The sequence below is a fragment of the Triticum urartu genome, chromosome 3A (assembly GCF_056163025.1).
Source record: "Triticum urartu cultivar PI428250 chromosome 3A, HENAU_Tu73, whole genome shotgun sequence".
In the NCBI taxonomy this organism is placed as follows: domain Eukaryota; kingdom Viridiplantae; phylum Streptophyta; class Magnoliopsida; order Poales; family Poaceae; genus Triticum; species Triticum urartu.
The window spans coordinates 54193509-54265597 of record NC_141875.1 but is presented as its reverse complement, the minus strand read 5'-3'; the positions used below and the strand labels follow the sequence as shown (position 1 = coordinate 54265597).

Below are 72089 nucleotides of genomic sequence, written 5' to 3'. Positions count from 1 at the left end.
GTGGCAAAGGCACCGGTGGACAAAAGGGTCGTCAATATTTTGGCTACCTCGGGCAAGATCAAAACAGCCCCTCCCAACAGATTCAAATCCCTTGTTCGCCGTGGAATTTTGCCATGTGTTGTTTTCATGTACTAGCAAGATGCCCGTGCATTGCACGGAACATCAAGATGCATTTTTTTACAAACTCCCGCATGCATGCAAGGGATAATTAATGTCCTCCTTTGCTAGTACCACAAGGCAAACACTATTAATATTGCATCGATTAGTGTTAGTGGCCTTGTATATCTGCAAATTGTAATTTTGATAGTGGCCCCTTGTATATAAAAATGGAGGGACAAAGATGAGAGATAAGGTGAGGAGGAGTGGGGCGTGGTGGTGACTGGTGGTCGGACTGGGCAGAGGCATGGGGATGGGCGGCCCATTATGTCTAGGTTTGTATCTCTCTCACACACACCCACGTAGGTGGGGGACGTGCACGAGGAGAAGAGGTGCACGCACGGCACACGTACTCCTGTCTCTTTCACAACCACACCCACGCGGGTACACGGTGGAGCCCATTTTTGTATGAAAAAGGCAGCCCACGTGGTAATTTGGCACGTGTACTGGTTGTCCACTTGGTGGAGGGAGGATCGTCTACCGCGGGTGAACAAACAAATTGCGACTTGACGCGTTATGTTAAATTAAAAAAAGAGGCAAACCATGTGGGGCCTACCTTAGAGGCAAGGCTCTATACACTGGAATACTTTTGATGTGTCCCATCAACTCGCAGAACGAGGAGAAGCTTGCTTAGTACGTCGTCTCCCCCGCCCACGGGCGCAGTGGCTCGCAGGATGAGGTGAAGCTTTCTTACGAGTAGTAGTAGTAGTACTACTACTACTACTGTACGCCTTTACGCCCGCTCCCTCGCCCACGCGCGCGGTGGCTCGCAGCACGAGGAGAAAATGTTACTACTCCCTCCGTTTACTCCTCGTCCCTACTACGTACTTTGGTTAGTACTCCCTCCATTTACTTATACAAGGCCACTATAAAAAATACATTTTGCATCTATACAAGGCCACAAATAGTAATCGAGACAAAAGTTACTACTCCCTCCTTTCCAGTTTATGGCTCAATTTCAAAATCTCTCCAATCAAGGTAGACGGTGAGTGGTCGAATTAATTTCGTAGTTTGCACAAGTAATTAGTACGCTCATTTTTCTCAAGAAGTTATGTTTACCGAGGCATTAATTAGAACGAATGCATGAATGACCACTAAATTTCCATGAACTAGTACATGCATTGGTTAGTTTCCTCTTGACATTGCTTGCGTCGGGTGATCTAACGCACCTCGAAATCCAACATGTAATGGTACTACTACTAGTATAGTAGAATTGAGACTTATCAAACGGAAAAACGAATGTTTTTTAGATGAGCCCTATAAACCCTAGTGGGTACGTACTCCGTAAAAACAGATTTTTCCAAAACTAAGTCACTCCCTTTCATGAATTTTGTAGTATACTCCTCCGTCGACGCTCCCTTTCATGAATTCTGTACTTCCTGTCGCCAACATGTGGGACATATAGCAACCGGGTCAACGTGTCAAGCACCAAATAACAGTCCAGAACAGCAGGGGGACGCACCCCACTCGTACCGGGCCAGTAGTAGTAATGAGCAATGAGACGTCAAATCACAATGCCGCACCTTCCCAGACGGACGAAGCAACCATTATTTCACACTTCGGTTCGCCATCATCTCAAACCACGTAGTATTGCTTCTGCCTCAAGAGGGACACGCGCATCGCCTTGGTACATCATGACACGTGGGACCGCATGACAGGCCATGCTCCCCCGCCGATTGCTCGGTAAAATCACCTCATTTTTACTACACTTCCTCCATATTGGTTTACTACATGGCATGCACGTCATTCTAGGTTGAGAATTTAACTGGCTATATATGTGATGAATAGTACTCTAGCCTTTTAAAAAATGTATACTTTTGTACAGTAGTACTATCGATGGATTGCGCCAGGGAGCAAAAATTAAAATTAAAAAAAGGTGGTACATATAGAGAGCGCTCGTCGCCAAATTATGCATATAGTACTATTAAAAAAGCTAGTACGTGCTTAATTGGGGTGCTAAATTCTATTAAAGAAACACTAGTAGTATGTACATACTGAAGAGTTAAAGTAACGAGAAGAAACATAACATAGTTCTGCTGGGGGCTCAGCACAATACACCCCTCAAATTAAACTAAGCACACCTGAAATTAAACTATGCAACTAATCCCGTAGACACTGCATTAGAAGTTTAGAACCACCATGAGCAATGACACTGCCACCTTACTCGGAGTCCTTGTCCACGTCCTCGACTTCGTCCTTGTCCCTCTCCCTCTTGGCCGATACTTCTTTGCTTGAACCGCAAACTTGGTTGTTGCTCTTCATCCAACCCTTCTAGATATTGAAACAAAGGTAGCCATCCATTGCAGCATAGTGGATGTGGTCTATATCTAGTACATTCCGCTGCCATGCATGACAATGAAACGTGTAATGAGGTTTCTCCAGTTTACGGTACGAAGGATGAACCATGGCTCCTGCTAGGGTCAGCATTGAAGGTTGACGACAGGGCACCAGCCAATTCTTCTGGAGGTCAAAGGGGTTGCCTACAACGAGGCCTATCTGACCCAGGACTTCTTTGTCGTTCTTAAAGTCTACAGTAACGAATTTCACTGTTTTGTCCTTGAGGAAGCTCTTAAAATCCTGGCACTCAACGTTGGCATGGCATATGTGGTAGACCAAGAAAACGTTATGTACGCAAACCTGGATCACGGCTGGCTTCTTACTCTCTTCGTCCTTTAGATCCTCCTCTGGTCCCAGGACTGTGGAGAACTCAACATCTAGCCCAGCGACCCACTCATCATCTGAGTTTTCGAACATACGTCTGAAGCGAGAAAGGCATCCTTTCACTGTCGCGGAAGAACGGGTGTAGATGACGTAGAACTCATCGCCGGTGATGGTTCTAACCTTGTACTCACCGCCGATCGTGGAGATTTGGGACGCCGTAGATTCGGGAGGAGGGTTAGGATTAGTGGAACTGTTGTAATGTGAATGGATGGGACGACTAGGAGCGAACTGCTACCTCTTGAGCACTGCGTTGGATTTCCCCGAAGAGGAGAGGATGATGCAGCAAAGTAGCGTAAGTATTTCCTCGGTTTTTGAGAACCAAGGTATCAATCCAGTAGGAGGCTACGCGAGAGTCCCTCGTACCTACACAAAAACAATAGCTCAACACAACCAACGCACTTAGGGGTTGTCAATCCCTTCATGGTCACTTACGAAAGTGAGATCTGATAGAGATGATAAATAATATTTTTCGTATTTTTGATATAGAGATGCAAAGTGAAAAGTAAAAGGCAAAGTAAAAAAGCAAATCAATAATAAAGTGATGGAGATTGATATGATGAGAAAGAGACCCGGGGGCCATAGGTTTCACTAGTGGCTTCTATCAAGAGCATAAGTATTCTACGGTGGGTGAACAAATTACTCTTGAGCAATTGACAGAATTGAGCATAGTTATGAGAATATCTAGGTATCATCATGTATATAGGCATCACGTCCGAGACAAGTAGACCGACTCCTGCCTGCATCTACTACTATTACTCCACTCATCGACCGCTATCCAGCATGCATCTAGAGTATTAACTTAAAACAGAGTAACACCTTAAGCAATATGACATGATGTAGAGGGATAGTTTCATGCAATATGATAAAAAAAACCCATCTTGTTATCCTTGATGGCAACGATATAATGCGTGCCTTGCTGCCCCTTCTGTCACTGGGAAAGGACGCCGCAAGATCGAACCCAAAGCTAAGCACTTCTCCCATGGCAAGAAAAACCAATCTAGTAGGCCAAACCAAACTGATAATTCGAAGAGACTTGCAAAGATAACCAATCATACATAAAAGTATTCAGAGAAGATTCAAATATTATTCATGGATAGACTTGATCATAAACCCACAATTGATCGGTCTCAACAAACACACCGCAAAAAGAAGATTACAACGAATAGATCTCCACGAGAGAGGGGGAGAACATTGTATTGAGATCCAAAAAGAGAGAAAAAGCCATCTAGCTACTAACTATGGACCCGTAGGTCAGAAGTAAACTACTCACACTTCATCGGAGGGGCTTGGATGATGATGTAGAAGCCCTCCGTGATCGATGCCCCCTCCGGCGAAGCTCCGGAACAGGCCCCAAGATGGGTTCTCGTGGATACAGAAAGTTGCGGCGGTGGAATTGGGTTTTTGGCTCCGTCTCTGATCGTTTGGGGGTACATGGATATATATAGGAGGAAGAAGTACGTCGGTGGAGCAACAGGGGGCCCACGAGGGTGGAGGGCGTGCCTTGGGGGGGGGGGGGGCAGGCGCTCCCCCCTAGCTCGTGGCCTCTTGTTAATTGGCTTGACGTAGGGTCCAAGTCTCCTGAGTTGTATTCGGTGAGAAAATCACGTTCCCAAAGGTTTCATTCCGTTTGGACTCCGTTTGACATTCCTTTTCTTCGAAACCCTAAAACAGGCAAAAAACTGCAATTCTGGGCTGGGCCTCCGGTTAATAGGTTAGTCCCAAAAATAATATAAAAGTGGATAATCAAGCCTAATAATGTCCAAAATAGTAGATAATATAGCATGGAGCAATCAAAAATTATAGATACGTTGGAGACGTATCAAGCATCCCAAGCTTAATTCCTGCTCGTCCTCGAGTAGGTAAATGATAAAAATAGATTTTTTGATGCGAAGTGCTACTTGGCATAATTTCAATGTAAATCTTCTTAATCGTGGTATGAATATTCAGATTCAAAAGATTCAAGACAAAAGTTCATGTTTACATAAAAATAATAATACTTCAAGCATACTAACAAAGCAATTTTTTCTTCTCAAAATAACATGGTCAAAGAAAGCTATCCCTACAAAATCATATAGTCTGGCTATGCTCTATCTTCACCACACAAAGTATTTAAATCATGCACACCCCGAGGACAAGCCAAGCAATTGTTTCATACTTTTGACATTTTCAAAACTTTTTTCGATCTTCACGCAATACATGAGCGTGAGCCATGGATATAGCACTATATGTGGAATAGAATGGTGGTTGTGGAGAAGACAAAAAGAGGGGAAGATAGTCTCACATCAACTAGGCATATCAACGAGCTATGGAGATGCCCATCAATAGGTATCAATGTGAGTGAGTAGGGATTGCCATGCAATGGATGCACTAGAGCTATAAGTATATGAAAGCTCAACAAAAGAAACTGAGTGGCTGTGCATCCAACTCGCTTGCTCACGAAGACCTAGGGCATTTTAAGGAAGCCCATCATTGGAATATACAAGCCAAGTTCTATAATGAAAAATTCCCACTAGTATATGAAAGTGACAGAATGAGAGACTCTCTATCATGAAGATCATAGTGCTACTTTGAAGCACAAGTGTGGTAAAAGGATAGTAACATTGTCCCTTCTCTCTTTTTCTCTCATTTTTTTTGGCCTTCTCTTTTTTTATGGCCTCTTTTTTTCGTCCGGTGTCACATCCCGACCTGTGGGGGAATCATAGTCTCCATCATCCTTTCCTCACTTGGGACAATGCTCTAAAAATGATGATCATCACTTTTTATTTTTCTTACAACTCAATACTTAGAACAAAATATGACTCTATATGAATGCCTCCGGCGGTGTACCGGGATGTGCAATGAATCAAGAGTGACATGTATGAAATAATTATGAACGGTGGCTTTGCCACAAATACGATGTCAACTACACAATCATGCTAGCAATATGACAATGAGGGAGCGTGTCTTAATAAATGTAACGGTGGAAAGTTGCATGGCAATATATCTCAGAATGGCTATGGGAATGCCATGATAGGTAGGTATGGTGGCTGTTTTGAGGAAGGTATTTGGTGGGTGTATGATACCGGCGAAAAGTGCGCGGTATTAGAGAGGCTAGCGATGGTGGAAGGAAGGAAAGTGCGTATAATCCATGGACTCAACATTAGTCATAAAGAACTCATATACTTATTGCAAAAATCTAGAAGTTATCAAAGCAAAGTATTACGCACATGCTCCTAGGGGGATAGATTGGTAGGAAAAGACCATCGCTCGTCCCCGACCGCCACTCATAAGGAAGACAATCAATAAATAAATCATGCTCCGACTTCATCACATAACGGTTCACCATACGTGCATGCTACGGGAATCACAAACTTTAACACAAGCATTTCTCAAATTCACAACTACTCAACTAGCATGACTCTTATATCACCATCCTCATATCTCAAAACAATTATCAAGCATCAATTTTTTTTTAGTATTCAACACACTCAAAAGAAAGTTTTACAAATCTTGAATACCAAGCATATTATTATTACGCAAATTACCATGATATTAAGACTCTCAAAATAATCTAAGTGAAGCATGAGAGATCAATAGTTTCTATAAAACAAATCCACCACCGTGCTCTTAAAAGATATAAGCGAAGCACTAGAGCAAAATTATATAACTCAAAATATATAAGTGAAGCACATAGAGTATTCTATCAAATTCCAAATTATGTATGGCTCTCTCAAAAGGTGTGTACAGCAAGGATGATTGTGGTAGACTAACAAGAAAAGACTCAATTCATAAAAGACGCTCCAAGCAAAACACATATCATGTGGTGAATAAAAATATAGCTCCAAGTAAAGTTACCGATAGAAGTAGACGAAAGAGGGGATGCCTTCTGGGGCATCCCCAAGCTTTGGCTTTTAGGTGTCCTTAGATTATTTTGGGGGTGCCATGGGCATCCCCAAGCTTAGGATCTTGCCACTCCTTGTTCCATAATCCATCAAATCTTTACCCAAAACTTGAAAACTTCACAACACAAAACTCAAAGTAGAAAATCTCGTGAGCTCCGTTAGCGAAAGAAAACAAAAGACTACTTCAAGGTACTGTAATGAACTCATTATTTATTTATATTGGTGTTAAACCTACTGTATTCCAACTTCTCTATGGTTCATAAACTATTTTACTAGCCATAGATTCATCAAAATAAGCAAAAACACACGAAAAACAGAATCTGTCAAAAACAGAACAGTCTCTAGTAATCTGTAGCTAGCGCAAGATCTGAAACCCCAAAAATTCTAAAATAAATTTATGGACGTGAGGAATTTATCTATTAATCATCTGCAGAAAGAATTAACTAAATAGCACTCTCCAAATAAAAATGAAAGCAGTTCTCGTGAGCGCTAAAGTTTCTGTTTTTTACAACAAGTTCAACAAGACTTTCCCCAAGTCTTCCCAAAGGTTCTACTTGGCACAAACACACAAAAAACACAACCAAAACAGAGGCTAAATAATTTATTTATTTATTACTAAACAGGAGCAAAAAGCAAGGAATAAAAATAAAATTGGGTTGCCTCGCAACAAGCGCTATCGATTAACGCCCCTAGCTAGGCATAACAAGCAAGAATAGATCTAGGTATTGCCATAATAGTAAGATAGATTATTAAAATTCATTTCATATTCTCTACATTCGGCAGCAAGTTTTCTTTGAGGCAAGCAAAAGTAATCAAAAGGGCTAAATTTAACGGGACAAAAGTCCCCAAGATCAACCTTGGGGGGGATAGGTTCCTCCTTTGGTCCTTCATAATGCACAACCAATTCATCATTATAAGCATTCTTTTGACAGAACTTTGTGAGCCTATATTCAAGAGAATATCCTAGTTCATTATTTTGAATAGCCAAATCATCAATAAGTTCAGAAATTCTATCAACTAAAACATTGGTAGGAACCCTTTTTCTAAGATTTTCATTGAAAGCAACATAGTCTAGAGATTGAAAACGCATTATTTTTTCTTGATCAAAGAGGATAGCCTCTATGGGAGGACGGCAAGCGTCCACCCTACAATGTGCAAAGATTTCTTTGGCTTATTTTATTATGAATCTAAACTCATGAGCCAAAAAGATAGTAGCGGCACGCTTAACAGAAGAATGCTCAATATTAGAAAATTCCAGAAAATCCTTTGTATGGAAGGATGCATGTGCATGAATTGTCTTTCAAGTTCAACTACAAGCATGGCAATAGCGTCCGCAAGACTACTAGTTCTGTGAAGGATAGAACTACCCATAGAAGGTAAAGCACCGGCACAAGTAAAGAAATCTTGAATAACTCCTTTTCCAATAATATTACCACTACCAACACGGAATTTTTTTGTAGGAAAGATGGTAGGTTCTTTAGCAGGAGCATCAGAATTTTTCATGATATTATTATTTTCCATATCGAAAATAATTTCCCCAATTTCAGACATAGAGGCAGAAGGTAAAGTACTTGACATAACGACAAGCTAGCAAACTAACACACGAGCAAACAAAAAGCAAACGGGCAAAAGAGGCAAATAGAGAAAGAGAGGGAGGATAGAGAGAGAGAGAGGGCGAATAAAACGGCAAGGGTGAAGTGGGGGAGAGGAAAACGAGAGGCAAATGGCAAATAATGTAATGCGGGAGATAGGGATTGTGATGGGTACTTGGTATGTTGACTTTTGCGCAGACTCCTGGCAACGGCGCCAGAAATCCTTCTTGCTACCTCTTGAGCACTGTGTTGGATTTCCCCGAAGAGGAGAGGATGATGCAGCAAAGTAGCGTAAGTATTTCCCTCGGTTTTTGAGAACCAAGGTATCAATCCAGTAGGAGGCTACGCGAGAGTCCCTCGTACCTACACAAAAACAATAGCTCAACGCAACCAACGCGCTTAGGGGTTGTCAATCCCTTCACGGTCACTTACGAAAGTGAGATCTGATAGAGATGATAAATAATATTTTTGGTATTTTTGATATAGAGATGCAAAGTGAAAAGTAAAAGGCAAAGTAAAAAAGCAAAGCAATAATAAAGTGATGGAGATTGATATGATGAGAAAGAGACCCGGGGGCCATAGGTTTCACTAGTGGCTTCTCTCAAGAGCATAAGTATTCTACGATGGGTGAACAAATTACTGTTGAGCAATTGACAGAATTGAGCATAGTTATGATAATATCTAGGTATGATCATGTATATAGGCATCACGTCCGAGACAAGTAGACCGACTCCTGCCTGCATCTACTACTATTACTCCACTCATCGACCGCTATCCAGCATGGATCTAGAGTATTAAGTTAAAAACAGAAAAACGCCTTAAACAAGATGACATGATGTAGAGGGATAGTTTCATGCAATATGATAAAAACCCCATCTTGTTATCCTCGATGGCAATGATACAATACGTGCCTTTTTGCCCCTTCTATCACTGGGAAAGGACACCGCAAGATCGAACCCAAAGCTAAGCACTTCTCCCATGGCAAGAAAAACCAATCTAGTAGGCCAAACCAAACTGATAATTCGAAGAGACTTGCAAAGATAACCAATCATACATAAAATAATTCAAAGAAGATTCAAATATTATTCATAGATAGACTTGATCATAAACCCACAATTCATCGGTCTCAACAAATACACTGCAAAAAGAAGATTACATCGAATAGATCTCCATGAGAGAGGGGGGAGAACATTGTATTGAGATCCAAAAAGATAGAAGAAGCCATCTAGCTACTAACTGTGGACCCGTAGGTCTGAAGTAAACTACTCACACTTCATCGGAGGGGCTTGGATGATGATGTAGAAGCCCTCCATGATCGATGCCCCCTCCGGCGGAGCTCCGGAACAGGCCCCAAGATGGGATCTCGTGGATACAGAAAGTTGCGGCGGTGGAATTAGGTTTTTGGCTCCGTCTCTGATCGTTTGGGGGTACGTGGATATATATAGGAGGAAGAAGTACGTCAGTGGAGCAACAGGGGGCCCACGAGGGTGGAGGGCGCGCCTAGGGGGCAGGCACGCCCCCTACCTTGTGGCCTCCTGTTAATTGGCTTGACGTAGGGTCCAAGTCTCCCGAGTTGTATTCGGTGAGAAAATCACCTTCCCGAAGGTTCCATTCCGTTTGGACTCCGTTTGATATTCCTTTTCTTCGAAACCCTAAAACAGGCAAAAAAGCAGCAATTCTAGGCTGGGCCTCTGGTTAATAGGTTAGTCCCAAAAATAATATAAAAGTGGATAATAAAGCCCAATAATGTCCAAAACAGTAAATAATATAGCATGGAGCAATCAAAAATTATAGATACGTTGGAGACGTATCACGAACCGCCATAGTATTGAAGGACGTGCGGGGACAAGTAGGAGCGAACTGCCAGCGTGTGAACGGCAGGGTAGTGGCTTTCCATTCTCCCATGATACGGGGTTCCGAGAGCCCTTGGATCTGAGATCGAACGGTTGCATGGCGTGATTCTAGACCTATGGGTGAATACCCTATCCTGGAGGGTTATTCTGCAAATTTTCAGCAACTTAGCATGCGACCATTTGATCTCAGATCCAAGGGCTGCCAGCAGCCCATATCATGGTCGCGCCTACCACGACCGTCGCGTCGCTCGCGCGGTCGCGCCCTTGGAGATTTAACATGGTGCGTTAGGCTACCTGATGTTGGCATGTCATACATAGTCATCACTTAGTCACTCATACTACAACAAGGTTGGCTGTAAGGTTGGCTATAAGTGTATTTTTTTACTCCTCTCTATCTAATTCTTCGTACTCCCTCGGTCCCATAATATAAGAACGTTTTTGACACTAGTGTAGTGCCAAAAATGTTCTTATATTATGGGACACAGGGAGTACTAGTATTTATTGCATTTGCCAAGGAGTGACCTCTTCCAATGAAATGGTGTTGCTAAGTTTGCTTCATTTAATTAGCTATAGACTCAAAATTGTCTTTTCACCTAGGTACACGCGCTTCACACCATTTCTTCCTTGGGTCACCAAACTAGTCTCTCTCTTCTTGATTAACTTGCCACATTAGACTTTATGACTATGTGGCAAGCTTAAGCACCTGTAGGAGCAAGTAAAAGTAAGTACAATAGTGCACTTTACATGGCATTTTTGCATATGTCGAGGAAAGAGAGGCAAGGAAAAAGTGGAGAAGTGGGCTCTCATGCAAGAGCCAGCCTCTACTACATGGTGGAGCATTGGGAGAGGCACCTGTATGGAGGTGGTCAGGAATCGGGAGACTCACGCCGGTCGTAGCGCCGTAGTTAAAATGATAATGGCAAGTCAAATCACGGGGCCCCACCTGTCCAGCAGTAACTCGCTGTCAAATCACACAACCCTCCGTTTGCAGCAGCCTACTCCCTCGTATTCTCGCGTCTTTGTCGAACCGACTAGGCGGAACTGCCCCGCCTACCGCGTAGGAAAAGCCCCACCCTCGACTTTTAAATACAACTACATCCGCTTAAGAATCCAACGATATACTTTTTGTGACATAGTAACTCATATTTAGTTAGTCAAATGGATGACCCAGAACTACGTGCAGGCCCTATAAACCGAGACACCTAAAAAACCGAGACGGAGAGGGTAGTTCAGCACGTATCTTTTTAGATCAATATAGTCGGGATTCACCAAGGAGCAAAACCAAGTGTTGGCGTAGCAACTCAAGTAGGATCAGTCCGCACTCAAAATGGCGACACAATTAACAGGACCCCTTTGGCCGACATGTGGCTCATCCACCGTCTTGTTCCATGTGTGATGCACCAAATTACAGTTCGGAGCAGCATTTGGAATTGGAGGCACCCCGGTCGTAGCGCCGCAGTAGTAGAAAATGAGCGATGAGGGGTCAAATCACAAAGCCCCACCTTTCCCGCATTAAGCTGGACGGACGAAGCAACCATCATTTCAGTCTAGGGCGCAAGAGCATAAAGAAAAGAGAAAACCATGATGCGTGCGGTAGCTACCTAGGGCACCCTAGGGTAGGGGTCTCCACTACAGATCCTTTTTTAAAAGCACGTCCACTACAAATCGGCTTCTCCCTCTACCTCTTGAAGAAAACTGATGATGAGTGCGGTGGTAGGGTTTGTAGGAGTACTACGGCATTCGGGGCCACGTCATAGTAAACGGGTTCGAGTCGACGCCTTAAATATGTGTGGGCCGCTTGGTTTTACAGGAACGAGGCAGCATTTTGGGTTCGGGGACCAGTGGAGATATAGTACGTACAAAAAATTATGGACGTAGGTTCGACCAAAAGGCAATGATGCATGGGCCCTGCATTTTGATATACCCGGGGCCGCGTGAAATTTGCTACTCTACTCAAAACTAGTAAGGTACACATGTATTGAACGCATGAGATTTCGAAACCAAATTATGAATAAATACACACTATAGCATGTAAAGCTTTGAGTCATATATGCATGATGTAGATGTTCATTTAGTTCTTATAGTTCATCTCATTCAAAATCAATTAGTTTTATAAAAATGTTAAGATTCATGGGGTTGTGCATTGTAAATCATAAAGTAAAAAACAAATAATGGCAATTCATTTAGAAAAAATAATCAATTATGATACAGAAGATTCTAGAACAAAGGAGAAGTGCTTGTGTTTTGAGGTTTGTGCATTATGCTTAGTTCAACCATGGAGTCTTCTAAAATGTACATATGGCAGATCTGGTGGAATGTTGATGATATCCAACGGCCAGTAGTGCTCGGATTTGCCTATCTCTGCACTATCGGGTTAGCTTCATCCAGCGACCATCTTTCAAAGTTATTGGCACACTATATAGTTCTTGTGCCATAGTTGCATGTTTTGGAAAAAAGCTACTAGTGGGTTGTACTATCTATTTAGGAATAGAAGATGTATACATGGAAGTTGTAGGGAAAGAGATGACATGGAGCATCTCAATTCCTATGAGTAGGGATTGGAAAAGAGATGTCATTTGGTTCACATCATACGAACTTTTCTATTGAATCTAGAGATGACATGTATCTCAATTCCTATGAGGAGGGATTAGAAAAGAGATGTAATTTGGTTCATATCATAGGAACTTTTCTATTGAATATACACTAATGTTTATTTTCCTTTGAAATTAAGGGAGTATAGGAATCCATTCATATGAACCAAGTGGCTCTAAAGCTATAGAAATGATATCATGTTTATTTGCTTTGAAATGTGGAGTATATGAATCTATTCCTATGAACCAATTGGCTCTAAAGGAAAAAATCCTATAAAAACCATATCATATAGAGTTCCTGTGATATTCCTCGACACTAAAGGATGCTTGAAATTGTTGCGGGTGATACGATGGTCTTTCTTTGTAGACTCCTCACCCATCTTTATAGTTACCTCTCGAAGATGAATGAAATGATATATACATGGTATTCTACATGTGCAATTTGGTACATGAAAACTCAGTAAAAGTTTGCGAGGTTCGAATTTTCAATAAAGCTATATGCACTGCATTTCGGAACAGAGGGAGCATACGGCAGTTGCTAACACTCAAGTGGAAGATTTGTGTGTAGGAGGAGTGGCTGTTCTATTAAATGACATGGCAAAACTGACACTGTCAGATGTCGATCTAACGGTTCTTACGGCGTCCGTCAGGAAAAGGCTTGTGGCGAACGTTTGTCGGATAATGATTTACGGACACATGCATTGCATTGATACGTGCCCCCCTCTCTCTCACGCACACGCACCCTCACGAGTCCCGACTCTCCCAAGTCCTCTCGCAGACTCGCATGTCGCACCCACCGTCTATCTGCAGGTAGACGTCACACACATATGTGCTCTTCACACCCTACCCTCAGAACTTCTAAAAAACAAAAGACGGCGCGCACATTTTATTTTAGCTCACACGTCACACACTTATACTATTACTCTTGCGGCAAACATTCTTTGGGCATAGTATATTGTACTCTCACGAAGAGAAGCGGTGCACGCACGCACTAGTTCTCTCACACCCACTCGCGGGTACACGTAGGAGCGCATTTTTTTGAAGCTGGTACAACAAAATCACTCCACTATATATAAAAGCAGGAGCCTTAGCGCTTGCTTTACTAGGGTTCCTCTCGTTCACTCTCTCATGCTCTCCAGATCAAAGCAACACATAGGTGGACACTCTCTCTCTCTCTCAGCTCACGGCTGGTCACAAATCCGGCCGGACAACCTCGACTAGGGCAGGGGTGTAGGTGCATCGTTCACGCTGCCGTCGGCGGTTAGGGAGGAGACCGACGGCTGACCGCGCGTCCCGATCGACGGCCGTGCCGTTCTCTCCGAGAGAGCGCCAGCTCAGGAGGGCCTCCGACCCCTTCTTCCTCCCCACGGTATTGTGGCCAAGATGCGGCCTCCCGACGCCATCTTTGCCACATGTCGACAACCCTCAGGTATATATTCCTTCGAAATCTGCCTTGCTCTACTGCCCCAGCTCCCTTCGTGTGGATCCTTTTCTACTTTCGTCCGCTGTTCCAAAGCCACCTAGACTTCTACTATTATTAGAAGTAAAGCTAGTTCATATAGTCGACTCAAAGCGTTGGTTTAAACAGGGAAGAAAGTGGGAAAGCTGTAGCATGAATCTAGGACTTGGTTCTAAGAGGAAACGGGGGAAAGTAGTAATATCTGTCACTGCTTAAATAACCGTATTTCGTATTTGCGCAAACAGGGATGTCTGTCTCCATATCGTTTTGGGATGTCTGTCTCCGTATTGCTTCTATCCGCGCAATCAAAAGCACACACCTCCGTTTTAGTACAACTATGCAAAATGAGATGGCTATCCCTCGTTGTCGTTGTCTAACCTCCCGTCTTCAAGGTATCCCTACATTGGTAGTAACTAAGGTAGAATGACCAACGCAATCCAAAAGAAGCTGATTCATACGTTTTACTTCCTGATTGCAGTGCAGGGACGAGCGAAAACAACTGCATCCTAGTCCGGAATGCACTTTCTACCAGTTCATCCATGGACCGAGGACTAGCTGGCACGGCTGCACAGCGGCTTTTTGGACAGGTGCGCGGACAAGAGGCATTGTGGTCTGCTTATTTCTGCAAATAGCGGTGCTTAAATTTAGTGGAATGCACAAGCATTTCAGCTGGTCAGTACACTGCATGGTTCAGTTCAGCATTCCAGCTGAGACCACAATTATAATTGGTTATTCTGGAATGAGAGAACCTAACCCTGGATGGTGGCAACAAGAAAAAACTAGAGTGAACTCCAGGAAATTTAAGCCTGCCGGGAGGCCCTTTGCTCAGAGAAGCCTTGCTTGTTTTTTCCTGATTTGTAAACCTTCTCACAACTTTGTCTTTTGCTGTGAACTAGTATATGTTTGTTATGTTCTATGAATCATTGAGATGTATAAAATTGCTTAACTTATGCTTTTCAAGTTTTTTATGAAGACGAGTTTAATGTGAGTGTTCCACATGAGTGCTGGACTAGTGTGTGAACGTTTGGAATTTATTACATTGTGGCCTCAATTAACTGCATGAACCACTATAACAAGATACATAGTTGCTTATGTGTCAGACAGCAGATTGTTGATTGTTAGCTGGTCGATAGCCTAGTGTTGAAGCGAGCTGAGCCAATGTGCCGTGTTTTGCACAACTGCTTACAAGTGGGGTAGCACCAACAGTGTTTACAAGTACTTATGTATACGTCGGCGCACGGTTCTCGAACGAGTGCTCTATTTCATCAAAACACACACTGCTCGTATGACAAACAGTGACAACTTATGTCTTACCATGCCATATTCATGAAAAAACTAGTGAGGACGCATCTGTTTCGGCAAAAATTACAATGGTTCTCACATGATTCACGGGCACACAAAAGTAGCAGCAGTTCCCATAGACGAATTCAAACAAAGTACTAGCCCAGAGGGGTCAATAACAGGCAAGGTTCGGATAATTAGACACAATCCAAACTACTATTAAACACTAGATGGGGCAACTATTTCATGCCTCGATCTAATTTGGGCTGGACACAAGATGGACCTTGCCATGAACATCATCGAGGACGTCCTGCAGCAGTTCAATCCTGTGAACCTTCATGAAGACCACCTTGTGGCCTTGCCACTGATAAACTTGTTTGTGGAGGCATGCCACGTCATCTTCCTGCATAAGCTTGACAAGAACAGTATGCCTCACAAACGAAGGAGTAGCTTTGAACTTCTTGTGCTTCAGTACACCCTGGACAACACGCCTGACAACAGTGAGGCTGGAATACAAATCTTCATTGGTATAACCGCAAATGGCTTCCAGGATCCAACAGCCTAAGAACTTTGTTTTCCCAGTGCGTATATTCAGGTCGTCTGCCTCATAGCGAGTGACATGTACAACCACACAATCCTTGTCTGCATCAGGGCTCTAATTAAAATAGAAACAAATTCTGAATTACTTTTCAGTATAAGAAACACAAGTTATTTAAACCACTATGTATAGCATGGCATCGAAGCTAATAAAATTTTGCATTATTAATCACCACATACTTCATTTTCTAAAAAAATCACCACGTACTTAGATGAAAAACCACAATCGAGATCGGCAAAGAAGGAAATCACCTTGGGAAGCTCAGCGGGGGGGCACATCCTCGAAGGGGGAAAACTTCTCCTGCAGTGCCACGGGGGCTGTAACCTCAAACGGGGCATTGACCATCTCAGTAGTGGCCGTGAGTGTATCTGGGGTCGGCCCGGTGGTTGCCTCCATCTTCTTGGAGCTCTCTGTCTCGTGGGGATCAGCCTCCCGCGTCTGCTCCAATATCGGCAAATCTTTGCTTGTTTCTCCTTGGTCCATCATGAAACTGACGAATACTAGGAGACCGCTGAAAGGAAAACACAATCGCAATGAACAAAAGAGAGAGTGAGGATCGGTTACTGCTTTACAAAAGTTCTTTTTTTCACTGAACAAAAATATACCAACATCACGGATCCTCTTACCTTCCCTTCGTTCGGAGAGAAGAACAGTGGCAGATGCGAGTGTTGCATTTCTTGAAGACGGTGAGGGAGAAGGGGATTCAGCAAAGAGTGAAATGATGGTTGCTTCGTCCGTCAAACTTAGACTCCAGGGAGGTGGGGTTTTGTGATACGACGGCTCGTTACTGCCGCGCTACGACCGGGGTAACTCTTCGCCTGCATACTGCCTTCTAATTTGGTGGATGGCATTTGGGCCCGCATGTCGGTGAACAAAAGTATAACGGCATTCAGTAGAGGGAGACATTTCAATGACCTAGGAGGAGCCAGAAGCGGTAGAGTGTCTCCATTGTACTAGTAGTAATTGTTTTTCTGGGTAGCTGTAGAGTGTCTCCACTATACTAGTAGTAATTGTTTCTCTGGGCCCAAGACAAAACAGCCAATCCACACTAGTAAATAGTAAAATCAATTCAAAAGCCCATATATTTACTGAATTAACGGATGGGTATGTCGAAGAGCAAAAAAAGGAGTTTCAGGTGGGCAAAAGAGCTTCTGAACGTGCTGGGCTTCTATTTACAACATATTGTGGTCATAATCCAGTAAATTTTACGACCCAGGATGTTCATTCTATGGACCGGACCGATCCATTTGACTGTGACTGCCGAAAACAGTGCTGGAGTTAGATGTTGTTGCCCTTTTCAATCTGGTTTTTTTGTAAACCTGATGAACAATTAACCCTCGTGCTTTTGTACAGTTTGTAAGCTGGAGTTAGATGTTCCTGCCCTTTTCAACTCGGCTGTGACTGTCATATTTTCTTTGAAACAAGGCAAATGGCTTGCCATTCATTTAACTTAGAGTGAAATATTGTAACAAATCCCAAGCAAGGGAAATAACATCACTCTCGCTGGCTGCTTGAGCTCACTGTGCATTACAGAAGCCACGTGATTAGCCCCCACCAGCACCCACAAACTTATTTCGAACTAGCACATCAAATGGGCTATAAATTTTCATAGGAAAGGCTGCATGACCGTGACAGATTTGGATTCTGACATGGACCCGTGAGGAAATAGCCTATCCAAGGTGGTGTCGACTTACTAGCCAGTCAACAAACGATTCTTCCTACCAGCCGTTGGATTGACATCCAACATCTGTCGTGTATCTTCTATCTCTTGTCTTCTTCTTCCTCCAGCCGCCCAAACCAAACCACTTCGTCGGCTCCGCCTGCTCCCGCCTCCCATGGTTGGTTGCGCCTCCGCCGCCCTATTGTACGTACCCTCCAACGTTGGCCAGTCCCTCCCTCTATTCCCCCACACGTCCTGTTATTCTCCGGTGACGTTAGCTCCAACACGCACCCGCGCCCGAACCAATCAACCCTCGTACTCCCCTCCACCTACGACTGGACCGGCGCATCTTCAACGGCTCCTGTTCGTTCCGTCCGAGGCCTCGCTGTCGTCCTCCGCCTTGCGGCCTTGGTTCGCTCGCCGTGCACGGTGCGCCGCCCTCTTGCGTTGTCAACGTCGCCAACAACCGAGAGGAACAAGGAGATGACTGTATGTGGAGAGGATGACAGTAGGGACCCACCAGCATCATGGCAGTACGCAAGCAAGTGCCTCTATAGTACAAGCCCAAAAATATGGTTCCTCCTAATGGTTGGACATCTGGGGCTCACGCCATTGTCAACGTAGTCAATAAACGAGAGAATTACACTACGAGCGGCTGACACCAGGGACCCAGCAAGTCACGTGGTTTTTTTAGGAACAAGCAGTTGTTATTTATACTAGTTTTAGCGACGGATCAGGGTAACAACGGGGCTGTGCGGGGGCTGTGGCCCGTCTAGCCAGGGTTTTATTTATGTTTACCACATCATGAGCCCAGTTGTGTTTTTTTCTTGCTGAAAATGGCTAGTCCAGTTCTATTTTTTTAAGAAATACCCAAACAAGGCCTACTTGCTTTATCGGCCCTGCTGGGCTGCAAATCTTTCAAGACGAGGAGAGTTTCATTCGGTTTTCCTAGAAATGGGTTGTACATTTTTAAAACACATCAAACCGGGAATTAGTTTCAATTTTTTTTATTACAAGATCTTAAATTCCATTGATTTTTATGCGTGGACAATTATTTGGATTTTATATTATATAAATTATTTTTCAAAATAGTTTGAATGTGAATCGATATTTCTGGATTAAAAATAGTTGACCGCACCAAAATATGCAAAATTTCGTATACTTTTTAACCGTGGCCACAATATGGGGTGTAATGCTAACAAAAAGAAGATGGGCTCCAAAAAAATTCTTAAGAATTAGCAAATGGGTTGTACATTATTAGAAATAATGGCAAATGGGTTATATGCTGTTTTCCACATATTTGAGGCTGACTTGTGCGCCTACTACAGGTTGACGTGTATGCTTTTGTAAAAAAAGGTTGACGCACACGCAACGCCCTGTCAACTTAGTCAACACACGAGAGTAGTGACTGTTGGATGTCCATCCAACGGCCGTCGTGCTTCTTGAATCTCTACTCTTCATGCTCCAGCCGCTCAAACAAGCGCCGGCGGGACTGCCTGCTCCCTCCTCCTGCGGCCAGCTATGCTGCCGCGCAGGCCTCACGGCCCCACCGTACTCCCATCGTTGGCCTAGGCATCCCTCTACTCACCCACACATGCTGTTATTCTCCGGCAACGGCAGACGAACCAGTAAACCCTCGTACTCCTCCGCGTGGGAAATAGCTGTCGAGTATTCCCTGGCTCCGTGTCGTTCCCTTCCTAGGCCTCGCCGTTGTCCACCGCCCTGGTGCTCTCGGCGCGGCTTGGTCAACATGGCCAATGAACGACATCCATCGGAAGTGGACTGTACATGGAGAGGCTGACAGCTGGGTCCACGGCCGCACGCAAGGAAACGCCTCCTAATTACGCGCAAAATAATGATTCCTCCACCTGACAGCTAGGACCCACAGGAAGGGCCTCTATATTTCACGAAAAAAATATTCCCCCGCTGACAGGTCGGACCCACCAGCTATATCTTCGCACGCAACGAAGTGCCTCCTTATTACGCCCAAAAAATGAATACCCCCCTGTTAGCTGGGACCCACCATATTGTTGGGCTGACTTGTGGGCCTACTAAGTTGACGGGGACGGAGGGCTTTGTCAACTTAGTCAATACTCTAGTGACCGTATGATGTCCATCCAACGGCCATAGTGCTTCTTCAACCTCTGGTCTTCTTGCTCCAGCCGCCCAAAGCAGCGTCGGTCGTGCCTCCTGTGCCTGCCTCCCATGGCCGGCTGTGCTACCGTGGAGGCCTCACCGCCCCCATACTACTCCCACCACTGGCCAGGCCATCCCTCCACTCACCCACACCCCCTGTTATTCTGCGGCGACGGCAGCCTCACACCACAGTCGAACCAGTGAACGTTCGTACTCCTCTCCGCGTGGGCACCCACTGCCGCGTCTTGCCCAGCTCCGCGTCGTCCCCTTCCTAGGCCTTGCTGTCGTCCACCGCCGTGGTGCTCTCGGCGCGGCGTGGTCAATGTGGTCAATGACCGACTTCCATCGGAAGAGTACTATACGTGAAGAGGCTGACAGCTGGGTCCACGGCAGCCGCAAGGAAGTGCCTCCTTATTACGCGGAAAATAATTATTCCTCCACCTGACAGCGGGGACCCACCGGACGGGCCACCAGTATTTTCTGAAAAAATCATTTCCCCCTGACTACTGGGACCCATCGGACAGGCCACCGTATTTCGCGAAAAAACGTTCCCCCCGCTGCCAGCTCGGACCCACCAGAAGTGCCTCCTTATTACGCACAAAAAATTGAATACTCCCCCGGCTAGCTGGGACCCACCTTGGTGGGAGGCTGACTTGTGGGCCTACTAAGTTGACGGGGACGAAGGGCTTTGTCAACTTAGTCAATATGAATGATTCTATCTCCAGTGACCGTACTCTGTCCATCCAACGGCTGTATTGCTTCTTCAACCTCTGGTCTTCTTGCTCCAGCCGCCCAAAGCAGCGCCGGTCGTGCCGCATGCTCCTGCCTCCCGTGGTCGGCTGTGCTGCCGCAGAGGCCTCACCCCCCTACTATTCCCACCGCTGGCCAGGTCTTGTGGCCATGGTAGCCTCACACCGCAGCCGAACCAGTGAACCCTCGTACTCCTCTCCCCGTGAGCTTCCACTACCGCGTCTTCCCCGGCTCTGCGTCGTCCCCTTCCTAGGCCTCGCCGTCGTCCACCGCCATGGTGCTCTCCGCGCGGCGTGGTCAACGTGGTCAAGGAACGACTTCCATCGGAAGAGTACTATACGTGGAGAGGCTGACAGCTGGGTCAAAGGCCACAGCCCAATTTTTTGTGATTTGCCAAGTAAGTCGCTTTGTCAGGCCTGTTGGGCTGCAAATCTTTCAAGACGAGGAGAGCTTTCATTCGGCTGGCCGAGAAAATGGCCGAGCAGTAATGAGAAATGGGTTGTACATTTTTAAAACACATCAAACCGGCAATTAGTTTCAAATATCTTTTTTTCATTTCAAGATTTTAAATTACATTAATTTTTATGCGTGGAGAATTTGTTGGATTATATATTGATATACATTTATTTTTTAAATCAGTTTGAATGTGAGTCGAAATTTCGGGATTAAAAACAGTTCGGACCGCACCGAAATATGCAAAATTTCGTATAATTTTTTATCTGTGGCCACAATATGGGCTGTAATGCTAACAAAAAGAATATGGGCTCAAAAAAACCTTAAGAATTAGCAAATGGGTTGTAAATTATTAGAAATAATGGCAGATGGTTGTATGCTGTGTTCCACAGATTTGAGGCTTTCCTAAAAAAAGGTTGACGCACAAGCACTGACTGTTGGATGTCCATCCAACGGCCGTCATGCTTCTTCAATCTCTGCTCTTCCTGCTCCAGTCGCTCAAACAAGCGCTGGCGGGACTGCCTGCTCCCTCCTCCCCGCGGCCGGCGTGCTGCCGCGCAGGCCTCACCGCCCCACCGTACTCCCATCGCTGGCCTAGCCATCCCTCTACTCACCACACCTACTGTTATTCTCCGGCGACGGCAGACGAACTAGTAAACCCTCATATAGTCGTACTCCCCTCTGCGTGGGAAACAACTGCCGAGTCTTCCCTACCTCCGTGTCGTCCCCTTCCTAGGCCTCGCCATCGTCCACCGCCGTGGTGCTCTCGGCGCGGCGTGGTCAATGTGGTCAACGACTGACTTACATCGGAAGAGTACTGTACATGGAGACGCTGACAGCTGGGTCCACGGCCGCAGCAAGGAAGTGCCTCCTTATTACGCGTAAAATAATTATTCCTCCACCTGAAAGCGGGGACCCACCGGACAGGCCACCGTATTTCGCGAAAAAAAACGTTCCCCCTGACTGCTGGGACCCACCACTACACCTTCACACGCAAGGAAGTGCGTCCGGGAAAAAAACAAAATGATTCACCCCCCTGACTGCTGGGACCCACCAGCTACATCTTCGCACGCAAGGAAGTGTCTGACAGTCGGGACCCACCTAGTCGAAGCGTACGTAGCGTTGTCATTCTAGTCGCGAACGTGTATGTAGATATATACTGGTGGATGTAGAGGCGCGCACGTGTCGTAGTAGAGGCGCGCACGTAGCATGTACACGTAAGTACAGCGGCCAGGGTGCAAGAAAGAAAATACGGCCACGTATGTGTACATACGGGCGGGGTCTCGAACGCCTACTCGCGCATACGTACGGCGAGGGCTCGTTGACATGGTTGGGTCGGAACGGAGAAACAGCGTCGTCGTCGTGTTCATGGGGAGGCAACGGAATGTGTCGTGTTCATGGGGAGGCAACGGAATGCGTCGTGTTCATCGGGAGGCAACGAAACGCGTGGGAGCCAACCGGCTAGGTCGGAACGGAATGCGTGGTCATGTTCATCGGGAGGGCTTGGACGGAACAGGCGATGGAAACGAGGCCTGGCGTACCGCAGAACGGAGGAAACGGCCTTCTGTTCGACCGGCCACGTTCGAAACGGGATCCTGTTCATCGGGAGGGGTCTGGCGTATCGCAAAGCGGACGAAACGGACCTCCTACGGTCGAAACGGGGGTCCTGTTGATCGGGAGGGGTGTGGCGTACCGCAAAACGGACGAAACGAACCTCCTACGGTCGAAACGGGGGTCCTGTTGATCGGGAGGGGTGTGGTGTACCGCAAAACAGACGAAACGGACCTTCTACGGTCGAAACGGGGGTCCTGTTCATCGGGAGGGGTGTGGCGTACCGCAAAACGGGACTCCACGGGATACTGTTCATCTCCATCGTCGACCTCCTCCAGCCTCCACGGGCTACCGTCGACCTCCTCCAGCCTCCACGGGCTCCTGTTCATCCAGCCTCCATCGCGCGCTACTCCACCGGCTACTGTTCAACCACCCCTCCACGGGCACCCCTCCACCGTCTACTGTTCATCCAGCCCTCCACACCACGGGGTCCTGTTCAACCACCCCTCCACGGGCACCCCTCCACCGTCTACTGTTCATCCAGCCCTCCACCACACCACGGGGTCCTGTTCATCCAGAGGCAACGCCACTACTCACTGTTCATCGAACCCCCCCCCCCACAACGCTCACTATTCATCCAATCGATCGGCTTCAGTTAGCAGCAGTAGCGAAGGAATCGCTCAATCAGGTTCAGTTAACAGCAATCGATCGATCGCTCGGGTTCAGTAACGCGTAGCCTGCAGTGCAATCACTCGGGTTCAGTTAGAGCCCAATGCCTCCCTCGGGTTCAGTTAGAGCCAACGCCTCGCACACACGCGCGTACATGTACGAGAGAAACGCGCATCGCTCGGCCCCCGACCTCCCACCGTAACCGGGAACTCCCTGAAATTTTCCTCGCCCTCGCTTCTACTATGGTTTTTTCCATCATGGACGGTCCAAAGAATGTCATGCAGCTGCGTCTCCGGCCCGCCCAGGACGAAAAGCCCATTTTCTGTCATGATTTTTTGTCATAGAAGTAGGAGCCCACCACATCTATGATGATACCGGGTTTTGTCACAATTATCGTCATAGAAGTGTCATATGTATGACAGGAAAAAAATTCGTTCGGCCCAAAATGTCACGGATGTGTCTTTTTTTGTAGTGATGGTGCCCCGGATGTAGAGCCTGACGCGTTGCCCCGTGCATCCCTTCACCATGGGGGCTGCCGTCGCTTAGGGTTTCGACGGGGTGGGGACACGGGAGGGGAGGGAAGGGGGTGAAGGTCGGGGGTGGGGGTGCGGGAGGCGATGGGCGGTGCGGAGGCGAGGCGGCGAGGGGAGAAGGAGGTGGGTGGCGGTTTGCCAGTTGCTGGTGGAGGGCCATGCCGGTGCCGGATCTAGCACCCAATGGCCTCGATGTTGCCGGATGTGGCAGACCGGCGGCGAGGGGAGAGGTGGTGGCGGAGAGGGAGGCGGCGGCGAGGGAAGAGGTGTGGCAGAGAGGGGAGGTGGCTGTGGAAGGGAGTGTGGCGTCGCCATCAATTCGATCTGAATCGGGGGAGTGGGAGTTAGGGTTTGGGAGGAAGGAGCGGAGGGAGGAGGTCACCGTGGTGTGGGATGGATGGATGGATGTGTGCCATGTCATCGATCCATGGCACACACACCTTTCCACCAATGAGAATTTAATTTTATTTTCTGAGTGTAAAAATGGTTTTTTAAGAACATATGAAATCTTTGATGGAAAATTGGATCATATTTTGTGAAAATGGTCCAATATTGTGTACATGTGTGTATATTGGCATGGGGGTTTTATTTCTTTGCACAAAAAATCATTTTTCAATTTTCGGAGTGGCAATAATCGGGTTTTTTGTGAAGGAGCTACCATATATTTGTTGCAAAATTGGACCAAATCAATTTTTTAAAATACTAGGCCATATTTTATTCACAATTGATCAAATGGTTGGGTGTCAAAAGCCTTGATCCACCTCTGGTGAAAAAGACAAATTCCCACCGATTTAGTAGGAAGCGGGTCAAATTTGAACTGCAGCTGCCTCATAGTTTGCTCTTTATTTTTTCCAAAAATCATTTCTAGGTACATAAGTATCTACTTAATTAGAGAAACATCAAAAGTTTTCCAAGATTCAACCACTAGCTAGGAACGGTCAAACCCGCCGTTTTGATCGCATTTCGAAACGGGCATAAATTTTTTTAAAAAAATTGGAAAACCTTTGTATTGTGTCATTATATGTGACCAAGGTTCTAGGAAAAATAATAAACTTGTAATACGTCAATTTATTAAACAAAGTGTTCTCAGAAATGAGTTATCATGCGTGAAGATTCAGGGTTTTCAAGCCAAATGATCAATCTTATGGCCATATTCATGGCATAGTTTGTTCAAATGATCTCATATTGTGCACAAGGGTGCATCTTGGAATTACAAACAATGTTGCCTAAGGGATTTTTCATTTTCATTGCACGGAAAATTCATTTTCCATTTTCCGAGTGCCCGAATTGATTTTTTTGTGAAGCAGCTACCATATATTTGTTGCAAAATTGGACCAAATCAATTTTCTAAAATATTAGGCCATATTTAATGCATAATTGACAAAATGTTTGGGTGTCAAAAGTATTGATCCACCACTTGTGAAAAAGACAAATTTCTGCCGATTCAATAGGAAGCGGGTCAATTTTGAACTGCAGCTGCTTCATAGTTTTCTCTTTCTTTTTTCAAAAAAAATCATTTCTAGGTACATAAGTATATATTTAATCATAGAAACATCAAAAGTTTTCCAAGATTCAACCACTAGCTAGGAATGGTCGAACCCGCCGTTTTGATCGCATTTCGAAACGGGCATAAAAAATTCAAAAAATTGCAAAACCTTCGCATTGTGTCATTATATGTGACCAAGTTTCCAGGAAAAATAATAAACTTGTAATACGGCAATTATTTTAAAAAACTATTCTCAGAAATGAGCTATCATGCATGAAGATTCAGGGTTTTCAAGCCAAATGATCAATCTTATGGCCACATTCATGGCATAGTTTGTTCAAATGGTCTCATATTGTGCACAAGGGTGCATCTTGGAATTACAAACAATGTTGCCTAAGGGAATTTTCGTTTTCATTGCATGGAAAATTCATTTTCCATTTTTTGAATGCCCAAAATGAGTTTTTTGTGTGAAGGAGCTACCATATATTTGTTGCAAAATTGGACCAAATCATTTTTCTAAAATATTAGGCCATATTTAATTCATAATTGAAAAAATGTTTGGGTGTCAAAAGTTTTGATCCACCACTTGCGAAAAAGACAAATTTATGCCGATTCAGTAGGAAGCGGGTCAATTTTGAACTGCATCTACCTTATAGTTTGCTCTTTATTTTTTACAAAAATCATTTCTAGGTAAATAAGTATCTATTCAATCATAAATACATGGTTTTGTGGCGATACATCGAGGTTTGGATGGTGGACGAGGGCCTGAACTCCAGAGCGCGTAAACTCGCATGCCCGCCGCGTGGTCACCGCGTGGCTGTGGCGTTTGAAGGAAATATGCCCTAGAGGCAATAATAAAGTTATCATTTATTTCCTTATATCATGATAAATGTTTATTATTCATGCTAGAATTGTATTAACCGGAAACATAATACATGTGTGAATACATAGACAAACAGAGTGTCACTAGTATGCCTCTACTTGACTAGCTCGTTGATCAAAGATGGTTATGTTTCCTAACCATAGACATGAATTGTCATTTGATTAACAGGATCACATCATTAGGAGAATGATGTGATTGACTTGACCCTTTTCGTTAGCTTAGCCCTTGATCGTTTAGTTTGCTGCTATTGCTTTCTTCATGACTTATACATGTTCCTATGACTATGAGATTATGCAACTCCCATTTACCGGAGGAACACTTTGTGTGCTACCAAACGTCACAACGTAACTGGGTGATTATAAAGGTGCTCTACAGGTGTCTCCGAAGGTACTTGTTGGGTTGGCGTATTTCGAGATTAGGATTTGTCATTCGATCGTCAGAGAGGTATCTCTGGGCCCTCTCGGTAATGCACATCACATAAGCCTTGCAAGCATTGCAACTAATAAGTTAGTTGCAGGATGATGTATTACGGAACGAGTAAAGAGACTTGCCGGTAACGAGATTGAACTAGGTATTGAGATACCGAAGATCAAATCTCGGGCATGTAACATACCGATGACAAAGGGAACAACGTATGTTGTTATGCGGTCTGACCGATAAAAGATCTTTGTAGAATATGTGGGAGCCAATATGAGCATCCAGGTTCTGCTATTGGTTATTGACCAGAGACGTGTCTCGGTCATGTCTACATTGTTCTCGAACCCGTAGGGTCCGCACGCTTAACGTTACGATGACAGTTTCATTATGAGTTTATATCTTTTGATGTACCGAAGGTTGTTCGGAGTCCCGGATATGATCACGGACATGACGAGGAGTCTAGAAATGGTCGATACATAAAGATCGATATATTGGACAGCTATATTCGGACACCGAAAGTGTTTCGGGTGATTTCGGAGAAAATCGGAGTGCCGGAAGGGTTACCGGAACCCCCCGGGGAAGTATTGGGCCTTAGTGGGCCTGAGGGGAGAGAGAGGGAAGCAGCCCAGGAGGTGGCGCACCCCCTCCCATGGGGAGTCCGAATTGGACTAGGGGAGGGGGGCGCGGCCCCTCTTTCCCTCTCCCTCTCCCTCTCTTTCCTTCCCCCTTCCCTCTTCCTAGTTGGGCTAGGAAAGGGGAGTCCTGCTCCTACTAGGAGGAGGACTCCCCCCTCCTTGGCGCGCCTCAAGGTCTGGCCGGCCTCCCCCTTGCTCCTTTATATACAGGGGAAGGGGGGCACCTCTAGACACACAAGTTGATCTTCGTGATCGTTCTCTTAGCCGTGTGCGGTGCCCCCCTCCACCATAATCCTCGATAATATTGTAGCGGTGCTTAGGCGAAAAGCCCTGCGACGGTAGAACATCAAGATCGTCACCACGCCGTCGTGCTGACGGAACTCTTCCCTGACACTTTGCTGGATCGGAGTCCGGGGATCATCATCGAGCTGAACGTGTGCTAGAACTCGGAGGTGCCGTAGTTTTGGTGCTTGATCGGTCGGGCCGTGAATACGTACGACTACATCAACCGTGTTGTGCTAACGCTTCCGCTTCCGGTCTACGAGGGTACGTAGACAACACTCTCCCCTCTCGTTGCTATGCATCACCATGATCTTGCGTGTGCGTAGGATTTTTTTTGAAATTACTATGTTCCCCAACAGCGTTGCCATGTGTTCTGGGCAGCCTAGGCATGTCTTGGGGGTTGGGTACTCCCCAGGCAGGTGCTAGGAATAAAATTACAACATAAGATTCTCACGAGGAGATCGAACTATGCTCAAACATGAATTAGCATCCAAGTGTTTGATTAGCGATACAGGAAATGCACGTGGCCAATGGGAGTGAGTTTTGGTTGAGGATGATCATCTACTAAGAAGACTATCTTCACAATTTTTATCTCAAAATTAGGAGCCTAGGTGGTACTTGCTTTGCAAAGTACCACACTGGACAGAAATATGAATGTTGAAGCTGGGCTCAAAATAATGAATGGATTGAGCTGAAATTTGGTGGGGGTGGTTATTTGGGCATAGGAAAGCACTGTAGAAAATTGATACCATTTGGACATGCCAAAGTGGTACTTCCTTCACAATGCTATTTCCTGGACAGAAACTTGGGAAAATTAGCGAGAGAAATTGGATAAATAAAATGAGCTCAAATTTGGTGTAGCTAAGTTACATAGGTATGGTCATGCCCTGGTAAATTTTCAGACTATTTGGGTAAGCCTAGCTAGTACTTACTTCATAAAGCTTCTCTCGAGATAGAAACTTTGGAAATTTCCTGAGAAAGATTTACCAGGAAAATGGAGCTGAATATTATCATGTGGCAATGACTTGGGTATGGAAGAGTGCCCAAAAAGTTTGAGGGTAATAGGAGGGATCTGGAAAACACTTGCTTTGCAATGAGCCAATCTGGCCATAAAATATAAATTGAACCTGGGCTCACATGGATGATTTGACTGAGATGCAATTTGGAGGAGGGTGATAATTTTGGCATATGGAGGAACTATATAAATTTCATGTCATTTGGATATATAAAAATGGTCCTTCCTTCACAATGCTTCTAGGTGGAAAACAACTTTGGAAATTTGCCGAGGAAGATTTACTGGGCAAATGGAGCTGAATTTTTTCTTGAGGCAATGATTTGGATAGGAAAGAGTGCCCAAAAATTTTGAGGGCAATCAAGAATATATAAATAGCACTTCCTTCACAAAGTATTGTTGTGAACATAATAGGAAAATGAATATTGTTGAATTATTTTTGAACTAGGCAAGGAAGGATTTTTACATATTTGACAAAGATATGACCCAAAGAATTTATGAGATTTTTTGGGGAATTTTGGGAATGACGGAAATATAGGTTGCTTCACAACCTAGGGCAAAAATTGACACATGGACATGACACATAGGCAAAACTGATGAGATGACGCCTAGTCATCACAACCCACCACAATTTACAAGGCTATGACCATCTATATTGGTCATTAACAACTAGAGATAAGGCAGCGGACCAGCGTTGTTTGCTTTATGACCATTTCGTGTAAGGAAATTACGACCTTTCTGACCAAAATGGTCGCAATGGTTTAGGGTTTGGAGCCCCCCGAACAGCTTTTGACCAATTGGTCTCAAATGGTCATAGATCTATGACCAATTCCTCCAGGGTCACTGACAGAAGGTCATTAGTTGACATATTTATTGTAGTGATGTAACACAAGCCACCATAGGGAGCATTCATTTTCCTGCTATACATTATTTTGCTCTCTTCATAGGAAGGTGCATAAACGGTAAAGATGAAGCATGTCACATGTGTGTACCTGATCTTAGCGTTCTCAGAAGCGCTGTTTTAGGAGATAAACAATACAACTTGAGGGCTATTGTTGCATGTAGGTTGCATAATAATCGTATTCATGGAGATTTCTTTGGTGGAATTTATGCAACTCGTATAGCTAACTTTCTTGAGATACCCATACATGGAGATGATATTGAGTTGCCTCCTTCTTATCTAGATTATGATGCTATGGTTCGTCATCAGTTTGTTGAGAGGAACGATCAGTTCCTCCAGTACCAACTAATCTTTGACAGACGGCGCACCTATCACGTCGCTCTCCCTGCTCCTACTTTCTTTGACTTTCAGGCAAAGGGAGATATGTTATAACCAGGGAGGAGGCGACCGAGTACGAGAGGAGGGCGGAGATAGCTCGCCTCCAAGCTGCAGCTCATCAGGCAATTGCCGTTGCGTCTCAGTATGACCCCAACTACAAATTTGGATATCCGCCAGGCCAGGCGTGGCCATAGACCAACTTAGGCCAAAAGCCTAAGATTGGGGAGTACGTATTTCTCACCGACATTACATTCATGTTCACACACTCATGCTAGCTGTCGGTGCTCATACTCTTTCATTGTAATATCCATGCTAGTTTATTTTCCTTTTTATGCTTTCTTCTTATGTGTTTGATAAACCTTAGAAAACCAAAAAAATTAGTTGTAAGCTTTTAGCTAGTTTACTTTCCATGCCTGTAGTAGTAATAATAAAAAAGAAAACCCAAAAATATTTCTCGTTCTTCTTTTGCTTGTTGGGAGCTTTCCCGTGTAAATAGTTTTATTTCTTTTCTTGTTCTTTCGGGGTCGAGAGGAGAAGACCATGATTAAAATGTTGAGTGGCTCTTATATGCATTATTGTTGATCTAACAAAGAGCCCATATTACGTTGTCTTCTCTCTTGAATTGAATGCTTGCAGATTCCAGCTTAGTCCAATGCACATGCACTATTATTATTATCCACACTATTCGGTCATGCAAGTGAAAAGCAATAATGATGATTATATGACGAACTTATTGAGATGAGAAAAGCTGGTATGAACTCGACCTCTCTTGTTTTTGTAAATATGATTAGTTCATCGTTCCTGATTCAGCCTATATGAAAGAAACATGTTTGATATGACAATTAGAGATTGTAGTTGCTTATGTCATGCTTAATTAACTAGGAGCTTATAATGGTTTACCTTGCGTGCCAACATGCTATTAAAATGGTTGTGATGTGGTATGATAGGGTGGTATCCTCTTTTGAACAATTCGAGTGGCTTGACTTGGCACATGTTCACGCATGTAGTTGAAACAAAATCAACATAGCATCTACGATATTTATGTTCATGGTGTATTATATCCTACTCATGCTTGCATTCGGTGTTGATTAATTTTAATGTATGTTCATGACTGTTGTTGCTCTCTAGTTGGTCGCTTCCCAGTCTTTTTCTAGCCTTCACTTGTACTAAGCGGAATACTGCTTGTGCATCCAATTCCATAAACCCCAAAGTTGTTCCATATGAGTCCACCATACCTACCTATATATGGTATCTACCTGCCGTTCCAAGTAAATTTGTATGTGCCAAACTCTAAACAATCAAATAAACATACTGTTTTGTATGCTCGAATAGCTCATGTATCAACTAGGGTTGTCTGTATCTTCCATGCTAGGCGGGTTATTCTCAAGAGGAGTGGACTCCGCTCCTCACTCATGAGAAAATGGCTGGTCACCGGGATGCTCAGTCCCATGCTTTATGCAAATCAAATCAAAAAACTGCAAACAAAACTCCCCTGGGACTCTTGTTAGTTGGAGGCACTCATTGTTTCGAGCAAGCCATGGATTGATGCTTGTTGGTGGAGGGGGAGTATAAACTTTACCATTCTGTTTGGGAACCGCCTATAATGTGTGTAGCATGGAAGATATCGAGATCTCTCGGTTGTTATGTTGACAATGAAAGTATACCGCTCAAAATATTATTCATATCTATTTCAAAACCGAGCTCTGGCACCTCTACAAATCCCTGCTTCCCTCTGCGAAGGGCCTATCCATTTACTTTTATGTTGAGTCATCATCCTCTCATTAAAAAGCACCAGTTGGAGAGCACCGCTGTCATTTGCATCCATTACTATTAGTTTACATTGAGTATGACTTGACTGGATCTCTTTTACCATGAATTACAACGTCTAGTCAGTCCTTGATCTTTAAAGGTGCTCTACATTTATGTTTTGCGGTCTTAGAAAGGGCTAGCGAGATACCATCTTGTCATATCATATCATGATTGTTTTGAGAAAGTGTTGTCATCCGAGATTTATTATTATTGCTCGCTAGTTGATTATGCCATTGATATGAGTACACATGAGACCTAAGTGTTATTGTGAATATGGTTAGTTCATAATCTTTGCTGAAGACTTGAATGCTAGCTTTACATATTTACAAAAACAAGAGCAAACAGAGTTTGTAAAAGTTTTTTCTTTATCACTTTCAGTTTATCAACTGAATTGCTTGAGGACAAGCAAAGGTTTAAGCTTGGGGGAGTTGATACGTCTCCGCCGTATCTAATTTTCCAAACACTTTTGCCCTTGTTTTGGACTCTAACTTGCATGATTTGAATGGAACTAACCCGGACTGACGCTGTTTTCAGCAGAATTGCCATGGTGTTATTTTTGTGCAGAAATAAAAGTTCTCGGAATGACCTGAAAATCAACTGAGAATTATTTTGGAATATATAAAAAATACTGGAAGAAAGATCCACGTCAGGGGGCCCACCACCTATCCACGAGGGTGGGGGCGCGCCCTACCCCCTGGGGCCGCCCCCTGCCTCGTGGGTCCCCTGACGCTCCACCGACCTCAACCTTGACTCCATATATTCACTTTCAGGGAGAAAAAAAATTAGAGAGAAGGATTCATCGTGTTTTACGATATGGAGCCGCCGCCAAGCCCTAAACTCTCTCGGCTGATCTGGACTCCGTTCGGGGCTCCGGAGAGGGGAATCCGTGGTCATCGTCATCATCAACCTTCCTCCAACACCAATTTCATGATTCTCACCGCTGTGCGTGAGTAATTCCATCGTAGGCTTGCTGGACGGTGATGGGTTGATGAGATTTATCATGTAATCGAGTTAGTTTTGTTAGGGTTTGATCCCTAGTATCCACTATGTTCTGAGATTGATGTTGCTATGACTTTGCTATGCTTAATGCTTGTCACTAGGGCCCGAGTGCCATGATTTTAGATCTGAACCTATTATGTTTTCATCAATATATGAGAGTTCTAGGTCCTATCTTGCAAGTCTATAGTCACCTATTATGTGTTATGATCCGTTAACCCCGAAGTGACAATAATCGGGATACTTACCGGTGATGACCGTAGTTTGAGGAGTTCATGTATTCACTATGTGCTAATGCTTTGTTCCGGTTCTCTATTAAAAGGAGGCCTTAATATCCCTTAGTTTCCATTAGGACCCCGCTGCCACGGGAGGGTAGGACAAAAGATGCCATGCAAGTTCTTTTCCATAAGCACGTATGACTATATTCGAAATACATGCCTACATTACATTGACGAATTGGAGCTAGTTCTGTGTCACCCTATGTTATGACTGTTACATGATGAACCGCATCCGGCATAATTATCCATCATTGATCCGATGCCTACGAGCTTTCCATATACTGGTTTACGCTTATTTACTTTCCCGTTGCTATTGTTACAATCACTACAAAATACCAAAAATATTACTTTGCTTTTGTTACTTTTTTGTTACCGTTACCATCACTATCATATTACTTTGCTACTAAACATGTTGCTGCAGATACTAAGTTTCCAGGTGTGGTTGAATTGACAACTCAGTTGCTAGTACATGAGAATATTCTTTGGCTCCCCTTGTGTCGAATCAATAAATTTGGGTTGAATACTCTACCCTCGAAAGTTGTTGCGATCCCCTATACTTGTGGGTTATCAGCTACCTCAAAGCCCGGCCGTTGTGGTCCAAGGCTGAGAATGACCTGCTTGATAAAGGGGTCGAACCAGAGACATTGAACTGGCCAGACCGTTGCCGAACTTGGTTCGTCGGGGTTGGCGGAACCTTGGACCCTGTATCAGGGAAGTGTCGTTGGACGAACGAGCAACTACGAATACCCATCACGAAGCTTCGGCAGTATATCGATGCAGCGCAGCAAGGGACGTTCGTTCCAGACAGAGAGAACGACGAGCTCACAATGGCCCTTGGGAATCCTGAGCACCCTGGACGAACACGAGGCACGTCAGGCTCCGTTCCATGGAAGGTTGGGTTTCTGGACGCATACGGTTACAAATGCCAGGAGAGGAGGAAGAAAGTGGAGCAGACCTAAATGCAGGCGCTGCACGCATGGGAACAAGCGATAGAGGAACGAGAAGCAGATCGCAGCAAGCGACCTACCGAAGCTTCCCCCGAAGCTACCCCGCCATCTCAGCGGAGAAGCAGCGTGACTTCCACTGAGCTGCTTCAGCTGGAGCCTGTCTTCACGACTCCTGCTAGCTACCCTGTGGACTTAATCACGGAGTCTCAATATTGCTACCTTATGATGCAATGGATGAAATTGAAAGTCAAGGCGGCTTTTGGCTCTGTTGCACCTCCTGAACTTGGCGCAACTTTTCACTGCCGGCCGATTCCAGAAGGATATGCTAGGGTGATGGTGGATGAAATAACTAACGGATTTGTGGACCTCGAGCTTGACCACCCTACGGGTGAAGGGGAGACTCGGCTGGGCTCTTCTCCGAAGACTCCATGCCTATGGAGGAAGGAACTCATCAACCTTCCGAACTGGACGGTGATGGGTTGATAAGATTTATCATGTAATCGAGTTAGTTTTATTAGGGTTTGATCCCTAGTATCCACTATGTTCTGAGATTGATGTTGCTATGACTTTGCTATGCTTAATGCTTGTCACTAGGGCCCGAGTGCCATGATTTCAGATGTGAACCTATTATGTTTTCATCAATATATGAGAGTTCTTGATCCTATCTTGCAAGTCTATAGTCACCTATTATGTGTTATGACCCGTTAACCCCGAAGTGACAATAATCAGGATATTTACCGGTGATGACCGTAGTTTGAGGAGCTCATGTATTCACTATGTGTTAAACCTTTGGTCCGGTACTCTATTAAAAGGAGGCCTTAATATCCCTTAGTTTCCAATAGGACCCCGCTGCCACGGGAGGGTAGGATAAAAGATGTCATGCAAGTTCTTTTCCATAAGCACGTATGACTATATTCGGAATACATGCCTACATTACATTGATGAACTGGAGCTAGTTCTGTGTCACCCCAGGTGATGACCATTACATGATCGATCGCATCCGGCATAATTCTCCATCACTGATCCAATGCGTACGAGCTCTTCCTGTATTGTTCTTCGCTTATTTACTTTTCCGTTGCTACTGTTACAATTACTACAAAACTCAAAAATATTACTTTTGCTACTGTTACCTTTTGCCACTGTTACCACTAGTATCATATTACTTTGCTACTAAATATCTTGCTGCAGATATTAAGTTTCCAGGTGTGGTTGAACTGACAACTTAGCTGCTAATACTTGAGAATATTCTTTGGCTCCCCTTGTGTCGAATCAATAAATTTGGGTTGAATACTCTACCCTCGAAAATTGTTGTGATCCCCTATACTTGTGGGTTATCATTTGTCGAGATCCGATGAATTGTGGGTTTATGATCAAGATTATCTATGAAGAATATTTGAATCTTCTCTGAATTCTTTTATGTATGGTTGGTTATCTCTGCAAGTCTCTTCGAATTATCAGTTTGGTTTAGCCTAGCTACTAGATTGATCTTTCTTGCAATGGGAGAAGTGCTTAGCTTTGGGTTCAATCTTGTGGTGCTCGATCCCAGTGACAGAAAGGGAAACGGCACGTATTGTATTGTTGCCATCGAGGATAAAAATATGGGGTTTATATCATATTGCATGAGTTTATCCCTCTACATCATGTCATCTTGCTTAAAGCGTTACTCTGTTCTTATGAACTTAATACTCTAGATGCATGCTGGATAGCGGTCGATGTGTGGAGTAATAGTAGTAGATGCAGGCAGGAGTCGGTCTACTTGTCACGGACGTGATGCCTATATACATGATCATACCTAGATATTCTCATAACTATGCTCAATTCTATCAATTGCTCGACAGTAATGTGTTCACCCACCGTAATATTTATGCTGTCTTGAGAGAATCCGCTAGTGAAACCTATGGCCCCCGGGTCTATTTTCCATCATACAAGTTTCCAATCTATTTTATTTTGCATCTTTACTTTCAATCTATATCATAAAAATACCAAAAATATTTATCTTATTATTATTATCTCTATCAGATCTCACTCTTGCAAGTGGCCGTGAAGGGATTGACAACCCCTTTATCGCGTTGGTTGCAAGGTTCTTATTTGTTTGTATAGGTATGGCGTGACTCGCACGTGGTCTCCTACTGGATTGATACCTTGGTTCTCAAAAATTGAGGGAAATACTTACGCTGCTTTGTTGCGTCACCCTTTCCTCTTCAAAGGAAAACCAACGCATGCTCAAGAGGTAGCAATGGCCATGTCCTGAAATGACATGGTTTGACGCATCTCAGATCGTGGATTTGAAACATCTCTTTTCACATAACCAAGGCGCCTCTGATCACCTCCATGAGAATCTCCAAAGATACCCATGCAATCTGAGGTTAACAAGTTGTGTTCATGCAAAGTCATTACAGTTGGTGGTCTTCTCATGGAATCTTTTGGTGAGACTGGTAAAACCTAACTTTATCTTCCTGCTGCACCAGAGGATGGTTATGCTCTTCTGTAAAACATGTGACGGTCCATCGGTTCTCTCATAGCCCTACAATCATGTGGGCCTTGCAATCGTGACATTGCAACCAGTTATTTTTTCACGTGTCACTCATGTTCATCAAAAGTCCAGGGCATATGCTAGCATTGCTTGACTCTGTTGCAATACTATCTGTAGTGCTATCAACTCCACTCTGGTCACCATCCTTTCGTGCATCAACACATGTGAAAGTCCTACTAATTAACTTTATGGGTCCTCTTGCTTGGCTATTTTTCGAAGAAGATGTTCTGATTCCAAACCCGTGGCTGAAAGCATATTTGCTATAAAAATTTCTTGCATCGTCAACTGCATCAAAGGTCATGCTCACATATGGAACAATCGGCTACGATGATATTGCATCATCATCAGCATCATCCTTATCCTGTTGCGCATCAGCAACACTAATCATCCCTTCCATATTGACTCCATTTCTAGTAGAAATCTGCGCCGTGATGTAGCTCTCATCATCCTCAACTGCATCATCGGTAGCCTAAATTTTGTTTCATTGTTGCAAAAAAAGTATCAGGTCATCAGCAAAGAAGTTAGAATGTAAAACTAGTGTTTCTAGTAGATAATATTATATAACTTTAGTTTAATTTATTATTCCACACCTACTACTAATATATAATGCTTCTACAACTACTACTACAATCATCGCCTCATGATATTAATATAAACGCTTCCACACACTTGCTACTACAATGATCACAGTGCTAAAAGTAAAGATGATCATATTTCGGTCATGTTCCTTTCCTAGAAGATGCAACACATTTTTGTTCAACTTTTCTAGTGAAGAAACTTGTCCCGACATGATCAAATGTGATTAACATGCAACACAGTTAACACACATACAACCTACCACAGAGTCAATGCTTTATATTTTCCCCACACATACAACATAACCAACATGCACTTTTTTGGGGACTTTTTCCTGATTTTTTGTTGCAATTCTTAAACTGATTTTTAAAAGGAACATTTCATATGTGGTTTCAGTTAACAGAGGGACAATGAACAGAGGACAATGGTGATGTAGTGCTACAATTCGTACTGCATATCTGAGGAGACAGTGAACAGAGGGACAAAAATCCAGGCACACGGCACACTCAATTGATGCATGCTTGTAGGAAGCTAGGGTTTGTTTGCAAATTACCCAAGCATGCGAGGGGCTAGCCCGGGAGCCATCAGCAGAGAAGACAGGAGGATTGCGGAGCTCCGTTGTAGCTCCAGACCGCAGATTCCGCTAGCCGGCAAGTATCGGGGCCAATTTTGCCTGCCTGTTGCTGGATGGAGCACCAGAGCTTCCATCCATGGCAGCCGACAACATAGAGTGCACTATATGGTAACTTGCCATGCCGCGGGGGGGGGGGGGGGGGGGGGGTGTTGACTATTGCAATCGACGACGGAGTTGCATCACACAGTGGCGATTGTTGACGAGGTGGATGCGAAGGCAGTGCCGCTGGGGATCTCGCCATCGCCCTAGTTCGGGTGGGTGCAGAGGAGGTGGGGATTTTGCTTCCACCTCTCACGATTGCAGCAACACGCGGGTTTGCAACGGCGTACGGTTTTTCTCCGAACACGTGTCGACAATCCAACGGTCGCGCGTAATTTCCAGTCAATGGCTGTCACGACGTGAATTAGCATCCGGATGACGCCTAGCAGACGCCATATTGTACATGGTCAGTCTAGGATGAAAGTCTATTTATCAACTTGGTTAATATGGTTGCAATCAATCTAGCGGGTGCTTCTTTCACTTCAATATTTATCATTGATATTGGCAGTTCTCTAGTACTCCATTTGTATTACTTTTATCTATTTATCCACCATGTTAATTTGAGTACTTGTATTGTTTTTGCTTCTGACTTTATTCCTATGCTGCATGCTGCAGACGACAACGCCTCAAACTGGACGTTTCTATCATTTGATAAACGTTCTGGAACCTTTGACTAATACTTTTTGCTAGATCTTAGGTTTCATCACCCATATACCGTCACATACACTAACAAGGCTATTGTTTATATTGTCATCAAGCATGTCTGATCGTCTGAAAGTTAAGCTTTTCTGACCTTGCACTTGCACGCAACTGCTATCATTAATGCTTAGAAGGGGCGAGTGATTGCCCTGTTTGTTTTGCTCAAATGAAAAGAAATTGTTTTGTTACTTGAAACTTGTTTGAGTGGTAAATTATTTTCTAAGTTCTTAAGCATAAATTTATTTATTTGCACATGTTGCAATGCACAGCCTTTTTGCTATATAGTATATAAAAGGTAATAGAAAAGAGGGACCGAGATGGGTGGTCCATGATACGTGGTAAACATAGGGGGCAAAAAAAAATTTAGGGGGCAATGGATGCTCATACTGAATCGTCCAACCGATTCAAATTGTTTCCTACCAAAATTCAGTATGCATGTATTGCGGGTGTTCATTGTACAACAGATATAGATAAAGCGTGTATTGTTCGTCTTATGTGATTTTCACAAGTGCTAATATTATTTAAGATATTACTACGGCTTTGCTTCTGCTTGACTAATGTAGTGTTCCTATATATATCGCCTAAATATAAATATAGGATGAACTATCTCCAGTTGGTAGTAGCATTCACGGTCTATGGGTATGGTGAACAACCATCATCACCATCACACATCAATAGTATGAGATGCTCTCCTCCGTCAACCATGGCGCCATCTCAAGGAACTGTTCCTTGTCGTAGTTATCAGATATCTCCACAAAACGGAGTCTTGGCGTGGACAAGCTCATGTGGAACCTTTCATCGGGTGCGTTGGGGTCTTGAAAGATGTCGGTGTGGCAGTCGTTGATGGCGAGGCGCTCCAGCGAGGGCGACACCAGCGCGTCCCCGTGGAGGCTGCAGAGCACGAGATCCAGCCGCAGCAGCGCCGGGCAGCAGGAGAAGTCCAGCTGGCCGCCTCTGAGGCAAACGGCGTCGAGGTGAATCGTCGTCAGATGCGGTGAAGCGAAAGGGAGGGCGCGCCGGGGCTTCCACCGGGTCTCACCGAAGCAGGCCCTGAGCGAGCGGGCGCGGCCCGCCCGCAGGGCATGCCTGACCCAGTCGTCGACCTGGGCATTGACCTCGCGACGGTGGCGGTAGTCGTCGAAGTTGCAGTCGCAGTCAAGCAGCTTGCAGTAAGAGCAGGCGAGGCGCACCTCGACGTCGGCGTCGATCTCCAACGAGTGCAGCGGCGGCGCGGAGCCGAGGTTGCGTTCGAAGATGAGGTTGTTGACGAAGAGGAGGAACTTGGCGCCCTCGCCGCGGACGCGGATGGCGGGGACGGATTTCCAGAGGTGGCTCCAGCGGCGGGCGAGGCAGCACGTCTGCACGGCCTCGCGCGAGGGCAGGAAGGAGAGCACGTGGCAGAGGACCTCGTCCGGCAGTGGGCCGAACATGTCGACAGGGCAGCTCATCTTTGCAGATCGGTGCGGCGGCTGCAGACGGCGATGCCGGAGAAGGAGGTCGATTGAAAGGAGCCCCATGTACGTCCTTATATATCTGGAACCTGATACTACTATTATTTAGGGAAACCCCAGCTCGTAATAATAATTAATAATATATAAGAAACAAAGCATCTACGTCCTACAATTTTGGGATCTGTTACCCCTCCCAAAAAAACTGGGATCTGTTTCCTTAATATTTGGATGTTCTTCATTATCAAAATTGAGCAGGTGCATAATTTGCTTCCATGATAACGTTATGATTTCTTCTGTGGTGCACCGATCCGTCATCAGTTTCCTTAAAATCCCGTATTTTTGTTTCCTAAAACCTGATTGTTTCCATGGGCGCTGCTCCCGCCCCGTCTCCGTCGCCTGCTCAGACCAGCCCGTGTACAGCCCCTCCCCACATCGTCGTCGTCCACAGCCACGAGCTCCGTCGGCGCCCAGGGTAGGATCCTGGCGACCTCCACTTCCTAGAGCTCCCCCGGCTCATCTACTCACTGACGTGAGGGGCTGCACCGGCTGCCTCCTCCGTCCTGTCATGTGAAGGTAGTGGTGACCAAGTCACCTCCTCTCCTATCTTTTCTTTGGTTGGGATCTCATTTTGCATGCGGTGTGTGCTTGCCGAGTCGTTGTATGCAAATTTTACCATCAAATTTGAGCCACGCGTATTGCATCTTTAGTTATGTCCACGATTCCTCACCTCAGGACCGTATTCAATTTGGTGGTGACTGTTTCTGAATTTTTATGTGTAATTTCCTTTGCAGGTTTACTACTGTCCGTTTTCTGCTCTTTCAGATCCAGCCAAGCTTTTCGATCATCTCTGTTGGAATTTCAGTACACCTCAGGGTTTCCAGACTGTCAAGTGTGCCCGCTGCAGTCAGGTTGGCTTTATGTCAGATCATTCTTCTTTATCTAATAGTTTGATAACAGCTTATTTCCTTTTCTACTTGCCATCGGGCTCTTTAACTTCAGAATTATTTTGGCAATTTCCCCAATAAGGCCTTGTTCGGTTCCTTCAGATTTGAAGGGGTTTGAAGGGGATTGAGAGGGATTAAATCCCCCACAAGTCAAAATCCACCTCAATCCCCTCCAATCCTCTCCAATCCCTTTGTGGGAGGGATTAACCGAACAAGCCCTAAGTGTGTTCCGACTGACATTGATCTTCGGTCCTTCAACAATCTACTATTGGTTTAGAGTATTGTAAAAAATTATGCATTATTTGAGAAGTTAAGTGTTACCGTATAATTGTTGTCGAATTTTTACATGAATCTGACTCAAGAAACAGCTAGAATTATTGTTTACATGAATTTGACTCAAGAAAAAAAATACAACTGCATAACTGAATATAAGTACAAATTTTCTGGAACACAGGTCCAGCGTGAATCTCTTTGGGTCATGTTTACTTTATGGAAGAGCTTTTTTTTGGTAGAGAGGAGCAGTATAAGCCTCGTCTAACCGTTGACTCTCCCTCACTGATTCCTTCCTTCCCGTGCATTACCAAAAGGTCTATCACGAGAAGGAAGAGGACGAACGACCCCCACGACAACAATCGGCATTCTTCTTCTCTCATATGGTGGAGTCCCGACAGACTTAAAGTCAACCCGAGATGTCGTTTAAATGTCTTTCTAGAAAATCCGGGCCACTAGATATTTCATATATATTCTAGCACAAGTTATGCTAAAATTTACGGAAAAATCGGGCATGACATTTGCTAAAAAAGGACATATCGAGCGCCTGAAATTTGCCGGAGCGGAAATTAATCAACACACCGGCAAAACATAGGCCACTCGGATTTTCCCTGCGATACAAAGATGTCCCTTGTCTCATATATCCGAATCAATTATCATAAGCATTCGCACATGAGCATAAACTGGTGCTCATTGCATCTCAATGGTTCAATATTGACAAAAACATTTCAATATATCTTATAACCCGAACATTTCATTTGGTTAAGAAGCATAACTAAATACCCTAATTCTACTCTATTCAACACCGAGAAGTAGAGAAGGAGGAGGTGGACTTTTAGCTCACCGCCTCGGGTGTAGAGGAAGTAGCTAAAGGTAGCTCGGATGACGATCACTCCAAAGAGACACGACTCTACAAAGCCTGCATATTGAAAAAAAAATGCAAAAAAATTCTATACCTATTAACTAGTTTTCTATCCTATTCAAAATACTTTTTTATATTCAAAAAACCTATTCACCAGTTTTCTATTACTAAAACTTTTTTATATTACTAAAATTACAAACTATTTCTAAAACATCCTAGTTCTAGCCCTAACATTTACTAAAAATACCTTAGTGAAACCCTATGTCTAAAACATCCTAGTTCTAGCCCTAACATTTACTAAAAATACCTTAGTGAAACTAGTTCAATTAATAAACCTAACATAAGTAAATTAAGCACTTACTAGTAAGCATGCACGTGCAACACACGTCTAAATCAAAAGCAACCTATAAAATTCATGTGGGTATTATTCTTAATTCATATTGAAACTAATTAACTTCCATGTTACGGAAGCTCTTCTGGGTGAAATGAAGCTTACTGTATACTATTCTCTTCATTTAAAAATATAAGATGTTTGTATATTTCAATATAGACTATACAAACTAAAATGAGTGAACAAACACAATAAAACGTGTCTATATACATTCAATCCGTACTTAGAATATCTTGTATTTGTGAATGGAGGGAGTGCTAAGCGTGTACGTATGTTGTCTTGATCAACGCATTCTGAATTCATATTCCAAAAATTTGGTGAGGGGTGGCGGTGGGGGTAGAATATATGTAGTGTCTGATGATCCCCATGTCTCATGAGGTTTAATACAAACCCTATGACTTATCTATTGATGATGTCATGTAAAGTGCTAGTAGACAAGGAAATCCCAAACCAAGAAATCATAGTCAGATAGTAAAGTATGCAACATATCTAATTTCTTGTGTGAACTTGAAAGGACATATAATAGGTATAGTCATTGTCCAAGTGAACATGATAGAGATGCAAACTTTGATTAAAGATACTAAAAGAGGTGCATATAATTTGTTCTCTCCTGGGTTCAGCCTACATGTTATCTTCATAAGTTGAATTGCTGGACTCGAATACAAAGGGAGTCGGTGAGATAGAAGAGTTCGCCGGTGGTCAAGACCATTTTGCCCCCATCCTGAGTTTCTCGCATCACCTGTAGTGCGACATTTGTGACCAAAAATGAAGGGAATTTAACATTTCTATATGACATACATGGTATTCAAAATTAGTTATGTGAAGATTAAACACAAATTAAACTTGTCATATCAACATCTCAACTGTAGAGGACTGATGATGGGCATATCTTTCCCCAATTGACAGGTTTGAATTGTTGTCAGTGATAGGACCAAATGCACGGGCAAATTCATGTAAAAATGTAAGTAAAATGAGAGAAAAACAGACTCACCTGATTGAGCAACACGCGACCAAGAATACAATTGCAAACGTGGTGCCGGGACCGTGGGGGCAAGAGTACGTTACTCTATTCAGTATGAAAATACATTAGACATGCATACAATAAACAAGGCTCTGTCATAGTTCTTCACAAGTACATATTGCATACATAAGTTGAAGGGGTTTCTTAAAGAAAAGCAGCATGCTGTACTTTGTCACTCCTGAGTGGCAAGCACGTTGTTGAAGTAGGATAATCACAATCAGCATCCTTGAACGAGCTATCACTGGCTTCAAGTACAACTTGTACAAAGTTTGTTAATTTGTCTAGCTTTTTGCCTGAATCATGGGTGCTCTCAATACACGCACCTCTGAAAAATAGAGAGCACCCATATAAGCTTAAATTGCTTGGCTGTGGTAGGATATTAAAAAACAGACTTGCTCCTTGTTGTTATAGAAATGCATGGCATGAGCTGCAGTTATTTTATATCTTCTATTTTGGATTGCCGGGGTTCATGTTCCCCTCCAACCTGCATTAGCAGAATATGTAGGCCTTATCGGTATAGTGGACAACTCTAGAGCTAATGGAAGTGCATAACCTCCATACATCTGCATCAGGCTTGCTTACCAACTACTCGGTAGAAGTTGAAACCGAGCTCAACATAATGAAAAAGAAGTTCAGGAAATACACCGTGCCCTTGTCGACAGTATGCAAGAATCATACCTGAACACTACATGCAGACATGTAGACCACAAAACAGCTAGGCATTCATATTGTATAGATTTCTAAGTCTTAGGATGTGGTAAAAGTATAGGTAAGCAGGTTAGCCCTGTCATTTGGATCAAGATGGTTGTTATACATCTCTCACCTCCACCTCAGTCCATCAGTTATAAGCAAATCATGCAAGGCTTTATTTATAAGCAAGGCACATACCTGCTTCACACCAGCATGTCAACTGCTCACGTACATGCTAAAAATGAGTTCATAAGCTTTACTGCCATTGCACCTACTGAAGAGGCTAGGCTGTACTATCCCCGCAAACACCAGTACTGGGCATCAGGCACCCGAACAGAACATGCATATAATTAATTTTCCTGCATGTAAAAAGCAAAAATCAGCCTAGGCAGCATGGTGCCAGTATTGGTAGGGCGTCAGAATCATGCCTGAAGGATAGCCACATAGTGGAGGGCAGTAGCGTCGGCTGAGGGGTGTGGCGAATACGTCCGTGGGGCAGCAGCCGAGCGTCAAAGCCACGGATGGCTATGGCGACCTACGCTCCAGGAGTGGCCAGCGAGTAACACAGGTGGGTTACACATCCGCCTAGCCGTCGACTCTATCTTTCTCACCATCCCCTGCGAGTAACAGCAAGAGGCGGCGGCCTTGACAGGGACCTTCTTGTTTACTGGCTGCAGGGCTGCCCGCGCTGCTGGAGGAACAGCTACGCCGTTCTGAAAACCACCAGAGCAATTTAGAATCCATCATCAAGAAATTGCTTTAGAAGGCATGCAAGAAGAAACGGGATGGTATCTGTGCCTTGGATGGATCGGTCTAGGCCTTCTTCAAGAGTTGAGCACCAAACCTCTTGATGATTGGACGATTGATCCCTGTCGGTAGCTGGATCTTGTTGTTGGAGCAAACAAGACGGGATCCAGTTCAACACGAAGAATGGACAAAGAGGGGAAGAAAGTAAAACATGATGGGCCTTCGATCCTTGTGTTGATTTTCTTACCTGTCGAAGACCTGGGCGTGGACGACGCTGCCAATTTCCCCGAGGCCTGAGCACGTGCATGTTTCCTCCTGCACCGGGGCGGCCGACGTCGGTGGCGATGGCCTTGAGCTTCCCTGCGGGTAGTACGACACCTGAACATCACCAAGAGAAACATGAGTAAAGATCAAGGAGTTGCTTGTTTGACGGACGAATCCGGCAAGAAACTCGCTCTCATCAGTCTGCCCTGGTTGGATACGTAGATAAAATCCGATCTTGGTAAATTATTAGAGTCGTATGAACAACAGACTGAGAGAGAAACCCAATGGCGCAGGCGTGACCAAACCGAGAGCCACTACAGAGGTGTTCTTGACGCGGCACGGTGGGAAAGATAGAGTCGACAGCTCGCCAGATGTGTAACCCACTTGTGTTGGCCGCCGGCTGTGGAGCGGCCATTGGTGCTTGTTGTTTCGGCTCCTGAACGGAACATGGCGGAGCGACGGCCTCCAATTCCTCTGATCTAGGCGGCATCGTGTGGGCGTGGGGAGCGAGAGGAGTGGAGGAGGTTGGTGATGACTCCGTGCAGCGGGCGTGCATGCCTCCTATTTGATTGGAAGAGATTTTTGGTAGGGGAGGAATTAACAGATGGAATAGCGTGATTAGTGGGAAACGGCATGTGGAATATTCCTATGCGGGTGGAGTACGGTCAGTCATTCTAAATTGCTAACTACACACATGACTCGGGATTAAGTTAATCATAACCATTAGATTTTATTCAGTGGGTTTAATCTAGCGGTGCTAATCAACCTAGGTACAATTGTTGTGTGGCGTTAAGAAAGAAATTGTTTGATTGTTTAATAGTAGTATAGACTAAATTCCATTGTATTGAAAAAACAGTAAAAAAAACTATGTGAAACTAGTTCTTTTAATAAACCTAACATAAGTAAATGAAGCACTTACTAAATTCTATTGTATTGAAAAAACAGTAAAAAAAACTACATTATCATTGAGGAGAGATGGAGGGAGGCAGGAGGGAGGAAGGGGTGGGAGGAGGGAGGAGGAGGAGGGGTGGGAGGCCGAGGGAGGAGGGGGTGGGAGGAGGGAGGAGAGAGAAGGAGGGGGAAGGAGGTGGGAGGAGGGGAGGAGGGCAGTGGGAGGAGGAGGAGGGCGGAGGGCGCGACTGGAGGAGAAGGGAGGAGGGCACGGCAGGAGGAGGGAGGAGGGCAATGGGAGGAGGAGGAGGGGCGCCGCATACCGAGGAAGGAGGAGCGAGGACGGCTGCGGCAATGTGGCGGCGGGGAGGACCGAACATCGGCGGCGGTGGAACGGTGAGGGGAGAGTGGGAGCGGAGAGTGAGGGGCGGCCAGTGGAGAAGATGGGATGGGTTTAGCAGTAGCGCGTGCTAGGCGAAAGCGCTACTACTAAACTACCTAGCAGCAGCACGTTTGATGGAAACGCGCTACTACTACACTTTGCCTGGTGGCAACGGTGAACAAATTCAGAACGAACAGAGCAAAGCAGAGGGCGCTCGCTCAAGAACCAAGACGATCAAGTCGCGCACGAGTAACAACACACTTGGATCACTAGTTGTATACACTAGTGGCTGAAGGGTTTATCCTGGGACCCGTCTGTAAGTATGTGAGAGTTTGGTTTCAATAGCTAGCTTGGAGAGGGAACTGAGCATCAGATTAGGAACAGAACCTGGAGCACCCTGGTAAGTAAGGGCAAACTATTCATCCTCTGTGCCCTTGTCCCTCCTTTGATTTTTTATCCAAATCCAGCATGCTGAAGAAATTGGAAGCCAGTGTTTCCCTGTACTTGCTGCTTGCTAATTTTAGTTTGTAGTTTTTTTTCTAATTCTTGCAGTTTGTACTTGTTGCTTGTAGTTTCCCTGTTCTTGGGAAAGCATGGCATCGACATTGATTTTTGGCGTACGTCATATATTGAAAAGATCATGCACGTAGTGCAGTGCCTTGATATGGCCGGTCCACGCATGGAAACAATCCATGTTTCCTTACGTACACAAATTGATTGTATTATTTCTTTCTGGGTGATTGATTGTATTTTTTTTATTTCATTTGCCTCCTTTAGTTTCTTTTTTGACGGAACCTCGTCAGAGGGCGGGGAGCTCCCGCATTGCATTAAGAAGAAGAGAATTGGTCCAGTTAATAGGGGAAACCGGACCCAAAAATCATACATGGCACGGTTACATAAGGGAAACCGGCGAAGACCACAAAGACCGGGCTAGCACTCAAGGGACGTCGTCCGAGCCAGATACAAGGGTGCCTAAGCCCAAGACCACCGACAACACAACATGCCCAACCAAGTCAACCTCTGCAACCTCAAGAACACGCATGCAACTAGCTGTGTACTTGGGCCTAACCTTCTGAAAAATGAGATCAAACATTGACTTCCACCAAGGCACGGATTGCCTGGACCGCCGTTGGCGTAAGCGGTTTCTTATACATCCGTAGATAAGGCTTCATCTTCTCTTGCACCTCCTCCTCGGTGGCTTTCTTAGACGTCATTCCCTTCGGTAGTTCCCCATAAGCCTCCGCCAACCTATATTCAGCGCGTTTGGCAGTAGGAATGTTGCAGTTTTTGTTCTTTTTATCCAAACGGTCACTACGCCTTCCGGAACAAGTAGATGCCCCTTCAATCTGCAAATGAATCGGTTCTACGAGCAAGGACCGTGGCGCTGTGCAACTGAAACTGCTTAGGAGTTCATCCAATAAGGTGGTTGAAGGCACTCCAATGTCATCGAGTAGCTCCTCGGACCCGGAAGACATCATATAGGTATTGCCCTCTGAGGCGGTCATCCCTGGAGAGGAGACCAAGGGCGGCACCTCTCCAACCAAGCCAACAGGTAAGGACACCTCAGTCCGCTCCATATCATCGGTCCCTCTGACTTTCTCAGCAACCTTCGCTTGCGCCTCCTCACCTTGAGTCACCATCCTGTGCAGAGCTAGATCCAAAGGAGGAGGAACATCTACAGGTAGAGCCACAGCAGCCAGTACCTCGGATGAGCAACCAGCCACACCCGCATCACTGATATCCTTACCGCAAGCAACAACAGGAGGCAGCGATTCCTCATGGTCACACCAGGGAGGAGGTGGACCCATCGGCGCCAAGGAAGAGATGATGGTCGGCGAAGCAACAACTCTGTCACTAATAACCTCCAGCCGCTCCAAGAGGCCTGAGTCCTGGGCCGCCCATCCCTGCAAAGCGACCGCCATGTCGCGGAGAGGTTGAACGACCTCCTCCACACGGGCGGTAACCAGGGCCTGCAGTTCGGCGTGCAGCGTCTCGGTCTGTGCTGCAAAAAGGGGTTGCAGCAGCCCCAGATCAGCAGCAAAGGTAGTCTTGCCAGGATCGGACAGACTTGACCAAGAGACACCGGAGTTGCTACAAAGGGCCTCCTGAACGAGCCCCGTCGGAGAAGCAACCACGGCGGCCCACGAGCGCTGCTGCAACTGTTGTGAAGAAGCTGGTGGCTCGTGGTTGGGGAGGCCAGGAGCAGATGGCGGCAACATGGAGCGGCGGAGGCGACCTTGACTGGCAGGAAGGCGGCCCGGACAGTCACGCTTGCGATGGCCAGAGTGGCCGCAAGCCAGGCAGGTGACAGGGCCTCGGCAATCGGCGACAAAGTGGTCCTCCGCCAAGCAACGGAAGCAGAGTCCGTAAGCTCTCCGCTTGAATGCGAGGGAGCGGTCGTCCTTCTTCTTGCGGGGCAGGGCAGATGGCTTCTCCAGCCTCGGGCGATGCCGGCCCCCGACCTCCACCCACCCCTTCTCCACCGAAGCCTGCGATGCATCAGACACGATTTGTGTCCTGAAGTTCGGGGGGAGTCGATCTGGAGGGGGCGGCAACTTGAGTGGAGGGAGGAGCCCAGGGCATTCTCCATTAGTTTCTACAAGGGGAGAGAACAACAAATTGTAAAAAATTGGCGCCATGATAGTTTTCTCATTCCGGCAATCCTCCATTGCCTTCCAGCCTCATTATAGTGAACATATATGAGCGTTCGAGATAGTACAGTCAACACTACTAGCAATCCATGGCGCTCACTCTTCGTCTCCTCTCCCGATACAATTTTACTCACTGATGATGAGGACGTTAAGGACGTGATTGACATCAGAATCTGATGGCGCTGTCAGGCCGTCCCATTTCATCCAACGAGGAGGACGATGGTCACACCAAGGGCGCCGTGCGGCCACATCTTTTGTGGATGCTAGCTCCAGCTACGGCTACTCTCACAATGACACCACACCAACTCGGCGGAGTCGGCCGGCCAAATACAGCTAATGGCATAGCGACAACAATCTTCGGCTTGTGGAAATCGATGGGAGGCTCTGCAAGGATTACGATGGCGCACGTGTACCTTTAACAACGCTCGTGGAGGAGTTTCTGAATTGTGGGTCATTGTTCTGCTGTGGCAACATGAACTCATGCATCATCACGCAGAAGATGAGATATTTGTCGAACAAGTTGTTGGATATGTTCAAGAACAAGTACAAGCGCAATTATCACAAATCGCGCGCACAACAGAAAAAATAACTCTTCAAACACTGCAAAACGCATGACAACACATTGTGGAACAAGACATATTAGCTTGTTGGACGATGTGTTGCCATGCCTTTATGTAGTATTTGAAGAGTTTTTTTTTCCACCGTGCGCACGGTTTGTGATAGTCGCGTTTGCACATGTTCTTGCACATATCCAAGAACTTATTCTGCAAATGTCTTCCCTTCTAGGTGATGATCCGTGAGTTCAGGTTGCCACGACGGGTCGACGACCCACCATTCAGAAACTCCTCTAGGAGTGTCGATGAAGGTACATGTGTGCCATGGTAATCCTTGCGGAGCATCTCATCGGTTTCCACAAGGACTGTCGTCGCTATGCCAATAGTTGTATTTGGTCGGCCGACCCAACCAACTTGGTGCTGAAATCGTTGTTCACGTAGTAGACACCGATATCACCATCATCGGATGAAATGAGGATGACCGTGTCACAGCCATATGAGTGCATGATATCAACCACGTCCTCATCGTCAGAGAGGAAAACTATATCGCGAGAGTAGACAAAGAAAGGAAGAGTGGGCGCCATGAATTGTTAGGACCGCTGATTGTGTTGTCTTTAATGCTAACACACAGACACACACACGCACGCACGCACGCGCGCGCGCGCGCACACACACACAAAGGGAATGAAGGATTCGCTTGGATTTTTTTACAATTTTGTTGTCGCCCCTTGTAGAAACTAAAGAAATGAAGGAGGCAAATGAAATTAAAAAATAACAATCAATCACCACACAAAGAAATAATACAATCAATCGGTGTATATAAGGAAAACATGGATCATATTCATGCATGGACCAGCCATATCAAGTCACCACACTACGTGCATAATCTCTTTCCATGTATCACGTATGCCAACAATCAGTGTCAGTAATCATCAGTCAATGCTTTTCAAACACAGGGAAACTACAAGCAATAAGAAGCAATTAAGGGGAAACACTGGCTTGTTCCACTACTACTGCTCGGACAATATTGCAAACCTCATTAAATAGGATCTCATGGCCATCATCAGCACGTTCTCGGACCTACATGTGGAGCATTTCAAATGGCTGAACTCAGCCAATATTGTGCTCCTCCCTAAGAAAGACGGTGCCGACAAGATCATTGACTATTGCCCAATTAGCCTTACACATGCCATTGCAAAGATTGTGGCGAAACTGTTGGTCATGTAACTTGCCCCTCACATGGACGCCCTCATTCCCAACACCCAAAGCATCTTCACTACGACTCGAAGCAACCATGATAACTTCATGTTTGTCCGCATTTACGTGTGTTGGTTGCACCGACGAAAAAAGGCTTCAATCTTTCTCAAGTTTGACATAAGAAAGACCTTCGAGTCTGTGCACTGGGAGTATATCTTTGACCTCCTCCAACGGCGAGGCTCACCCCTCACTTTCACAACTAAATTGCCACCTTCTCTCCATGTCTTCCTCAAGGGTGCTTCTCAACGGTGTACCCGGCACTCCCATTCGCCATGGTCGCCGCCTCAGACGGGGAGATCCCCTGTCGTTGTCATTCTTCGCCATCACAATTGACCCTTTGTAACCTCTTATAGTTGTCCACCGAGCTTGGTCTTTTGCATCCTTTCAGAGACCGTGGGAAGATGCTTTGCCCCTTTCTGTACGCCAATGATGTGACCATATTTGTGGCACTGATTAAGGAGGATATGCATGCCCTCTCCTCCACCGTTAATGACTTTGGGGAGGTCACAGGGTTGATAACAAACTTCCACAAGTCGCGCTTTGCCCCTATCTGTTGCGACGACATAGACCTTGGCGACATGATGCAAAGCCTCCCTATGATGTGGTCGGCCTTCCCCATGTGTTGTTTTCAGTTGCCTTTGTTGATCAAGCGCCTCAAGCACATTCACTTTCAACACTTGGAAGATAAGGTGGCGGCCAAGCTTCCCCCTTATCAAGGCTGTTTTTTCACTACCATCAGACATGTGGCCTTGGTCATGGTGGTTCTCACGGTCGTCACTGTCTACCATATCACCCCCTGCCCTAGCATCCCTTTGGAGGTTTTGCAATTCATTGACAGGTTGTGGAAGGCCTTTCTTTGGGTGGGATCTGACAAGGTCTCGGCTGGGAAATCCAAAATTAAATGGGGGATGGTGTGCCGGCCTACCGTCTTTGGTGGCCTTGGGATCCTGCACTTGGGCAATTTCTCTCGGGCCCTACGCTTCGGTTGGCCTTGGTTCGAGTGGCCCGCGCTGGAGAGAACATGGGTGGGCACTGGCAACCCTTGTGATAGCTTGGATATGGTTCTCTTCCATGCTCTCACCATTTGCGATGATCGATGATGGCGCTAAGGCGAGCTTCTAAAACTCGCCATGGGTCAACGGAATGCAACCTAAAGACATTGCTCCTTCCATTTTTTGACATCTCCACAAAGAAGAACGACCGAGTCAAGGATGCCCTTGTGGGTGATCTTGGGTGAATATCGATGAACTTCCAACAGCCTATTTATGCTACATATCCAGGAGTTCTTCAACCTTTGGTCCTTTACGTCTCAGACACAGCTTGTTGACGGCCGCCTGAACTTAATTGTGTGGAAGCTCGGGATGCTACTTCGCGGCTTTAGCATGGTGTGGAAGATTTGGGCTCCTCCCAACTGCAAATTCTTTGTGGCTAATCATACAAAATGGGTTTGGACGGCAGGCAGATTGGCTAAGTGCGGGTGACCAAAATGTGGTACCGTTGAGTTGGTTGCTCATATGAGATTCCAATGCCGTTTCTCCCTCTAGATTTGGAACTTGGCCCGTGATTGGCTTGGCCACCATTGCTTTCATTCTACCTCCTGGAGGAGCATCGACAACGTTAAGGCTTGATGGGAACACTTCTTGCTTCAAAATCATGCTAACCGCAAGGGTATGGCGACGCTCGCAATGCTCATCGCATGCGAGATTTGGAACGAGTGCAACACAAGTGTGTTCAACCACCAATCCATAACACCACTAATCATCTTGGGTGAGATTCGTGCGGCGGCTTATACTTGGTTCAGGCGGCTTATAAGTACTCCCGTTTTACAGATAAATACTTTGTGTTCCGCATATTAACCGCTTGATTACCACAGACCTGAATTATGAAACTACATTGTGCACATTCAGACTAGCAGACACAGGCTTATTTTTTTGTTACAATTTCTCTGAACTTTCTGAAGCAAAGTCTGTACACATTCAGAGTTTCAGACTAACACAAGAAAACCAAGCAGCCTTCCCAGGCGAGGCCAGGCGCTGAAATTCCTTCTTATCCATCCAGAGACTCGAGCCGCGCTACCCCGATTGAGCCGAGCAACCAACAATGGAAACCGCTGCCGCGCTCCTCGCCCCTCTCCCCCGAAGCACCGCCGGCGGCGGCAGCACCTTCCCCGTGCTCTCCTCCAGCAACCCGTACCACCATTATCCCCAGCCCCACCACCCCATTTTCTCCGGCCTCCCCAGCCTCAGTCTCAGGGGATGCGCCTCTCGCCTCCCGCCCTGCCGCGCCGCCGTGAAGGAGGACGACGCCACGCCGCAGTGGCAGCTCGACTTCCTCGGGCCCGACCCTCAGCCGCGGTCCGGGAACGACGACGGCGACGACGACCCGCTCCCCGCCGCAAGCACCGACTGGTGCGTCCGCGCGCGCCGCTCCGCGCTGCGCTCCATCGAGGCCAGGGGCCTCACACCGGCGCTCCAGCGCATGGTCACCCCGCCCAAGAAGAAGAAGAAGAAGAAGCAGAAGAAGAGGGTCCTCGGCAGGAAGCCCCGCAAGCACGACGCCGACGAGGAGGAGCCGCCGCTGGATGGGGAAGAGTTCGACAGCGACGAGGAGGCGACCCTGGACGACCTCGACCTCCGGGTGGCGCAGCTCGGGGACGGGCTGTTCGACGAAAAGCGGCAGAGGAACAGGGAGCGCTTCATCCAGACGCTCTCCAGCTTCGCCGCCGCGCCGTCCAACCGGACCAGGGAGGTGGCCCTCAACAGGGACATCGTGCAGGCGCAGACCGCCGAGGAGGTGCTGGCGCTCACCGCCGACGTCGTCGCGGCCGTCGCCAAGGGCCTCAGCCCCTCGCCGCTCACCGCGCTGAACATCGCCACCGCGCTCCACCGCATCGCCAGGAGGATGGAGGCCGTGTCCATGGTGCAGACGCACCGGCTGGCCTTCGCACGGCACAGGGACATGTCCATGCTCGTGGGGCTGGCCATGATGTCCCTCCCGGAGTGCTCGCCGCAGGGCGTGTCCAACATCTGCTGGGCCTTGTCCAAGATCGGGGGTGACCTGCTCTACTTGCCGGAGATGGATAGGATTGCCGGCGTGGCCATCTCCAAGGCTGACGATTTCAACGCGCAGAATGTCGCCAATGTCGCCGGAGCGTTCGCCACCATGCGCCAGTCAGCACCAGGCCTTTTCTCGGCGTTGGCACAGAGAGCAGCAACACTGGTGCACACCTTCAAGGAGCAAGAGCTTGCTCAGTTCCTCTGGGGATGTGCTTCTCTTAATGAATGCCCCGGTCCTTTGCTCGACGCACTTGATGCTGCTTTCCAGGATGCTGCCATCTTCAAATGTAATGTCTATGATCCATCGTCGTCAGACATGCAGCAGAACGCTGCCAAAGAAGCTTCGAGCGAAGAATATGGTAACAATTCTCATGCGCTAAACTTTAGTCGAGATCAGCTTGGCAATATTGCTTGGTCCTATGCTGTTCTTGGGCAACTGGACCGACAATTCTTCTCACATATCTGGAACACTCTGAGCCAACACGAAGAGCAGAGAGTCTCTGATCAGTACAGGGAAGACATAATGTTCGCATCACAGGTATATCTTGCAAATCAGTCTTTGAAGCTTGAATATGCACATCTCGATATGGGCTTAAGAGATGATCTGGAAGAGAAAATAACAAAAGCGGTGAAGAGCAAACGGTTCAATCAGAAGACGACCTCCTTGTTTCAGAAGGATGTCGGACGTCTTTTATATAGTACCGGGCATGAATGGGTTAGAGAATATACAGTGGATGGTTACACCGTCGATGCGGTGTTAGTTGATGAGAAGCTTGCATTTGAGATAGACGGGACGACGCACTTCTCAAGGAATTTAGGTATCCTCTACTATTGATGTCTGTTGCTTTCTGTGCTTTACTTACCATTTCTGATAAAAGGCCGTCCATTTTCTTCTTGTTTCCCTACTTGATTCTGCATCTCAAAGCAGAAACTAATGCAGATGTGTACCTGTTTTTCAGGCACACCATTAGGCCACACGGCATTTAAAAGGCGTTACATAACCGCTGCTGGATGGAAATTAGTTTCCTTGTCTCACCAAGAGGTTAGTCACACCTTGAAGATGCTAACCGTTAGTAAATTTTACAGATTTATTGTTTAATCTGTCGTCGATTAACAAAGAAAATTCACAGCTACTCTATATTGTGTCATATCTTCCAGAACTTCATATGCCACCGTCTCAAATCACTGTTCTGTTTTGTTTTCCAAAAGAAATGGCTTCACTCTATTATTCATGTTTATCTGTAAACTCACATTAACTTGTTGGACAGAAAAAAAAAAGTTCTTGTTCTGCATTTTGTGCTCTCATATTAACTTTAGGGACATTTTAGTAGCTTGACTTGGATTTCAGCATTAGTTTTCTGAGTTCTCTGAATAAGTGAGAATATCTATTTTAAGACTTACTGTGATAATATATTAAGAGTTTCTTTTCCCTGACACTCATTAGTGTGTCATATTAATTAATCTATTGTCAATTCGCAAAGGAAACTCTTAACTCCTCCACAGCGTGACATATTTTCCAGGATTTCATATGCCACCATCTGAAATCAATGTCTTGTTCTGTTTTTTCTATAAGAAAAGGCTTCTCCCTATTACTCATGTTTATCTGTAATGGAGCTCACACGAACTTGTACCGGCATTTTGTGCACTCATATGAACCTTGACTTGGATTTCAGCATTAGTTTTCTTAGTTACCTGAATAGGTGAAAATATTTAGCATATTAAGAGTTTGTTTTCCCTGACAAACACAGTGGGAGGAGCTTCAAGGTGAGACTGAGCAAATGGAGTATCTGAGGAGAATTTTAGGCATTGATGCAGAATAAGTGTAGCCGTTGGACATTTGACATCATGAGCTCTGCCAACATGAAGAATACCCCTGGAATTGCATTTTCAAGCAATTTGTGGTGGATCCAACTTTGGGCTTTGCAGGGCGCGGTGTTTATTGGGCGCAGCGTGTAGCTTCAAGGCCTAGCGTGTCAGAAGCCGTTGGTGATGAGATATAGTTATGTTTTTGTTTTGTTTGAGAGGCACGTGAGATATTTGTATACACTGAACTATTCTGTATCACATGATAATTTTTGGGGAACTGTTTGGTGCTGAAACACATAAGCTAGATCAGGTTGCCATATGTTGCACTGCGTGAGAACTCTTGATGATGGCATGACATTGGAATGGTTTGATGCCAAAAATTGACATGCCAACATTTGGCAAATGCCAAAAATGGTTGGTTAGCATGTTTACTTGCCAACCTCACAAGAAGTTGCCCATTTTTGGCAATTTTTTATATTGTCAGTTGTTGGCTTGCCAAGTATTGGCAATGCCAAATGTTGGCATCAAACCAATTATCCTCTTACACACCAAACAATTGATTCAGATGTGCATTGAGAACTGAAAAGTGAAAATGGACTATAATCTGGTCCTTATGTCTGAAGTGTAAAAGGCTCAAGTGTTGAACTACAAGTGTAAATGTCAAGTGTTGGACTACAAGTGTTGAACTACAAAGAAAAAGGCACATGGTAAGGTAGCCAGTACATAATGCAACATTGACAAATATGTTCTTGAATCTTGACTGCAGCATTGCAAACATGATGTTTTAATCGTCCATGAGAAGCCTCTGCATAATTAGCTCCACGACAGCGGGGGCATCGACCGTGACAGCAACCTTCACGGTCGGCTTACCACACCACGCTGTTATCTCCCCATACGTTTTCTTGGTATTGTCGAAAACGGTGAGACCCTTTGTGATTCCATCCGTCTGAACCCTCACCACTCCTTCCGTGTAAGTCATCAGCGACGGATCTACGGCGGCAAGAAGAGTTGTGGGATCATGAAGATATACTCCTGCAACCATTTCATCATACTAACAAAATCAGCCATTCAAGTCTCTTTAATTGTTTAGCTTCTCATCATCAAGTGTTATACTGCTGATCCATCCAAGTTAAGTGTACAGACTGACTGCTTTCATACTGACCTGTTATGGAGTAGGCGTCCATGTGATAATCATAATAATAACCCAGTATATTGCTCAAGTAGCGAGCATATTTGCTATCGGACTGTTCAAGCTTCTTCCGGTCAACATCTGCAGACATGTCAAAATGTTATGTTTTCTAATACATGGCAACTGTCAATATCAAACATAGATTCATCCAACAAGAGGTGGTACATCTATGCAACCTAACTATCTGTAGTTATCCATGAAGACCAAGTGACAACTAAAATTAAATCATTCCAAGCGAACAAAGCACTCGGTGTCAAAATGGGTGCCTTCATTCTTCGAAAAGATATCTTCTAAGCTAGTATAGTTGGTTAAACAACTAGAACCGAACTCATGCCTTATGTTATTAACCAAAGGTTCACACTGTTGCTGTTAACCCCTGTATGATTAACTCAAGCAAAACATATGATATAATCACGAGGAAAGAAGAATATATCCCACTATATATGAAACCACAATTAGTATCATGTTGCTATTTTCAGCTCTGCTATATAACAAGGTCTCAAAAGTAACAAGATACAGAAACAACTCCGGACAGCAAGAGAATTACCAGAAAGGAGTACTTGGTGCGTAATGTTAATTCCGATGGCCAAAATATCCGCACCGCAGGTAAAAACTATATCAGCCGCATCAGGATCGCCAAATATCTGTTTAATCGAGATAACCAATTAACCAGTGAAGGCAAGATGATGAACTGTTGGAATTGCAGCTTACAATTTGTAAATCAATGCTCTGAAAGAAGAAGCTGGTGACATTAAGTGTGTTGTTCTCTGAATTTGAAGGGAAGCGTGACAGGACAACATCATCTAACAAGAATCTGATAGGACTAACTCACATTTGCCTCAGCTGCAGGGTTGACATTTCCATTAACTGAATATGCGCCACCCAGGATAATAATCTGCCCAATCTTCTTTGGGAAAGAGGGGTCAAGCTCGACAGCCAGCGCAAGGTTGGTGAGGGGTCCGAGGGCGACGACGGTGACCTGTCCGGGGTAGAGATTCGCCTGCTCGACAAGGAAGGCGGCGGCGGACTGGTCCAGCGCCTTGCCGGCCGGCGGAGGGAAGTTCTGGTTGCCGAGGCCATCGGAACCGTGGACGAAGCTAGCAATCCGTAGCTTGGTGGCTTTCTGAATTTTATTCACGGTGGAGCACACAGACATTCAGTTTCAGTTAGCAAACACTTGATCGATCGAGATGTCAGACATTTAACTGAATGAGATGGTAAACAAAGATACATATATACATAAATACAGAATGTACTGAAGTAAGAGGATACCTTGATTGTTACATGGGACCCCTCCGCGACGGGGATGTCGGTCCTCCCAGCGGTCTCCAGCTGAAATCAAGCTAGAGATGGACTCGATTAGCATCAGAAAGATCCACTCATGAAAACCGAAAGTCAAAATGCGAGCGAGGGAGTGGGGTGGGGTGGACCGACGAGGTGCAGCGCGTTGCGGGTGGCGAGGGCGGTGTAGACGTTGCCGAAGATGGTGGTGAGGCCCACCACCTCCAGCTCCGGCGACCTCAGCGCCACGAAGATGGCCATGGCGTCATCTGCGGTTCGTCCATCCCCGGCGAATTCGCAATGCAAGATTCATAAGGAGGGGGATATGATGATAATAAATCGAGAAAAACAAGAGGAGGGATCGACAAAACAAGATTCGTAAGAACGGATGGGTGGATGCGGACCGATCCCTGGGTCGGTGTCGATGATGACCTTCTTCTTCTTGGTCACGGCGGCCATGGACCTGGATCCCTGGATCGGATTCTTGGGGATCGGGGCAGCGCCGGTTGTGCAGGCGGATCGAGCGAGGTGGAGACGGAGATGGAGATGTGTACACGTCTCGCTCACAGGCAGTGATGCGGCTGGCTCAACTTGAGAGAGGGAAAGCGGCGCTGCCGACCTCTCCGGGCAGTAGTATATCCCAAAAGGAAAGGCTGTTGGAGATCCACGGGGCCCCAGCCCAGATCCCACCCATGACCCATGGTTCCGATGGGCAGCCTTGTCACGATCATTTCCCTGTTTTTAGAGCACCATACACCTTCTTTTAGAATAGGGGTACACATCGGACATGCACAATCTAAGTATTTTTTTTCAAATGCTAACAGTCTTTTTTATTAACATCAGTACAGACACAGTCACCCATATATACGCGCATACACTCATCCCTATGAACACATACACGCACACCCTATCCCTACGAGCACCTCCGAGAGATTGGGCTAGCATATCATCTTAAGATTTTACGAAGTCACCGTAGGCGCCTCGCAGTCGACGTGAGCATCTCCTCCCACTGAACGCGTATTACCGGAAATCCTAAAATAAATTCAGGATTTGAATCCTGGTGGGCTAAGATACCACTGTTCTCCTAACCATCTAGGTTGGTTCTCCAAATGCTAACAGTCTGACATCGGATTGTTAGCACTTGGGATCAAACGTGTCGCAGGCCGCTGGATTGGATGCGCAAATCTTGATGCATGGGCTCCTGCCACGTCACTTTTTCAATTAATTCACTCAGGGATTGTCACGGCACGAACAAGCCTTATCCTCGGCAGCTTCGTTTCTATCCAACGAAAATCTCACCCGCTCCCCATTCTCCCCACCACCAGCGCGCCATCCAAGGAACTCACCGTGCCATTCCTCCACCTCCTCTCAACTCCGATAGGTGGATCTCGCCATGCCTTTTCCCCCCACCTCCTCCCGACTGCATCACACCTCCGTTGCCTGAAACCCGCCGCCTCGATCAACCATCAGCATATCATAGGAGACTCATGGTCGCTAGCCACCATGCGTTGCATCTTGTCATTCTCCTCGTTATTTATCGGAAATTGCAGCGGAAAGAAGTGCATCTGCATAGGAGACGCGCCACCTCTCCACAGGAACTCACTTGCGATGGCCTCCTCGGCCGCATAAACAGCGTTTGCTGCCTCTCATTGATGCTATCGCTTCCTTTCCTGTACAGGATACTGTTGCTCATCAATTCTAGACTCCACATGAAGAGAAAAGGGACAAGGCCAAGGGTAATGTACCTATGGCTCCTTCCCGAAAGGCAAGGCCAATGGCGGAACCCCTTGGTCGCATTGCTAGCTTCCTTGTTCAGTCCCAGAAGGCCATCATCGCTGCCTGCACTGATAATGCAATAAATGTTCCATCATGGAGTCCTGTCATACAACGAGGGTCAACCAGCATAAGGCTCGCCTTTGTGCCTGAGGTGGGAGACCTATCGATGATGATCATATCCCTCTAGTTCCTCCGATCCCTGAGTTTGGCTTCCCGTCTGAGACCGACATCTTCTCACAGGGGGTCCCTGACGATGACAACATCGATGAGGAGTGATCATTTGGGTCTCATTAGTTTCCTTCACCCTTTTTGGTACTTGTTGTCAAAGGGGGAGCCTCGCGGGTGCTCGCATAAGTAGAGTCACATGCCTTGGTTTTTATTCGCTATGTAATTTATGAAAACAAGCATGCTTTAATTGCTATGTGATAATAATTCATTGTGCTAAGAGTTCCAGAATCAAGAATGCTCAATATACTATGTCATAATGTCATTGTGTTATTTGTTAAAAAAGAACGAATGTTGCAACTGCTATGTCATTGTGCTATATGTTACAATGTCATTGTGTAGTTATAAATTATAAAAATGTTCCTGTGAATATGTTAGAGGTTTAGCATGCATGCTTGTGTGTTACATTATTATCTTTCATAGACCTTCTATCTCCTCTCACCTTATTTGAATTTATCAGTACATATTTTACCTCTTACCTTATTACTTCTCATCTATTCCGGACATATTCTGTCTTCATGACTAGAGTCGTTCATTTATATAAAAAAAATTATGTATGTGGCGCTACACAAAAGGATCACATTGTTGGTTTCATTTGACAGTGTCAAGATTTCTTCCTACGAAGAACATCGACGAGACCAGTATGATTTGCTCATATTTTCCCATCATCTACTTCTTGGAGATGCCACTGGAGAAAGGATGATGTATTACCTTATCTGGAGTTATTGGATGAGTTGTTTTGGCACACTAGTTTATGAAGTGATTGGTGGTGTCTTGTAGAAGCCGCCACACCTTCTCGAGGAGGATGTAAACTCTAATCAAACTCAAGAAAACATGTACAAACGAAGAAGGAATCCTCCCGCCGACATGGACTTGGGTCCGTCATGCCTCCATGGACCTAAGGCTATTGAAGACGAAGCAGACTGCCGGCGGTGTTGACGGGAGACCCTAGCCGTCCGGCCTTCATTTATTCCACGGGAAGAAAGGAAAGACACTTTTATTTTGCTTGGACCCATATTGATGGATGATGGTTAGCACTTATGGAATGGCAATGGTGTAGCACCACATTGACCAGAGAGCACCACGAGCGGTCAGTGTGACACATTTTCACCGGCCAATGCTATGTGGCCTTGTAGTAGCTAGTGTGAGCTGTTGCCAACATGGATGCATCAGCTAGCCCAGGGCCACACCAACGTTTTGAAAATGAAGCTTCTTCTCAGATGTCCACATTTGAATTTTACTTGATATTATATGCACGAGAAAAACATGAACGAGAGAGAGTTTTGGAATATTGCACAAGCATGAAGGCGGGCGATTAGGCGGTCCCGTCGCGTAATAAGACGAAAACAACCGCTAGTTGTGTTGGGCGTGCTCGGGAGGGGATTAGTCACGACTCACAAGCATGTGCGCGTTGTGCAAATCAAACAATTTGACGCAAAAGACGGACTGTTAGACTGTCTTCACCGAGCCTCAAACTGTGATAGAGGCAATGCTTTGATGAAGATGTCATCCTTGGAAAAGATGACCATAGTTTGAGGCTTGCCGACATAATTTTATCCTTCTAAATTTTTTAGGAAGTGGCTAAGATTGAGGGAGGGTGTTAGACTATATAGCCTCTGTATTTACACGTGTATATTGTAATGTTGTATACCACCTTATTATATATATGTGATAGGCCATCCCTAGAGGGTCGTGTCGATTCCCTCAAACCTATTGTCTTACATGATATCACGCTAGATTACGTTCGCTTCCACAAAACCCTAAACTCCCGACACCGCCGCCACTACCGCCGCCGCCCGATCACGCCGCCGCCATGACGAGTGCCTCCGCCTCCGGTTCCACCACCACGGGGTTCCTGTCGGCCTCCCTCGCGGCGCTCTTGTCCCGCCCGTTGCATGCAGCTGTCGTGCAGTCCCCGCTTGGGACACGGAGCGTCGGCTCCTTCTTCTCGACTCCACCAGCTCGTGGTGCACACCGGCGCCTCATCGTCTGTCTCTCCTGCCACGGGTTCTGTCCCGCCACTATACCGAGGGGCGCCCGAGTCCGCCTTGATGGCGGGGCTCGCGGCGTCGGTCCCGGCCGCGACGCCATCTGCCTCTGCACCGCTTGCACCTCCGGTCGCACCCACGGTGCCCCTGACTGCCTCCATGGTGTCTCCACCCCAGGCAGTCTCCACGATGGGATCGCCGCCGCCGCCGTTTCACTTCAGCCACCTCATAACCATCAAGCAGTCGGCCAACAACTACATCTTTTGGCGTGCGTAGGTTCTTCCGCTCCTTGGGAGTCATTACCTGCTTGGTTATGTCGATGGCTCTCTCCCTTGCCCCCCCCCCCACGCTGGTGGACAACGTGCACGGTCCGGTCTATAATCCGGCCCACCGTGTCTGGACAGGGCAGGACCAGGCAAACCTCTCCTCCATCCAGGGGTCGCTCTCTCTGGCTGTTGCCGGGCTTGTCGTCATCACTTTGACGTCTCATGAGGCATGGACCATCCTCGAGCGCTCGTTTGCGGCGCAGTCATAGGCGCGTGTATCTGCGCTTCGCCGTCAGCTTGGCAAGTGTGAGAAGCTTGACTCCACGGCCACGGAGTTCTACAACAAGGTCAAGGGCCTTGCTGACACGTTGACCTCCATTGGACAGCCGCTCACCAATTCCGAGTTCAACTCCTTGATCGTCAATGGGCTCGACGAGGAGTATGATGCTTTGGTTGAGATCATCAACGAGCGGGGCAACTCAACTCCCATGATGGCACATGAGGTTTACTCCCGCCTCCTCCTCACCGAGCAGCGTGTCGAGGCGTGCCGCTCCAAGGCCAGTCACGGCTCCCTCTCCGTGAACGCCGCCACTAAGGGTGACCGCAACTCGTCCAAGGGGCCGCCCCTGCTTCGTCTTCATCATCTTCGGCTCCCCCCACGTCCGCATGTTGGGGAACGTAGTAATTTCAAAAAATCCTACGCACACGCAAGATCATGGTGATGCATAGCAACGAGAGGGAAGAGTATTGTCCACGTACCCTCATAGACCGTAAGTGGAAGCGTTATGACAACACAGTTGATGTAGTCGTACGTCTTCACGATCGATCGATCCTAGCACCGAAGGTACGACACCTCCGCGATCTGCACATGTTCGGCTCGGTGACATCCCACGAACTCAAGATCCAACATAGTGTCAAGGGAGAGCTTCGTTAGCACGACGGCGTGATGACGGTGATGATGATACTACCGGAACAGGGCTTTGCCTAAGCACCGCTACGATATGACCGAGGTGGATTATGGTGGAGGGGGCACCGCACACGGCTAAGAGATCAATGATCAACTTGTGTGTCTATGGGGTGCCCCCTCCCCCGTATATAAAGGAGTGGAGGAGGGGGAGGGCTGGCCCTCTACTATGGCGCGCCCTAGGGAGTCCTACTCCCACCGGGAGTAGGACCCCCCCTTTCCAAGTAGGAGTAGGAGAGAAGGAAGGGAAGGAGAGAAGAGAAGGAAGGAGGGGGCGCCGCCCCTCCCCCTAGTCCAATTCGTACTAGGCCTTGGGGGGGGGGCTGCCCTAGGCAGCCCCTCTCTCTTTCCCCTAAAGCCCAATAAGGCCCATATACTCCCCGGGGAGTTCCGGTAACCTCTCGGTACTGCGGAAAATGTCCGAACTCATCCGGAACCATTCCGATGTCCAAACATAGGCTTCCAATATATCGATCTTTACGTCTCGACCATTTCAAGACTCCTCGTCATGTCCATGATCAAATACGGGACTCCGAACTACCTTCGGTTCATCAAAAACATAACTCATAATACCGATTGATGACCCACAAGTATAGGGGATCTATCGTAGTCCTTTCGATAAGTAAGAGTGTCAAACCCAACGAGGAGCAGAAGGAAATGATAAGTGGTTTTCAGCAAGGTATTCTCTGCAAGCACTGAAATTGTAGGTAATAGATAGTTTTGTGATAAGATAATTTGTAACGAGCAACAAGTAACAAAAGTAAATAAAGTGCAGCAAGGTGGCTCAATCCTTTTTGTAGCAAAGGACAAGCCTGGGCAAACTCTTATATAGAGAAAAGCGCTCCCGAGGACACATGGGAATTATCGTCAAGCTAGTTTTCATCACGTTCATATGATTCACGTTCGGTACTTTGATAATTTGATATGTGGGTGGACCGGTGCTTGGTTGCTGCCCTTACTTGGACAAACATCCCACTTATGATTAACCTCTATTGCAAGCATCCGCAACTACAACAAAAGTATTAAGGTAAACCTAACCATAGCATGAAACATATTGATCCAAATCAGCCCCTTACAAAGCAACGCATAAACTAGGGTTTAAGCTTCTGTCACTCTAGCAACCCATCATCTACTTATTACTTCCCAATGCCTTCCTCTAGGCCCAAATAATGGTGAAGTGTCATGTAGTTGACGTTCACATAACACCACTAGAGGAGAGACAACATACATCTCATCAAAATATCTAACGAATACCAAATTCACATGACTACTAATAGCAAGACTTCTCCCATGTCCTCGGGAACAAACGTAACTACTCACAAAGCATATTCATGTTCATAATCAGAGGGGTATTAATGTGCATATAGGATCTGAACATATGATCTTCCACCAAGTAAACCAACTAGCATCAACTACAAGGAGTAATCAACACTACTAGCAACCCACAGGTACCAATCCCAGACTTAGAGACAAGAATTGGATACAAGAGATGAACTAGGGTTTGAGAGGAGATGGTGCTGGTGAAGATGTTGATGGAGATTGACCCCCTCCCGATGAGAGGATCGTTGGTGATGACGATGGCGATGATTTCCCCCTCCTGGAGGGAAGTTTCCCCAGCAGAACAGCTCCGCCAAAGCCCTAGATTGGTTCCACCAAGGTTCCGCCTCGTGGTGGTGGAGTCTCGTCCCGAAAGCTTGCTTATGATTTTTTTGTCCATGAAAGACTCCATATAGCAGAAGATGGGCATCGGAGGGCCACCAGGGGGCCCACGAGGCAGGGGGCGCGCCCAGGGGGGTTGGGCGAGCCACCACCCTCGTGGCTGGTGAGTGGCCCTCCTCTGGTACTTCTTGCGCTCAGTATTTTTTATATATTCTAAAAATAACTTCCGTGAAGTTTCAGGACTTTTGGAGCTGTGCAGAATAGGTCTCTAATATTTGCTCCTTTTCCAGCCCAGAATTCCATCTGCCGGCATTCTCCCTCTTTATGTAAACCTTGTAAAATAAGAGAGAATAGGCATAAGTATTGTGACATAATGTGTAATAACAGCCCATAATGCAAATAAATATCGATATAAAAGCATGATGCAAAATGGACGTATCAACTCCCCCAAGCTTAGACCTCGCTTGTCCTCAAGCGAAAGCCGAAATCGAAGAATATGTCCACATGTTTAGAGATAGAGGTGTCGATAAAAATAAAATACAGACATGAGGACATCATGATCATTCTTAGAACAACAGCTTATATAATTATTGTCATATGATCTCTTATGCCAGAGTAATAATTCAATCACAATTTCAAGTATGAATCATAAACTTCATTGAGAACCAACAAACTCTAATCTTAGTCATTGAGGCAATTGCAATTTATCATAACATAGGAAAGAGTCAATATAAGAGCTTTTCAGCAAGTCCACATACTCAACCATCATATAGTCTTTCACAATTTCTAACACTCACGCAATACTTATGGGTATGGAGTTTTAATTGGATACAGAGAAAGATAGGGGCTTATAGTTTTGCCTCCCAACGTTTTACCTCAAGGGTAATGTCAACAATAATAGTTCATGAAAACTCACATCCAATTAGCCATATATACCAGGATCTTTCCAACATAATGTGCTTTCCAAAAGATAAAATGTAAAAAGGAAAGGTGAAGATCATCATGACTCTTATGTAAGGTGGGAGATAAAGGTAAAACATAGGCCCTTCACAGAAGGAAGTAGAGGTTGTCATGCGCTTTTATGGTTGGATGCACAAAATCTTAATGCGAAAGAACGTCACTTTATATTGCCACTTGTGATATAGACCTTTATTATGCAGTCCGTCGCTTTTATTTCTTCCATATCACACGATCGTGTAAAGCTTATTTTCTCCCACACTAATAAGTCATACATATTTAGAGAGAAATTTTTATTGCTTGCACCGATGACAACTTACTTGAAGGATCTTACTCAATCCATAGGTAGGTATGGTGGACTCTCATGGCAAAACTGGGTTTAGGGATATTTGGAAGCACAAGTAGTATCTCTACTTGGTGCAAGGAATTTGGCTAGCATGAGGGGGAAAGGCACACTCAACATGTTGGATGATCCATGACAATATAATTTATCTTCGATGTAAGAAAACATAACCCATTATGCTGTCTTCCTTGTCCAACGTCAACTCTTTAGCATATCATATTTTAATGAGTGCTCACAATCATAAAAGATGTCCAAGATAGTATATTTATATGTGAAGACCTCTCTTTCTTTATTACTTCCTATTAATTGCAACGATGACCAAAACTATGTTTGTCAACTCTCAACAACTTTTATTCATAATACTCTTTATATGTGAAGTCATTACTCTCCATAAGATCCATATGATCTCTTTGTTTCTTTTTATTCTTTTCTCTTTTCTTTTATTCACTCAAGATCATGGCAAAATAATCAAGCCCTTGACTCAACACTAATCTTTATTATATAGCTCACGGACTCGATTACATAGAGGGATCATAAAGCAAAACTCAAAACTAGATCATACTAAAAACTTTTATTCTACTAGATCAAAATATTATCAAAAGGATCGAACTAAGAAAAACGGTAAAGATAAAAGTGACGGTGATACGATACCGGGGCACTCCCCCAAGCTTGGCAGTTGCCAAGGGGAGTGCCTATACCAGATACTCAATTCTTCTTTGTTGGTGGAGAGGGTGGAGTTGTTGATGATGTAGGCTTGTCGTCCCTCTTCCAAGGCATAGGCTCGCCATCATAGAAGGATGACCGAGTCTCCTAAATCCTCAAATATGCAGCCAAATTCATCCCCTTGAATCTATATTCATACTCACAGTTTTGATTTTGCAGGTCATAGATCTGGGCTTGGAGGTGCTCGATTTTCTCGTGAAGCTTGAAGATGGCCTCCCCAATGTCCTTGGCATCTAGCTTGTGGTTCTTGGTTAACTCCGTGATCATAATGTGATTGGCGTCAAGTCCACGCTCCACCATCTCCTGGCACTTGAAAACTTGTTGCTCCATTGCCTCGAGCCTTGCCTCCACACTTCCGGTCCTCCTTGGTCCCTCAACATCGCGGATGTGCAACAACCCCTCACGCATCTCAATGGTTTGAGGGTGTTGCAGCACCTCCGCGAGGTAGGGGTTGATGACTGATACGTCTCCAACGTATCTACTTTTCCAAACACTTTTGCCCTTGTTTTGGACTCTAACTTGCATGATTTGAATGGAACTAACCTGGACTGACGCTGTTTTCAGCAGAATTACCATGGTGTTATTTATGTGCAGAAACAAACATTCTCGGAATGACCTGAAACTTCACGGAGGAACTTTTCAGAAAATATGAAAAATACCTGCAAAAGATGAAGGCCAGGGGGCCCACCACCTCTCCACGAGGGTGGGGGGCGCGCCCCTACCTCGTGGGCCCCCTGTTGCCTCTCCGACTCCAACTCTATATATTGTGTTTCGGGGAGAAAAAATCAGAGAGAAGAATTCATCGCGTTTTACGATACGGAGCCATCGCCAAGCCCTAAAACCTCTCGGGAGGGCTGATCTAGAGTCCGTTCGGGGCTCCGGAGAGGGGAATCCGTCGCCATCGTCATCGTCAACCATCCTCCATCACCAATTTCATGATGCTCACCGCCGTGCGTGAGTAATTCCATCGTAGGCTTGCTGGACGGTAAAGGGTTGGATGGGATCTATCATGTAATCGAGTTAGTTTTGTTAGGGTTTGATCCCTAGTATCCACTATGTTCTGAGATTGATGTTGCTATGATTTCACTAGGGCCCGAGTGCCATGATTTCCGATCTGAACCTATTATGTTTTCATCAATATATGAGTGTTCTTGATCCTATCTTGCAAGTCTATAGTCACCTATTATGTGTTATGATCCGTTAACCCCGAAGTGACAATAATCGAGATACTTACCGGTGATGACCGTAGTTTGAGGAGTTCATGTATTCACTATGTGTTAATGCTTTGTTCCGGTACTCTATTAAAAGGAGGCCTTAATATACCTTAGTTTCCGTAAGGACCCCGCTGCCACGGGAGGGTAGGACAGAAGATGTCATGCAAGTTCTTTTCCATAAGCACGTATGACTATATTCAGAATACATGCTTACATTATATCAATGAACTGGAGCTAGTTCTGTGTCACACTAGGTTATGACTATTACATGATGAACCGCATCCGGCATAATTCTCCATCACTGATCCATTGCCTACGAGCTTTTCATATATTGTTCTTCGCTTATTTACTTTTCCGTTGCTAGTGCTATCATCACTACAAAATACCAAAAACATTACTTTTACTACTCTTACCTTTTGCTACCGTTACCACTACTATCATATTACTTTGCTACGAAACACTTTGCTGCAGATATTAAGTTTCCAGGTGTGGTTGAATTGACAACTGAGCTGCTAATACTTGAGAGTATTCTTTGGCTCCCCTTGTGTCGAATTAATAAATTTGGGTTGAATACTTTACCCTCGAAAACTGTTGCGATCCCCTATACTTGTGGGTTATCAAGACTATTTTCTGGCACCGTTGCCGGGGAGCATAACTCTATTCTTTGAGTCACTTGGGATTTACATCTGCTTATCATTATGAAGAACTTGAAAGATCCAAGAACCAAGATTTATCCCTCAACTACGAGGGGAGGTATGGAACTTCCATCTAGCTCTGCACTTGATTCACCTTCTGTTTTGAGTAAGCTTGCGACAGCTACACCTGCTTCTGCTATCCGTTCTGATATGTCGCATGTTATTGATGATGCCACTTCTGCTATGCATGATACTTATGGTGAAACTACTTCTATGTCTGATACTATTGTGCCACTTAGTGATTTTCTTGATGAACAAATTGCTAGGGCTAGAGAGATTGAAAATATTGAATCTGATAATACTGATGAAAGTGATGATGAAGAATCACTTGTTATTCCTGAGGGTTATGTCTTTGATCAAGAAGATTCTTTAGCTATTTTAGCTTGCAAAGATAGAAACGAACTTAAGAGGTTATTAGCTAAATGGAATAAGCAATCTCTAAATGCTAGAATGAAACCTGACCCTGCTTTTGCTACTTCACCTATCTGTGTTACTGATAAGGATTACAAATTCTGTGTGGATCCTGATATAATTACTTTGGTTGAGTCTGATCCTTTTCATGGCTATGAATCTAAAACTGTTGTGGCACATCTTACTAAATTGAATGATATAGCTACCCTGTTTACTACTGATGAGAGAACTCGCTACTTTTATATCCTTAAAATATTTCCGTTCTTATTAAAGGGTGATGCTAAGATATGGTTTAATTCTCTTGATCCTGGTTGTGTGCGTAGTCCCCGGGATATGATTTATTACTTCTCTGCTAAATATTTCCCTGCTCATAAGAAACAAGCTGCTTTAAGGGATATATATAATTTTGTGCAAATTGAAGAAGAGAGTCTCCCACAAGCTTGGGGGAGGCTTCTCCAATTACTTAATGCTTTGCCTGATCATCCTCTTAAGAAAAATGAAATACTTGATATCTTTTATAATGGACTAACCGATGCTTCCAGAGATTACTTGGATAGTTGTGCTAGTTCTGTTTTCAGGGAAAGAACACCAGATGAAGCTGAAATTCTATTGAATAATATGTTGACAAATGAAAATAATTGGACACCTCCGGAGCCAATTCCTAAACCAACTCCTAAGAAGAGGGGTATTGTATTTCTCAGTCCTGAAGATATGCAAGAGGCAAAGAAATCTATGAAAGAAAAGGGTATTAAAGCTGAAGATGTTAAGAATTTACATCATATTGAGGAAATACATGGTCTTAATTTACCACCTGTTGAAGAAACAAATAATCTTAATCCTTTACCAATTGAAGAAACTCATGGTCTTGATAACCCGACACAGGTAGTAAAGGTAAATTCTCTCTATAGATATGATAAAGCTGTAATCCCGTTTACTAAATTTGCTAGCCCATGCTTAGATGAGTTTGATAAATTTATGGCTAAGCAAGAAGACTTTAATGCTTATTTTGGTAGACAACTGAAATATAATTCAAATATGCTTGAACACTTGGGTGATTATATGGCTAATGTCAAAGGTGAACTTAAACTTATTAGTAAACATGCTTGTATGGTTACCACTCAAGTAGAACAAGTACTTAAAGCTCAAAATGATTTTCTCAATGAATTGAATAGTAAAAATAATGATAATGTTGTTAGAGTGGCTACTAGAACTGGTAGAATGACTCAGGAACCTTTGTATCCTGAAGGCCATCCTAAGAGAATTGAACAAGATTCTTAGAGAAATGATTTAGATGCACCTAGTTCTTCTAAAAAGAATAAAAAGAAAAATGATAGGACTCTGCATGCTTCTAGTGATCCTATTGTTGAAACACCCGAGAATCCAAATGATATTTCTATTTCTGATGCTGAAACTCAATCTGGTAATGAACCTGAAACTAATGATAATGTTAATAATAATGTTCATGATGATGCTCAACCTAGTAATGACAATGATATAGAAATTGAACCTGCTATTGATCTTGATAACCCACAATCAAAGAATCAACATTATGATAAGAAAGACTTTATTGCTAGGAAACATGGTAAAGAAAGAGAGCCTTGGGTTCAGAAACCCATGCCTTTTCCTCCAAAACCATCCAAGAAAAAGGATGATGAGGATTTTGAGCGCTTTGCTGAAATGATTAGACCTATCTTTTTGCGTATGCGATTAACTGATATGCTCAAAACAAATCCTTATGCTAAGTACATAAAAGATATTATTACAAATAGAAGAAAGATACCTGTGACGCCCCCGATTTGACCGTACACTAATCATACACGCAAACATGTACGATCAAGATCAGGGACTCACGATAAGATATCACAACACAACTCTACAAATAAAATAAGTCATACAAGCATCATATTACAAGCCAGGGGCCTCGAGGGCTCGAATACAAGAGCTCGATCATAGACGAGTCAGCGGAAGCAACAATATCTGAGTACAGACATAAGTTAAAACAAGTTTGCCTTAAGAAGGCTAGCACAAACTGGGATACAGATCGAAATAGGCGCAGGCCTCCTGCCTGGGATCCTCCTAAACTACTCCTGGTCGTCGTCAGCGGGCAGCACGTAGTAGTAGGCACCTCCGGTGTAGTAGGAGTCGTCGTCGACGGTGGCGTCTGGCTCTTGGCCTCCAACATTTGGTTGCGACAACCAGGTAGAAGGGATAGAGGGAAAAGAAGGAGAAAGCAACCGTGAGTACTCATCCAAAGTACTCGCAAGCAAGGAGCTACACTACATATGTATGCATTGGTATCAACTGGAATAAGGCTATTATATGTGGACTGAACTGCAGAAAGCTGGAATACGAGGGGGATAGCTAGTCCTTTCGAAGACTATGCTTCTGGTAACCTCCATCTCGCTGCATGTAGAAGAGAGTAGACAGAAGTCCTCCAAGTAGCATCGCATAGCATAAACCTAACCGATGATCCTCCCCTCGTCGCCCTGTGAAAGAGCGATCACCGGTTGTATCTGGCACTTGGAAGGGTGTGTTTTATTAAGTATCCAGTTCTGGTTGTCATAAGGTCAAGGTACAACTCCAAGTCGTCCTGTTACCGAAGATCACGGCTATTCGAATAGATTAACTTCCCTGCAGGGGTGCACCACATAACCCAACACGCTCGATCCCATTTGGCCTGGCACACTTTCCTGGGTCATGCCCGGCCTCGGAAGATCAACACGTCGCAGCCCCACCTAGACCAACAGAGAGGTCAGCACGCCGGTCTAAACC

At 45.3% G+C, this 72089-nt stretch overlaps 4 protein-coding genes across 4 annotated transcripts; 1 reads left to right on the top strand and 3 right to left on the bottom strand.

Moving 5' to 3' along the window:
- Positions 1-39060: 39060 nt before the first annotated feature.
- Positions 39061-39906, bottom strand: LOC147978473 (putative FBD-associated F-box protein At5g56820). Its single transcript, XM_087514765.1, has one exon. It carries the CDS (start codon positions 39904-39906, stop codon positions 39061-39063), a length of 846 nt encoding a protein of 281 aa, XP_087370891.1.
- Positions 39907-44368: 4462 nt separating this feature from the next.
- Positions 44369-48971, bottom strand: LOC147978472 (uncharacterized). Its single transcript, XM_087514764.1, has 5 exons — positions 48050-48971; positions 47394-47977; positions 45024-45143; positions 44630-44731; positions 44369-44377 (listed from the first exon to the last, which is right to left on the bottom strand). Exons 1-5 carry the CDS (start codon positions 48969-48971, stop codon positions 44369-44371), a joined length of 1737 nt encoding a protein of 578 aa, XP_087370890.1.
- A 3814-nt stretch (positions 48972-52785) lies between these two features.
- On the top strand, positions 52786-55945 carry RAP (RAP domain-containing protein). Its single transcript, XM_048705932.2, has 3 exons — positions 52786-54638; positions 54780-54862; positions 55569-55945. The coding sequence occupies exons 1-3, from the start codon at positions 52865-52867 to the stop codon at positions 55638-55640; spliced, it is 1929 nt and encodes a 642-aa protein (XP_048561889.2). The 5' UTR covers positions 52786-52864; the 3' UTR covers positions 55641-55945.
- A 261-nt stretch (positions 55946-56206) lies between these two features.
- On the bottom strand, positions 56207-58761 carry URH2 (uridine-ribohydrolase 2). The gene is made up of 7 exons (XM_048705933.2): positions 58501-58761; positions 58250-58365; positions 58088-58147; positions 57648-57938; positions 57363-57459; positions 56789-56896; positions 56207-56658 (listed from the first exon to the last, which is right to left on the bottom strand). Exons 1-7 carry the CDS (start codon positions 58553-58555, stop codon positions 56411-56413), a joined length of 975 nt encoding a protein of 324 aa, XP_048561890.2. The 5' UTR covers positions 58556-58761; the 3' UTR covers positions 56207-56410.
- Between the last annotated feature and the right edge of the window lie 13328 nt (positions 58762-72089).

Bases quoted from the DNA above. Each gene is read 5' to 3' on its own strand.
- RAP (XM_048705932.2), top strand. From the start codon at position 52,865: ATGGAAACCGCTGCCGCGCTCCTCGCCCCTCTCCCCCGAAGCACCGCC. The intron at 54,639-54,779 runs GTATCCTCTACT...CCTGTTTTTCAG, and splicing joins GCACTTCTCAAGGAATTTAG to GCACACCATTAGGCCACACG. The intron at 54,863-55,568 runs GTTAGTCACACC...TGACAAACACAG, and splicing joins TTTCCTTGTCTCACCAAGAG to TGGGAGGAGCTTCAAGGTGA.
- URH2 (XM_048705933.2), bottom strand. From the start codon at position 58,555: ATGGCCGCCGTGACCAAGAAGAAGAAGGTCATCATCGACACCGACCCA. The intron at 58,148-58,249 runs GTCGGTCCACCC...GCTTGATTTCAG, and splicing joins CCCGCAACGCGCTGCACCTC to CTGGAGACCGCTGGGAGGAC. The intron at 57,460-57,647 runs GTGAGTTAGTCC...TCGATTAAACAG, and splicing joins ACCCTGCAGCTGAGGCAAAT to ATATTTGGCGATCCTGATGC.
- LOC147978472 (XM_087514764.1), bottom strand. From the start codon at position 48,971: ATGGAGGATTGCCGGAATGAGAAAACTATCATGGCGCCAATTTTTTAC. The intron at 47,978-48,049 runs GTAAGGATATCA...CTCTACCTGTAG, and splicing joins GCCTCCTGTTGTTGCTTGCG to ATGTTCCTCCTCCTTTGGAT. The intron at 45,144-47,393 runs GTTTGATCTCAT...GGTGATGTTCAG, and splicing joins GTGCCTTGGTGGAAGTCAAT to GTGTCGTACTACCCGCAGGG.
- LOC147978473 (XM_087514765.1), bottom strand. From the start codon at position 39,906: ATGGGGCTCCTTTCAATCGACCTCCTTCTCCGGCATCGCCGTCTGCAG.